A 72,089-nucleotide genomic window follows, 5' to 3' on the forward strand; every position below is an offset into this window, starting at 1 on the left:
TCAGCTGGAACTAATAGAATAAATTATGAAATTAAACTTGTGGGATTTTATCATCTGTACTATATATGTAGTTGACCTGAAGAAACTGAGATGGATAAGTGGGAAAATGAAGGGATTGAAGGTGATAGAGCAGCACAGACAGGTGACACAGAGAAATCGATTGAGATGGTTTAGTGATGGAGATCAACTTGGCACCTATGTTGTAAAGTAATGTGGGGACAAATTCTACTTTAAGGGTGTAAAAATAGACAGAGGGAAAGGCCAAACTGCCTTGGTTATAACAGGAACATCTATATAACCAAGGCTAGGTAGTTGATTTAAGGCAAAGGATTCAGGGAATTGTTCCAGCCGATTCAGAACAGTAAGGGCTTCTGATGTATGGCTGATTTTAGGGTTTAGGTAACTAATTCAACCCGATTCGGACCAATCTGGAACGAAATTGGATCAGAATCAGCGATGACTGATTCCGGTCCCGATTCCAAACTATTAGACCTTGTTTAAGGCTTACTTAAGTGGAACTGATTCATTTGCTATCATTTTTGATGAATTATTTTGGTTCTTAATGGCTTGTTGCCTGATGGGCACTATGAAGGCTTTTCAGACTTCTGTTGAGAAGAGACGTTTGGGAATCTCCTACCAAGGACATCCCCTGCCTGTTTCCCCTAGCCTGGATCTGTTCCTTGATGGATGGCCTCCTCAGTATATGGTTTTATACTCGGATGGCGCTTGGTCTGCTCAGTTTGGCTCTGGTGGATGGGGTGTAGTTTTGTTATCTGATTCTGGCACTTTTGTTGCTGGACAAACTCTGACTTGTTCTACAGTTTGCCTTTTTCTTTTTCTTTTTTCCTTTGTTTAGTTTGAGGAGTGAAAAGGATGAGTTGAGCATTACCTTTTTAGGTGATGGGAAACCCCTTTGCTTGGGTTAGTGGTTAGAGTTGAAATCCGACCTTTAGTGGGAAAATCTTGTTGTGATCTAAGTTGTTGGAAAAAAAATCATCACTATCTTATTTTTTTTACCATTGTAGTATGACATATATATTTTTTCGTTGGATGAAGGTAAATTCTGTTTTTGTCTCACATAAATACTACATTGAATAATTTTTTAACTTTTTGAAAATCTTTGGGTAAAAGATTTGCAAGACACCATTTTAATTTCAAAATTGCATGATGATACCTCTCGTAAGATTCAGATTACTGTAGTGCACCCTTATAAAATGTCACATATGCCCTTTTTTCAAAGAATAAAACTGAATGTACACTATCCGTGTAGCAAATCATCTCCTCTGCATTAAATAACTTTTGAAAATAAAACAAAGAACAATTAAAAGAAGAATACAATTTCTTAGTTCACCATTTGGTGACAAAAAATTGCATCCTTAACCAAAAATAGTTTATCTACTTTTAACTAGATATTTTTTTAAGGATTTAATTCTTTTATCTGTCATCATGGTTGGCTGGTGGTTGGACTTAATTATCTCTATTAATTAAGCTCGGTATTGTGCTAAGGATAATTATCTAGACTTGACAATTCTCAAGACTATTTTAGTGTCAAATCATCAACATACAGTTGGCACCATAAGAACATAGATCATAACTTAATTAGCCAAAGAAGAAATAAAATAGGAAGAACACTGTAAACCCCCCCCCCCCCCCCCATCTCCCTCCCCCCTTTCCTTTTCTCCAAAATTTGATGGTTAAGAAAGGGCGCACCACAACAATATAATGAGAACCAGATTCCCTTTCAAGATTGACACATTTTTGTTTTTCACAGAACATAAATGTGCCCACCATCATTATACCAAATAGGAGGGAATGTAGAAGTGGAGATGTTGTCCCAAGAATTAGGTTATGAGCTTTTTTTCTCCTTTTTTAGCCAATGGAAAAGGATCCTATACAGTTATCATAAAGATGTCTTTCTCAGCATCTTCTGGTCCCAGAGTCATTGTGCTGCCTAATGAAGTCCAATCTCCTAACCTGTCAATCTGTAGCTACCCTTTGAGTCATTTTCATTCTTAATTTTTTGGGTAAGAGAGTCATTTTCATTCTTGAAACCAAAATTAGCTCCACTGTCATTGTATTATGATAGGAACTATGAAAGGTATTGCATAGACTTAAATGGCATGGGCTCTCTGAGGCTAAATTTGGAGCAAGTGTTTTTTTCTAAGTCAATTATTTTTTCCAACCTAGAGACATCTTTCCTTGAAAGGTGTATTATTAACCTTAAAATTTAGATGATGAGGTTTAGTACCGCAACTCGATCCATTAAACCCAATTTAAAGTGATTTATTAAATTAATTTGTATTATCACTTTATATGCGATATATTGTCCCAAGATTATATACCTTAAAGTGTTTGCGATTGGAGGCAGAATTGAGCATTCTATCTATATGGTTACAATGTTGTATTATTTTTGGAATGTGATTCAAAAATATAGATGTGGGTATTCAGATTGTTTGAGTATTGAATTACCATCAGTTTTATTAAGTAACAAGATTCACTGTGATAATTGTTACTCCCCATACTTGAGAGGTCTTTATCTTTTGAGTTGCACCTTATGCGTTTTGGGGTACCAAAAGTTGATGCTTACACTACTATTTATCGGTACACTGGTTTCACAATGTTCATATAGGAATGAAAAAGATACTTAATAAGGAATCCACTTCTTGAATAGGGTGAATATCTCGAGAGAATTATACGACTGTGATTAGACCAAAATTTTGAGTTTGGTGGATTTTTTTGTAAAGGGTTTACAAATGTATTTAAAATATTATTATTTAATAAATATATTTGAATAATTTTGAAAATTTTTTGCCTCTCATCAGTGGTCGAGATTCTCTAACATAACCATTTTGATGGACTAGGGTTTTTTACGGTGTTCATATTCTATACCCGTAAACCTGTTATGTGATATTGTTAAGTAGACGACTTTAATGTAATTATTTATATCTCTTTAATGGGTTTTTGGTTATTATCATTTAGGATTGTACGTATTAGTAAATAAATCTGTAACTACTTAAAAGTTAGATTTTTATGTGATTACTTTTATTTACACATGTTGATCTTGACTCTTGTGAAAAAACCCTAACTGGTTCATCTATTAGGATTCTACCACTTAGCCTATAATCCTTTTATCAAATTAGGGTTTCTCATTCTATATATAGAGAGAGGTAGGATAGGGGGTAGGTTATGCTTGTAGGACACACCCTCTCTCTCCCCCTACACTTTATCTTCTTTGTGAGATTAGGGTTTTGTATCATTGTATCATTTCATTTACTTACATGTCGTATTAGCTAAGTGGAGGAGGTCCGGAGGACATTGGTCATGGGTAAGCAATGGGACGGATACCATGTGTCCATTTGCAACCCCATCTTTAGTAATTAAAACCAGTGGACCCCTACATCTTTAACGGCAACAAAGACAAAGTTGTAGTCACGGTCGCCTGTTTCCATGGGAATAACTGAATAAGGGTGAATCTGAAGTTCTGAACGCTGCGTGTTTCTATTCGGATTGTGTGTTGACAGATAGACTCTTAAAGTGGCAAAATCTCCTGCTCACTTGTTATGTTGTATCAGAACATAGTTGCCGATCCAGGGCTTGCTCTGGTGGTTCGCTGTTCCCTTGTGAGAACAACGTTAAGAACTTGATCAATGATTCAATTCTCCTTAGTGGTACCTAGTCCATATTTACTTGCTTTTAAAGAAGGAGAGCCTTGTAAGGACCATATTTGATCTCTTGTGGGTCTATGTGAAAACAACAAATAAAAAACCAAAATTGACCTTGAAATATCCAAGAATGCAAAATGGGTCTATGAAAAAACAAAAGAGGGTAGATCATGCGTGCCAATACATGATTGAATATGAATTTGACACATGGTCAATCCAAACTAGGGATGTAAATGGATATTCAAAAATCCGTATTCGATCCGCATTCATATCCGTTTAGGAGAATCCGAATCCGATTCGTTTAGCAATCCAGAGGTAAAAAAATATTTAAAATATATCTCTGGATTTGTCTATCATTTTAAGTTACCTTATTGGATTTTGTTATCTTATTTTTATAAATTTATAAGTTAAGATAATATTATTCTTTTTCTAGATTTGCTATTGGTTTATATATATTGTTTTATGCAATGTGATACATGGAATCACATATCTATTAACATAAATACAAGATAAAATCAAAAGTTAAAAACGTAATCAAAAGTAAAAAAGGTAAAAAAATCAAAGACTAAGAAGAGTAGAAGAAATGGTAGTTACTGAACTCTCAAGTCTCAACCCTAACCCTCATCATAAAAACGGTAAAGATGTCAACGGATAGTTGAAAATAAGTATTCGATCTGTGTTCATATCCATTTAGGAGAACCTGTATTAAAAAAATACTATTTGAAAATTATCCAATCCGTCCGAATATAATCGGATACGAATATGATAATGCCACTACCCGACCGAATTCGATCCGTTTACATCCCTAATCCAAACCATGCCCTAGGTATTTAGAGGTTGAAATTGCCATATCACTCATCCACATAGCAAATTAGGAGTGTCGATCAGATGACCGACAATTTTCTGCAAAAATTCAGTGCCAGTGTCAAAATTGTGAACAATGCTTTTATTATTTATAACCAACAAATTGTAAACCAATGTTGAATGATACATATTTCATTGGAGGCAATTCTTCTTCACCCATGGTGAAAAGAAAATCTCTTCATCCACCCCATTTGACCCTCTAATTGAACTAGAGAAGGGTATTTTGGACCGTATACCATAAGGTGGTGAGAGTTAATGATGAATTCAAAGTCCAATCAAAGTGTGGCATCATTACTAGTGAGCTTAATCCCATTTCATTCATGATTCCAAGTATAAAAATGATTGGCTATATATTACAGCTGATCTTTGTTGGTACAAATAAATGGAGTAGATTACAAAAAGAATTTGCTTACCAAGATCAGAAAGGTTCAATCTAATCCTAGAGGCTGGATCCCAATTCTTTTTTTTTTTGGTGGAGGGGAGGGAAAGGGAGGGGATAAGGTGAGGACTAGGAGGCTTGAAACCAAGACCTCTTGGTAGATGGGCTCTACCGCACCAACCAACAACCAACTTTTAAATCATTGATTTCAGTGGCTCTCTGAATTGGGGAAAGTTGTTTGGAATCAAACAAACATAAATCTATTGTGGAAAGTGTAGTCTTCTTCTTTTATTTCGGATTCTTTCTAGCTTCTCATAAAAGTAAAGATGGATGGAGGTTCTACATTTTTTTTTTTTTTGGATGGAGGTTCTACATTTTGTTCACATATAATGGCCTCTCCCATGCCAAGTTAATGGACGTATGAAGGGACTGCCTGGCGATTTGTATATAAAAAGGTCCATATGGGAATCTTTATCCTCTCAGGTTCCTGTCCGGAATAGTTCGTCCGGTTCCTCTTATAGGGAGGCGAAAATGACCTCCTAACCCCTTATCCGAACACACTGCCCATGTGGGATCCAACCCCCCTCTTATTAGAAGCACTAGGGAACTGTATCGGGAAGAGAACTTGAGAGGACAATTTTCCGTTCATATGGTAACTGGGGAGAGAGAGTGAAAGAGATCCTTTCTCCACACTATTTTTCCTTTTTGTTAAAAAGGAAAAAAATATGAATTTTTTTTTATTTGGCCCAAGGAGATTTGAACTCATGACTTCTTAATTATAAAGTGTTGGTGTTTGAAAAGAAAAATATATTACAAGTTAGAAAAGAGAAAAGTCTACAATATTGTCCATCAACATCCATGGAGTTCGTACCAAAAGAAAAAAATATCCACGGAGTTTCTTATGTCTAGCTTTGGTAGCTAAGAGCCTAAAATGTGCATTTGACTAACCAATGTTGTGTTTAGTATGCAATTTTAGAATGCATTTTAGATCGATTTCGCATTCTTGGAACAATAAAAATAACTATTTTATCATCCAAATTTGAGAAGAAGTGCTCTATTGTTAATATGAATTTTTCACTCAGCCACACCAATTAGGTTTGCAGTAGGAGTGACGCAAACGTTAATTGAGTCCAGTTGTTTGCCGACTGATTTGGGAAATAAAAACCAAGACGAGGGTGTATGTTCGATCATTTGTAAATAAAGGAGCAGACTTTCATAGCCATTGATGAGGGCGGTTTTCGAAGGAAAGCTTATTCCTAAAAAGGAAAAATACAAGGTAAGACTTTATTTGCAATCCTTCCTTCTATGCGATTCTTACCTCGGAAACAAACGGAAGCCTGAAGAGATACAAACTGGCTGCTGGCATATTGCCTTAATGGTGTACCCGCGCCCCCACAAATCAGGAGCCAGGGGGAATATGACTTTGCGGTTTGAATCCCATCCACGGTAATGATTTGTGCAGCTCACCTGGCATCTCTACAAGACATTAGTTCATAAGGATTTAAGACCCTGTTACTCTTCGTCAATGGTGAAGAGATTGCCATAGAAATCTGAACCTTTGATTACCACGGGCTTTCAGCCCTATACAATAAGAAGTAGGAGTTAATAATGACATAGGAGTTCAATCACAGGATCACATACATAATGGTGAAGGGATTCTTCCTTCTCCACGTGTGAATGAAAACTTAATCATAAGATTTATATACTACATTTCCAAATAGACACACAAGCCCACCGTGTTCCATGGAATCACAAAAGTTGCAATACACCAGCACAAGGTACTACACATTTATCATTCGAAAAAGTAAAGGAGGATCCTCCTTCTAATCATGTGCCTTTGCAGAAATCTACTTCCTCAAACATAAATCCAGTCCATCACTCCCTGGCTGTGAAGGAGTAGACATTAAACATTATCTGCAATGTTATCACAAACTAATAACCTGGATTGAAATTTTTTCCACTTAAGAATTAAAGATTACACCAACTATAAAGAAATCAAGTTCAGTAGTAAAGTTTAGTCATTCTTGGGCTGCTGAAATATTGTACAAAATTTTCAAAGTTCTCAATTGTGCACTTAAAATGTATACAAGTTGTGCATGCGTGTTTTAAGTGTTTTTTTCGGTTGGGGGGGGGGGGGGAGAGATGGAATTCAGTCCAACCAAATATGCTGTACACTTTCGAGGAAACAGCAAAGTACATGAGAAATTGGTTAATCAACAAAGGAAAGATAATTGCAGTGAAGATATTCTATTTTCAGTGAGAAACTGCTTGAGGTCTTCTATGCCATTGGTTCTTGATGTGTTTAATGGTAAAATTTTCTTCAGGCTGCCGTTTCCATAGGTAGTTGGTTGCTTCCAGCCACTGTGGGTTAACCAGAAACTTCTTATGTTCCACAGCCCAACGAGCCTTCTCTGTTTCAGTGTCTGCAGAGACCACATGTGTTACAGATGGATCAATTTCTGTACAGCATATAGCCCCTAAACGTTCCGCCATCTTCCAAAAGTGGTTATTCTCAGCCTCAAATTTTGGAAATACACGGCTAAAAACTATTTTACAACCCATCAATACTTCTTGCCTTGTCATCTTCAGAACCTATAAACATAAGCAAGAGCAGATGAGATAACATATGCTTAAAACAAGGTTCTCCAAATATTACGATTAGTTACTTATTAACTGTGTGGCCCGAGTCATAAGTACAAACGTATAGAGACACACATCAACTGAGAGAATAACTGCAGTTTAAGTTAGTGGGCATCTACTTAAACAAATCAACTTTAGAAAGACCATAGGCTGCTAATCATTAGAATCTTGTGTGAACTCATTATGATTTTGTTTTCCTGACCATCAAGATTCTTAAAAATGATTGGATGGTTACAATCACCCCACCAGGTTGATATTTGGTGAAGGCAGCTTCTAGGAAAAATTCATTAAACCAGCTTCCTGGCCCACATTGTCACAGAGTTAAACTGTACTGTTCCTATGTCCTGATGAAAACACACATCACTGTGAACACAAAGCACCCACCAACTAATAAGATGCAATCTTCAATCAAAAACTGAAATCGTTTTTAAAAGGTGCTTAATCAAATCATATAAACCCCTCTTCCACCAAAAAGAAGAAAGAAAGCAAGCAAGCAACAATTTATTACTAAGCTAAGCAATTATAACTAGTAGCAATTCTGACACAACCTGATGCAGAACTATCATCAAACTGGGCTTCATTTATTAGGAATAAGTCTAGGGTTGGGATATATACATGTTGGGCCTTTGATCCCAAGGATTTTCTATGTAATATGCCACTTTAATAGGCCTGTAATAGGGGTATATAGGTTGCATACGGGATTAGCCCAATACTTAGTCTTATTTTTATGTTTTTAATTGAACCGGCTTAAATTGGTTGCATCCAATTGGATCAATTGGTCTAATTTAAGTGAAACATTCCTATTGGCTAATAGGTTCTTATATCCAATTGGCTAGTATGGAATCTTCACTTAAATTAGTTGTTTTAAGTTAGATTCTTTTATTTTAAGTTAAGTAGGGGTATTTAGGTCATTGCATGTTTTAATTACTTAAATTAGATTAGATTCTATCCCCTCCACGATTTGAGAAGTAGAAGAAGTTAGATTGTATTAGGACTTGGCCTTTGGCCCTTATTATAAAGATAGTGAATCGTGGAGGGCTTCCCCACATTGAAATTTGAATAAACATTACTGTTTCTGCTGCTGGCCGATTGCTGCGGCTGTTCCTGCTCCTTTAAGTGTGCATCCTTGTGGATTTCAAGGTGGAAAGGATGGGTGGATTCCCGCGACTCCTTACGCCGTGACGGCTGGGAGGATCTCTCTCTGAAGGTGGTTTCATCCTTCATCATTCAAGCTACTGCCGGTGGATTCCAGTGGTGAGTTTGAGTTTAATTTCTGTTTTTATCATTCCTTCTCCTTCCCCATTCGATCCCTTTATTTTTCTGTTTTATTTTCATAAACCTTAGACTGCTGAATTTCTGTCCAGATCTGTTTACCCATCAGAAATTATTCAAACTTAGTCCACAGCCCCCCCTCACCATTGTTTACACTCGATCCCAGCTGCTGCCCATATTCATCACCCAAAACCCTAAATCCTTCTTCTCCATAAGAGCCCCATAAGCCCTAAATTTCCCACAGCCCATTCTGACCATCAGAATTGGACCATATCCTGGTCGAATCCTCCTCTCACAGTCCCCTACATTCGATCCCAAGCCCAGCCCTCACAGCCCACTTGAAACCCTAGTTTTGGTAGTTTCCCTTAACCCTAAACCCGAAACCCTAACCCTAAATCTGCAGAATTTTAAAACCTAACCAAATCCCCTAAACATGCATATTAAAACCATATAAGACCCATTCCCAAATTCCCATCCTAAACCCTAGAATTAACCTAAAACCTAGGCTGTCCATGTGAAGCAGCAGCCCCTTTTTGCTATTTATTCCGTTATCTGGCTCCTAGTAGGTCTCCTACCTATCTAGGACTACATTATTTGGTATCAAAGCCATGGCTGAACATGGCAATCCAGTGCTGCCACACCCACTAGATCCTTTGGCAGCGATGTTAGAGATGTTTCAGAAATTTACTGCTGACCAGAAGACTTTGTTTGAACATCTTAGAGTTAAACAGAGAGCTATTGCTGAAAGGCTGCAAGTAATTGAGCATAGACAACTTGCACTTAATGGGGACAGCAATGTACCCATAGAATAAAACAGGTACCAACTCCATTCAGTGGTACAGAGGCTGCCTGACAGATATGGGAATCCCAGATATAGATACAGCGATCACATGGATTACAAAGAAGACACAGACAGGTATAGAGAATACATATTTTCATTGCCAAAGGAAGTTTAAAATAAATCTAAAGTGGTAATGAATTGCGATGAAAAGAGAGAGACCACTCTTATAGCTTCAAAAATGGAAAAGCAACATGTAGAAGATCCTATTGAAGTGGTCTATGTTGAAGAAACCAATGTAGATAAGGTTGATCCAGTAGAAGATGAAGAGGTGGAGCTGATGTCTAAGAAGGTTATTAACACTGAAGACTCTATGGATAGAGCATTCACGGGTGATTCAGAGATCGACCACATAGAGTTTGTTATGCCACCATGGTTCTTCGAAGAGAAAGCTCCATGCCTTGAAGACTTCATCCCTAATGTTCCTGCATCACCACAGTTTTGTTTGGGAATGGTCCAATCTACTATTCACATGTTGTTTCCCCCTTACAGCTACAAAATTCAAGGACGAATTTTTTCAAGCTGGGGAGAGTTGATGCAAAACTATCACCAAACTGGGCTTCATTTATTAGGAATAAGTCTAGGGTTGGGATATATACATGTTGGGCCTTTGATCCCAAGGGTTTTCTATGTAATAGGCCACTTTAATAGGCTTGGAATAGGGGTATATAGGTTGCATACGGGATTAGCCCAATACTTAGTCTTATTTTTATGTTTTTAATTGAACCGGCTTAAATTGGTTGCATCCAATTGGTTCAATTGGTCTAATTTAAGTGAAACATTCCTATTGGCTAATAGGTTCTTATATCCTATTGGCTAGTATGGAATCTTCACTTAAATTAGTTGTTTTAAGTTAGATTCTTTTATTTTAAGTTAAGTAGGGGTATTTAGGTCATTACATGTTTTAATTACTTAAATTAGATTAGATTCTATCCCTTCCACGATTTGAGAAGGAGAAGAGGTTAGATTGTATTAGGACTTGTCCTTTGGCCCTAATTATAAAGATAGTGAATCGTGGAGGGCTTCCCCACATTGAAATTTGAATAAAAATTACTGTTTCTGCTGCTGGCCGATTGCTGCTGCTGTTCCTGCTCCTTTGAATGCGCATCCTTGTGGATTTCAAGGTGGAAAGGGTGAGTGGATTCCTGCGACTCCTTACGCCGTGACGGCTGGGAGGATCTCTCTCTGAAGGTGGTTTCATCCTTCATCATTCAAGCTACTGCCGGTGGATTCCAGTGGTGAGTTTGAGTTTAATTTTTGTTTTTATCATTCCTTCTCCTTCCCCATTCGATCCCTTTGTTTTTTTGTTTTATTTTCATAAACCCTAGACTGCTGAATTTCTGTCCAAATCTGTTTACCCATCAGAAATTATTCAAACTTAGTCCACAGCCCCCCCCTCACCATTGTTTACACTCGATCCCAGCTGCTGCCCATATTCATCACCCAAAACCCTAAATCCTTCTTCTCCATAAGAGCCCCACAAGCCCTAAATTTCCCACAGCCCATTCTGACCATCAGAATTGGACCATATCCTGGTCGAATCCTCCTCTCACAGTCCCCTACATTCGATCCCAAGCCCAGCCCTCACAGCCCACTTGAAACCCTAGTTTTGGTAGTTTTCCTTAACCCTAAACCCGAAACCCTAACCCTAAATCTGCAGAATTTTAAAACCTAACCAAATCTCCTAAACCTGCAAATTAAAACCATATAAGACCCATTCCCAAATTCCCATCCTAAACCCTAGAATTAACCTAAAACCTAGGCTGTCCATGTGAACCAGGAGCCCCTTTTTGCTATTTATTCCGTTATCTGGCTCCTAGTAGGTCTCCTACCTATCTATGACTACATTATTTGGTATCAAAGCCATGGCTGAACATGGCAATCCAGTGCTACCACACCCACTCGATCCTTTGGCAGCAATGTTAGAGATGTTTCAGAAATTTACTGCTGACCAGAAGACTTTGTTTGAAGATCTTAGAGTTGAACAGAGAGCTATTGCTGAAAGGCTGCAAGTAATTGAGCATAGACAACTTGCACTTAATGGGGACAGCAATGTACCCATAGAATAAAACAGGTACCAACTCCATTCAGTAGTACAGAGGCTGCCTGACAGATATGGGAATCCCAGATATGGATACAGCGATCACATGGATTACAGAGAAGACACAGATAGGTATAGAGAATACATATTTTCATTGCCAAAGGAAGTTGAAAATAAATCTGAAGTGGTAGTGAATTGTGATGAAAAGAGAGAGACCACTCTTATAGCTTCAAAAATGGAAAAGCAACATGTAGAAGATCCTATTGAAGTGGTCTATGTCGAAGAAACCAATGTCGATAAGGTTGATATAGTAGAAGATGAAGAGGTGGAGCTGGTGTCTAAGAAGGTTATTAACACTGAAGACTCTATGGATAGAGCATTCACGGGTGATTCAGAGATCGACCACATAGAGTTTGTTATGCCACCATGGTTCTTCGAAGAGAAAGCTCCATGCCTTGAAGACTTCATCCCTAATGTTCCTGCATCACCACAGTTTTGTTTGGGAATGGTCCAATCTACTATTCACATGTTGTTTCCCCCTTACAGCTACAAAATTCAAGGACGAATTTTTTCAAGCTGGGGAGAGTTGATGCAGAACTATCACCAAACTGGGCTTCATTTATTAGGAATAAGTCTAGGGTTGGGATATATACATGTTGGGCCTTTGATCCCAAGGGTTTTCTATGTAATAGGCCACTTTAATAGGCCTGGAATAGGAGTATATAGGTTGCATACGGGATTAGCCCAATACTTGGTCTTATTTTTATGTTTTTAATTGAACCGGCTTACATTGGTTGCATCCAATTGGTTCAATTGGTCTAATTTAAGTGAGACATTCCTATTGGCTAATAGGTTCTTCTATCCTAGTGGCTAGTATGAAATCTTCACTTAAATTAGTTGTTTTAAGTTAGATTCTTTTATTTTAAGTTAAGTAGGGGTATTTAGGTCATTGCATGTTTTAATTACTTAAATTAGATTAGATTCTATCCCATCCACGATTTGAGAAGGAGAAGAAGTTAGATTGTATTAGGACTTGGCCTTTGGCCCTTATTATAAAGATAGTGAATCGTGAAGGGCTTCCCCACATTGAAATTTGAATAAAATTTACTGTTTCTGCTGCTGGCCGATTGCTGCTGCTGTTCCTGCTCCTTTGAGTATGCATCCTTGTGGATTTCAAGGTGGAAAGGGTGGGTGGATTCCTGTGACTCCTTACGCCGTGATGGCTGGGAGGATCTCTCTTTGAAGGTGGTTTCATCCTTCATCATTCAAGCTGCTGCCGGTGGATTCCAGTGGTGAGTTTGAGTTTAATTTCTGTTTTTATCATTCCTTCTCCTTCCCCATTCGATCCCTTTATTTTTCTGTTTTATTTTCATAAACCCTAGATTGCTGAATTTCTGTCCAGATCTGTTTACCCATCAGAAATTATTCAAACTTAGTCCACAGCCCCCCCTCACCATTGTTTACACTCGATCCCAGCTGCTGCCCATATTCATCACCCAAAACCCTAAATCCTTCTCCATAAGAGCCCCATAAGCCCTAAATTTCCCACAGCCCATTCTGACCATCAGAATTGGACCATATCCTGGTCAAATCCTCCTCTCACAGTCCCCTAAATTCAATCCCAAGCCCAGCCCTCACAGCCCACTTGAAACCCTAGTTTTGGTAGTCTCCCCTAACCCTAAACCCGAAACCCTAACCCTAAATCTGCAGAATTTTAAAACCTAACCAAATCCCCTAAACCTGCATATTAAAACCATATAAGACCCATTCCAAAATTCCCATCCTAAACCCTAGAATTAACCTAAAACCTAGCCTGTCCATGTGAACCAGCAGCCCCTTTTTGCTATTTATTCCGTTATCTGGCTCCTAGTAGATCTCCTACCTATCTAGGACTATATAATGCAGATGTGAAGACTTGCATTCGTAAGAAGTCCAAGTCTTATTTTCATGTTTTTGTTTTAAATTGAGTCGGTCCAAAATTGGTTTGAACCAGTGGTTCAAATAAAGTGAATTAAGTAGATTTCTTTTTATTTGTTTTAGTGGTCATGTGACAACTAAAGTGTCCCACTCCTCTCCACGGTTTTGAGAGAGGACGTGCTCTTGTAATAGAGTCGGCTAGGGGGGGGTCCCACTCCGAGTCTGAATAGGAGTTGGCCTTTAGGCCTTATAAAAAAAAGACAATTCGTGGGAGGCTCTTCTTTACCTCTCACAATTTGAAAATTCAAAACAAGCTGCTGTTTGCAACTTTGTCTTCATTGCTGAAGAATTGTCTTGTGTTTGATCAAGGCTGACGGAATCGATGTTTTAATCCGATTGACACCTTGCGGTGGGAAGCCTGGTTGGTTTGTTTGGTTACTTTTGTCTTCTGCATTACTGTTCTACATTAAAGTTCTGGTTTCAAGAATCATTGGACATCAACAAATTCTGTTTCAAGGTAATTCATCATCCACAAGTAAGTTTGAAACCCCCAAACCCTAGATTCCCCTTCTTATTTTTCCCAAGACCTAAATTTATTCCAGCCCATTCTAGCCGTGAGAACCACTCCAAATTCAGGTCAAGTCACAAGTGCTCCCCTGCCCCTTTGGGAAAACCTCAATCCAAGTTTGGTGAATTCATCCCAGCCAATTCTAGCCGTGACAACCACTCCAAATGCAGGTCAAGTCACGAGTGCTTCCCTGCCCCTTTGAGAAAACCTCGATCCAAATTTGGTGAGTTTCTGCCCAGCCAAACCCTAGGAATCCCTATTTCTATCTCTCTAACCCTAACCCTAAATTTGACCTGTTTTATCGTAAACCTTGCTGTTGATTCTGTTTACACCAACTGTTTTGCTAATTTGAGTTTATTTCATTACTGAAATTAGGAAACCAGCAACCTAACTTAACCCTAACATCTAAACCCTAACTTCCACAAACCCTAAACCTAATTTAGCCTTTACCTTAGTCTAAACCCTAATCAAGTCATCCTTTGAGACAGATTCTGGTTTTGGTTTCTAGTTTGATTACTTTCACTCTAGAACTACATTAACCCACCACCAAGAACCATGGTTTGAGGTATCGATATCGGATCAGCATCAGCCATCGCTGATACCGATCCAATTCTGATTTTTACCAAATTTTTATTATTTTTAATCCTGTATGCCACGTGTAACTGCCCTATTGACTGTACCACTGATTTGGATCGGTCTCCGCCGAGACTGATACCGGTACTGATACCGATTACTAAAACCATGCCAAGAACACAGTGGAAGTTAGGAGGATTTGCGTTGAGGAGAATTCAACAAAGCAGAATTTGACACAATGCAAATAATAATTTGGTCATATTAGGGTCGATCAGTTGTCTAACTCAACCAACCCATTTGGCATGATACTTTTTTTCAGAAAAACTAAATATTAATATGGGTAAATTATATCTGAGGTGCCCTAAATTTATAAAAAGGATGTTTTGGGTACCCTAAATTCGAAAAGGGACGTTTGGGGTTCCTTCTTAATAGGTATAGTTCTAAATAACAATTATTTCCAATTTTAACCTTGTGAGCCAGTGTTTGGGTACCTCAAACACCCACCGATCACCACAACCCCCACCATCCATCATCGTCCTTATGTGACCACCCTCACCCAAACCCCCAGTACCCCACCCAACCATCTCTTCCCTCGCACCATCACTCCCTTGTCTTCCCTATGTGCCTGGCCCCACCCCTCCCCGCCCCCTCCACTGGTCGTTTGCGACACCCAGCCCCAACCCCTGCTTCTGTGCCTGCAATCCCGCCCTGGCCATATCAGATTTGTAAGAAGAAGGGAATTTACAAATAACAATGACAGAATCACTTCTTCTTCTTCGTGAACACCACCACCTCACTCTGTTCTTCCTCCCAACGCCGCCCCATCCCTGGTTACTCCCAAATATAAAGGTGTTTTTTGTTTAATTTTTTTAATCTCTGGTTATTCTCAACAAAATTATTCAAGTTAAGGGTTTGTGCGTTTATCTCTGATATCCGGAATGCCAAGAAAGCGTACGGTACAAAACCTAATATCTAGTTTTGGATAATTATTATTCTATGCAGAGAGGATTTCAAAGCTAGATGCATACAGGACCCACAGAAATTGTAAACTAATTCTTCATTTCACCTAATATTTTTGCCAAAAATGAAAAGGGTCAAGTTCCAAATTTGACTAATTGTCTATTGGGATGAAAACAAAAACACCACAAGAACCAGTTAACTAGATATTCTTCTATTAGCCGGATTCCAATCTCAAATTCTTATCTACAGAGAGGCGGCGGCAGTGGTTATGAAGGTTTTATTTCAGGTGATGGGTCCATTAAATGTGTAGAACCCACCAAAGATTTTGTCATTGTAATTTGTAAATTCTCTTCTTGTTTTGCTACTTTCTTTGTTTCTTGGAATCAACCGGAAGTAGAACTGGGCTTGAGAAATTTTTGGAAATTCACTGAGTAATTGGAGGTTGCAGGTACTGGTTTCAGCGGGGCTGGAAGCAGAGGTTGGGGCTGGGCGTCATGAAGACCAGTGGAGGGCGCGGGGAGGGGTGTTGCAGGTGAGGTGGGGCCAGGGAGTGGGCTCAGGCATGTAGGGAAGACAAGGGGGTGATGGTGCGAGGAAAGAGAGGGTTGGGCGGGTGGGGTACTGGAGGTTTGGGTGAGGTGGTCACATAGGGACGATGATGGGTGGTGGAGGTTGTGGTGATCGGTGAGTGTTTGAGGTTCCCAAACACTGGCTCACAAGGTTAAAATTGGACATAATTCTTATTTAGAAGTATACCTATTAAGAAGGAACCCCAAACGTCCCTTTTGAATTTAGGGAACTCAAAACATCCTTTTTGCAAATTTAGGGCACCTCAGATATAATTTATCCTATTAATATTATATTACATTTAAGCACTGATAAAGTAAGTAGCTTGGCTATTTGACTTTGACCTTAGCATCTCTAGGCATGTGGCTCCGAGTTCAAGTCCACATATTTTGTCCTATGGTGACCCGACATGATAGATTGACATGAAATGAACACAATATTGACATATAACATGACCTCTTCACATGAAAGTAACATGATATTGACACAATAAGCTGTAGCTACCGACCTAAATGACCCGTTTGTTAAGTCATGTTAGGATTGGGATACTTTTTAACAGAAACAATAAATGGGCCATGATAAGGTAGAGGCATTGTTGAAACAATCCCACACAATCCATAGGCACCCTAATAATGAGTAAGTGTTTTGAAGATGTCCGCAACCTGAGGAAAAACTAAGCATTTTGCTCTGACATTATGATATGTTCCTAAAACTAAAATGAGTCCCAGAACATGTCAAAATGTGTCAGTGAAGTGTTGACACATTTATCTGTATCATTTCCTGCTACCCCCACCCCTCCTTTTCCACGAAAAAAATGAATGCAGCAAAGAAAGCTATGTCAACCAAGAGGTACAGCATTTAAACCTAAATTGGAGCATCTGAAATGCATAGATATCCATCCCCAGCTCAACAAATTGGGAAGACTTAAACATGAATATCATAGCATCAAATTTAACAGGGCATGTCCTTCTCCCTATTCATCCTCAAGGGGAGATGACTTAGCATCTTATACAATATTTTATTTGTCTTGAATGAAAAAATTGGCTATATATATCAGCATAGTAGCTAATTAGGATGCTGTTGTAGGAAAATACCTGTCTTACATCTCTGCCTGCAAGATTGGCATCAAGCTCCTGCCAGAAACCACCTAATCAGCTAATAAATCTACTAAATACAGGGGTAAATTGATTTCTGGGAACAATATATTACACAGAACAAGTGACTAACCGGGTCAAAGAACATTTCATGTATGCGCTTAAGAACTTTAAGAACAGTTGCAAGTGCACCCTCGGACTCGCATTCATCTCTCTTCAACTCAGAAAGCGATTCTGTATTAATGCCGAATTGACGGTTACTTGAAGAAAAGAAATGGTATCTTTCCATCAGAATGAGGTTCTCTTTGTGTTTCTGCCATACCTAACATAATGAACCAGCAGAAAAGAAATAGTAATGAATATGCTTATCATGACGACGAACGAAAATGTCTTAACTTTATTAACAGTGTAATGATGAGGTAACTCAACAGTAGCTTGTCAGATAGCTCACACGTTCAATCATTCATGGATTCAGGTTTCAAAGTGCATGCAAGCTACCAAATGTTAATTTTAAGGTAACTCTAGGCCACCACAATCTACCAACCTGAGAGTCCAACATCTTTGTCAGTACATACTTGATTAACTAACTTCTAACCTAGAAATCAAAACACCTTCATTTTGACCAATTATTCTTTCAATCTGGATCAAATGTTTAAAAACTGATACATTTTGAACTTAAAAAGGACAACATAATCACCCGTAAGGGAAAATCCAGATTACCCCCATCCAATTCTCTAAATCAAATTTCAAAACTGACCAGTAATGTAATTTCATATCAAAATTTTATAAAAAAAAAATAATAATTTGTTCAGAGAAATGTATGACCCACACATTCTTCTTCTCCTACAAACCTTACTCTACAACCATCTGTTTCTAACAGCAGCGCAAAATTCACACTTGTAATTATATATATATATATATATATGATCCATTTTTCTAATTTAACACAGCTTTTGAAACCAGGGCCCTTAGTAAGTTACTTTTTATTAGAATTAAAAGTAATTTTATTTTCTCAAGTATAATTTCTGCATGGTGCTGCTCATCTCACACAAGACTTAAGAAACTTAAATCCAAAACCTTGAACTGTTCAACTATCACTTTGTAAGCAGTTTAGCACAAATAAAAAAGGTGAACCCAGTGCACAAGGCTCCCACTACTGCAGGGTCTGGGGAGGGGCATATGCACGCAGCCTTACCCCCCACTTTTTGTAGAGAGGCTAATTCCTTGTTCGAACCCAAAACCACCAGGTTGCAATAGAGAAACATTACCGTTGCGCCGAGGCCAGCCCTCAAGTAGTTTAGCATAAATACGCATAAAATAATTTCAGGGCACAAATAAATGCAATAAGAGCCCACATAGTATATTGATCACTACTATAGTAAAATAAATTCATTATCCAACGAAGATATTTTCAACATGAGGAACAGATAGCAAGAAAACCATTACGTAAGCAGAAACATTAACAGATAGCAACTGTACTTACTTGCTCTGTATCATCAAGGATCACAACGGCACTTTCAGCTCCCAGCACCACATCAAGGCCCTTTTGGTGTCTTTGGGTGCAATCAGCTTGCGAGATTACTCTGGAACTAAAATAGACCCTCCCAGGGTCAAGGAGCTTTGCCATTTCCAATGCATAGGAACGTTCTCCCATTGTGTATACATACATCTCAAACATGCTACTTGCTTCTTTTAGGAAGGTATGAACAAAGGGTCTTAACTTTGTTAACATGTGTATAGAGTCCAATCTGAATACGCTGCCATTTGAGACATCTAGCATTCAAAAAAATCCCTTAGAAAGCAAAACTGTAACGGATAACAAAACTCAATGATTTGTGCAAAAACGGAGCAATTAAACAAAACAGAATTGTAAGGCATAAAGGACATGGAAATAGTCACATCCGATATGATTGTACAGATAGGAAACATCACATCGAGACTTATTAGTGTCTTATGTGTGGTACATTAGTGATACAGAATTGGTACATAGATTGAGTTTCAAACTGGGTCCATACCTGGCCCATATTATGGGATTATTTAATTCCAATTTCCCAGCCTATATTCTGCCCAAGGATAGCTATCGGCCAGTCTATTTAGGGGGATAATATAGCTATCGATCTTGCTGATTTGAAGGAGAATCAATTCCAGGTCGACCAGCTTTATTTGGAGAAATATTTTCCAGGTCTTATGGCCATCGAGCTTGCTGACTTCAAGGAGATATTTCCATAATCAAGTGCTGCTCATTGGCTATAAAGCTTACCTATTTGGGAGGATATCGACCAGCAGTTAAAGAAGATAATGACCATATTGCTGTGCATGGAGGCCTTTTTTTCAAGTCAAAAACAGTTGTCAAGCTGATCTGGATTAGGAGAAATTTTAGGATTCAGTTATACCTTGCATGGGGTTTTTTTATTAGACTAGAGAAGTTTCTATTTCTTAAGAGTTGTTTTATGTAATTAGTAGTTTCCTTTTCTAGGACTTTTTAGATTTTTAATTAGATTGGGATACCATTTAAGTAGTTTCTATTTAGGATAAAGTTCAATTTGTGAGGTATTCCTTTCCACGCAAGCAGGGAACCTTTTATGTAATCGATTTGAAGTTTATAAATAAAACAAAAAAAGGCTGAAACAGCCAAGTCGAGTTGGAGAGAGGATGTGCTTGGTTAAAGCCATTCATAGCTGTGAGAAACAGCTCCTGTGAGAGACAGGTACGGTAAGAGGCCATGAGTGAGAGATTCGGGAGAGAGTGGGATACTCGATCCAATCCTATCCTTCTTTTTGTTTCTATTTCAATTGATTTGATTGTGTGATTTACTACAAGTTCATCAATTGTTGCCCAGTGTTGGAAGACCAAACCAGCATTAAACTTTGTTCAAGAAGATTTTGCCTCGGGCTAGGTCCTTCGTGATCCAGCCTCACATTAATTAGTTGTAAAGGTACTACTGTAATTTTGGTATATTTTTCATTATAAATACACAATATGACTACTGATTGGAGTTAACCCAATTTTCTCCAATTGGTAGCACTCTCCTTTGTGCCTTCTCTTCTTCTCTCCTTGTTTTACTTCATTATTGTCGGTTCTTCTAGGTTTAAAACTGCTGTATGATATCAAGCTTTGAATAACCAACAGTTTCAGTACATCTTCTAGATTTGAGAGTCCCACTAGGGCTTTCATTTGTTGTGCTTTACAGCAACCTATGCCATTTTGCTTTTGTGTGAAACCTTAGTTGATAAAACATGAAAAACTAGGGTTTCTTATGATGATGGTAGATATTTACATGGAGTAATGTTAATTATCCTGTGCAAGAAGATTCTGCCCTACCATTGCAATCTACATCACATACATTGAGATTGAAGCTTGCGGCTCCTCTGTTTTTCCTTTTTTTTGGCTGCAACAAAAAGGTGGGCATATCTATTTATCCGGATGTCTGATGCTTGAGATAGTTTAAGGTTTATTCCTATGAACAAGACTCCTCTATCATCTCAAATTTGGTGCTGATCAGATAAGTGGACTGGTGTTACTGTTGGTTACTAAATTCTGACTTCTTAGTTTCTATTTGGTTGAGTTGTGGACCTTGGTGCAACGGTTAGGTTGCTTCATTGTGACCAAGTGGTCACGGGTTCAAGTCTCTGGAAACAGCCTCTCTGCGAAGCAGGGGTAAGGCTGCGTACATTATGACCCTCCCCAGACCCTGCAGTGGTAGGAGCCTCGTGCACTGGGTGCATCATTTTTTGTTGATCCCTGGAATCTATCCAATGGATTAAACTATTCTTTAGATATTGTGTTCGACATGTTGAATGGGGGATTCGACCAAGGGTTGATGCTGTTTTGCTTTGTGGATCTGAAGTTATCACAAAGTTTATAATTCTGAGAGTTTCTATTTTGATTCACCTTCTAATAACTGATCATCCAACCGTCGGATCACTATCAACTTTTGAGGGATGAGAGAATCAGCATGACTCGATCGGCATCCACAAATATCAACTTTGATGAGGCGAGGATCCAGCGCATCTCATGATCAACCATCACGATCTTTTGATGGTTGTTAGCAAACGACGGCTCTTCAATGGGAATCTGATTTTGGGGTTTCACAATTGAAATCGGACCGTCGATCAATTCTTCAATCGCAACCTGACCAGACTGTTTTTCAGTTTGATCATCGCTTTCATTGTCCACATCTGATCCACCTTCTGACGATTGTATCAGCATTAAAAAGCTCTGTTTGCAATTTTCGGAACCCATCACTCATTGAAAGGAGTAAATCGTATCGATCAACCTCAATGATTTAGTGGGTTTATGATAACAAGGGCAGAATTGTAAATAGAGTGAAAATCATATTAAGGTGGCAATATCGTAATTATGGGTAGTTCAATGATAAACTTGGAAACTAGAGATAAAAAAGGACAAAAGGGGATAAGAAGAAAAGAAGGGTCAGTTTAGGAACATAAAGGGAAAAAATAAGAAAAGAGAACTAAAAGTGAATCATGGGTGTCTTCTACTTGGAGTGAAGGCTTTTGACACGAGGAGACGACACAAAGGAGGCGGCTTCATAACTTGCAGAGAAGGAGAACTTCGATGCGAAGAAGCCGGCAGTGGTGTTCGAGTCCGACAAGGAGTTTGACACACAATTGGACTTCAACAAGGGACAGCGACTTCGATGGAACCCAAGTCTCTCTCCCGCATTGCTGGCGGAACATTGGGGTGAAGGGGGAGAATCAATTGGAGTTGTGGGGAAAAGAAAAGAACAGAAGAGGGTTGAAGGGGGGTGGGTTGGGGTTTCAGCGGTAGCAGTGGGTTTGGAAAAACCTTTCACGTCTTTTTTTTTTTGGATGATGTGTTCGCTGTCGCAGCGGAAAAAACAAAAAGGAGGTGGGGTGTTGTTGCAACAGCCGGAAGAGAAGATTAGGTTGCTGTGGGAGTCGATGGGAAGAGGTTTACAGGGGAAGGAAAGGGATCATACAGAGGGAGGAGAAACAGAATTAATGGGAAGGGATGGAGATGGATCCTTCAGCTCTGATACGAAATTGGTGGAAGGCCGGCTAGGGAAGAAGAGGAAACCTGAGAGGGATCTCAAAGTTGCAGGGGGGGGGGGGGGGGGAAGAAACTCACATATGCTCACAGCCACGCAGGCTCTCAAACACAATCAACTCAAATCATCTTTTCAATCTATTCAACGATGGGGAATTACACCATATATAAAGAGAAATAAAAGGCTCCTAAAAATAAAGACCAACTCTCTAATTAGGAACTTATTCAAACAAGGAAACTAAGCACAAATGGGAAACCAAATATCCTACAAAGCTAACTTCTAAAATAAACAGAATAAAATAAAGTAAAAGACATATTTCCCCAAATAACATAAATTCCTAAAACCCTACTAGATCCAAAAAACTCAAACTGGACCCAATTCATCTCCATCTGGATACCCAACTGGGTTTGGGTCGATCCAAGGTACTGCACCTGCATCAGAGACACCTATTGGACTGCTAAACTCGACCAGATTTGAAGGCTGATCTGAGTTCTGTATATAGAGTTATTACTCCTCCAATTCTACCCTATTGTTTTACCATGCGATTCCACTTGTTGACTACCCATCTAGCCATTGAATTTGTCCCTCATCCGAGGTACTAGCTGGTCGCTATTTGACCTCTCCTACTGCAGGATTGTTCTCTTACCTACAGCCTTGACTATCGCACCATTGTGTTTGCTTTTGTGACTATTTCTTGGTGTTGCTGGTGTATAGTCAATGGATGATTCAAAATCTTTTGTGGACTCTGTGAATGTTCACATTACTGCTATTAAACTCAATGGTGCATCCAACTACCTTCAATGGGCACAGACTATAAAGTACATATCAACGCCAAGAGAAAACTAAAATACCCAATGTTAGAACCCCCTCTTGCTGACTCCAAAGATGATGAGGAATGGATGCATGAGAAGGATACTCTACTTGTGTGGCTGTGGAATAGTATGGATCTGTCTCTCGCTGCAAATGTTATGTATCATACTTAATGGTATCCTAATCACCTAACAATAGTGACAACAAATCCAAAGGAAAACCAGAACTACATTGTTAGGAAGAACCAGATTTAGAGAGAATATGACGCAATCTACTTGTCAGATGGACCAGATATGCTGGTCGAGGGGTCTATATAGGAACAGAAATATAACCTCAAAATTGGAAGACAATTCACTAGTCAGATTGTCAGTTATAGTCTGGGCAGAAATTAGTAACTTAATAAAAGAGTGATCCTCAGTCCCTCACCACAGACCTGGATTTGTTAAAGACTCAACATGCAGAGTTTCAAGTGGCCAAGTTCCTATCGATTTAAATTCTGATCTGCAACCTATTAAAGGTCAAATACTTGGTGGCAAAAAAATTCCCTTAATGAACAAAGCCTTCTGTTGTATTCAACGAATTGTATCTCCCTCTCACTAAGTCTAACTCATCTTCCTCTTCTAAGGATCACTTTACCTTTGTTGTTGATGATCGTGATCGTGGTTCTGCATTTTCTAGAAGAGGTCATGGGTAAGGAGGAGGTCGAGGACATGGAGCTGGTGGAGGTAGGGGAAAGCAATCTGACCAAGGCTTACGTTAGTGCTCACTCTGTGGCAAGGTCAATCATACAAACGACAAACGTTGGGTTGAATATGGCAAACCTTAATGGGAGCAACAACTTGCTACCACTTCTATGGCTGAAGAGAGTTTTGATGTGGTGTCATAGAGCGAAACTAATGTTGCTTCTTCATCCGGAGGTGGTCAGTCTACATCCGTGTCTCATGATGATTTTTTTTTTTTTTCAACTCAGTTATTTAAACATGTCTAGTATTCATTCACTGAAGAAGTGGTCAAACAAGGAAAGTGGGACTTTAAAGGAGACATTAACATGATGTGGAATGAGATATCAACTTGTATTAAGAAGGTTGCTAAAGAGGTCGTAGGGGAAACGAAAGGAAAATGTCATCCCACTAGGAAGACTTGGTGGTGGGATGATGAGGTTCAAGCAGCCATTAAGACAAAGAAAGCTAGCTTTAAGACTTGGTAACGGACTAAGGATGTAAAGGATCTAAAAAAGTATAAGTTTGGCAGAAATGAAGCTAAGATTGTGGGGAAGATCTTTATAACCATGTCTGAACACAAAGGAAGGATGTCTGAAGTTAAAGAAGCCTTAAGAAAGATGAAAGTAGGCAAGGCACCAGGCCCATATGGAGTCCCAATAGAAGTGAGGAAGAGCTTACAATTATGTGGTCTATCTTGGTTAACCAATCTATTTAACAAGATTTGAGCACAACGAAAATGTCCAATGAATGGAGAAGAATGGTTCTAATCTACAGAAATAAAGGTGACATCTAGAGTTGCAATAACTATAGAGGCATAAAACTAATGAGTAATACTATGAAATTATGGGAGAGGGTAATAGAAGCCCACCTAAGAAGAGAAACTACAATTTCGGAGAACCAATTTGATTTTATGCCAAGTAGGATCAACAACAAAAACTATTTACTTACTCAGGAGGCTCATGGAAAGATTTAGACTTGCCAAGAAGGATCACCATATGGTCTTAATTGACCTAGAAAAAGCATATGACAGAGTCCTTGAAGAGCTAATCTGGCATGTTTTAGAGAAGAGAAGGGTGTCGAGTAAGTATGTAGATATAATTAAAGATGTGTATGATGGTGTGGTGACTACTGTGAGAATCGTGGGAGGGTAAGGTAATGACTTCACAATTACAATTGGGCTATATCAAGGATCAGCTTTAAGCTTTTATTTGTCTGCACTTATCATGGATGATTTAATTAGGAACATTCAAAATGAGCCAATCTGGTCTTGGTTTCTGGTTAGTTTTCTCTTCTATCCTGTCAACCGAGAGACCAGTTCTGGTCTGGTTTTGTTACCCTGAGATTAGATATTAATCCAAGGCATTATAACATTTGTTGAAGGCCTAAAGGTTCATATACCCTGATTACTCAACTGTTGTTAGAGTGTTTGTCAGTGTCGGATGCTGGATTTTTTTGCTGTATCCTACTGAAATTGTCATCTAGTGATCCTGCTGTGAAACAATTACATAGTTGTCTATTTGTAAACTGGTCTTACATTACAGGCATCCTACTAAAAATAAGTTATTTAATGCAGAAACATAAGATTGCAGTTTCATTCCTACTGAACAGTACTAAATTTGCAATCCTAAACCCCAAGCCCCGCCCACCCACCCAAAAGAAATTTTGATTTTCAAAGTATCAAGTTCTGGCACTTTCACAAACATTTTGGCATTTTAACTCAAGGAATAATGCAATCATCCAGCTAATTACTTTTTTGCACTGGGACAATATGCCATTTTAAATACTTTTTACTTTACATATCCATTCCAAACAGATGCAGGTGCTAAGAAATGTTAGCTCAAGAGAGTTGAGAATATATACGTGTTATCTGGCGCAAACAGTATCTTTGGGTTGGAATATAATATACCACAAACAAAAGTGACAGGAAGCATTTATCAGGAAAAGCTAGTTACAAGCTGCATATATAAACGGGAAAAAGGCTATAACATCCTTTCACTACCTTAACAGGAAAAAAATGACCTACCTTGCAAGGAATCAGTATGGTCCTTCAGGTACTCCTCTTTTGAATTTAGATCAACAAGTCGAGTTGAATTAAGCAAGGTGTGGTCCAAATCCAGTACCAAGTAAAGTTTTTTATCACGTAGCAATTTCTTCAGGTCCACCCCACGTAGTCGAGCAATCTCTTCTGTGCCAAGCCTTAAATCCTGCAAGCATATTGATGTCTATCCATGAGAAATTAAACTAGTCAACTGAAACAAATTAAGAATAGACAGGCTGAAGTCAGTAATAATACCTTGTGTACATAGCCAAATGCAACGGCTGATTCATCTTCCTCTAGCTGTCCACATCTTATGCACATCCCTCTAATAAAACCAGGATGTGGAGGACATATTTCCTCGTTTATGGAGGCATCTGCATATATTAACCAGTTAGGTCCAATACATTCCATGAACATCCAAAAAAATCTTATCAAGGGTGAAACCCAACATGCCATTAGGAGAAACCTAGGTTCAAGGATGACAAGGACTGGCACCAGTAATTTGAGTGGTTAAGTTTCAAATGCAGTTCTTAGAGATCAATACACTCCCTATAGGAGAAGCCCTGGTATTCTTAACACTTAAAAAGGTTTGGGGGGGGGGGGGGGGGAGGAGAGAGAGAAGTTATTCGTTTCTTTTTTGATTAATGGTGCTTAAAGATTTCTTTGTTCATAAAATGGATGTTTGTATATGGTGCTTGCAGTCCAGTCAAATTGAGTGATTTGATCCTGTTGAAATATGGGTGCAACAGGGTATAAGGGTATTCTTAGTATTTTATCTTGTTAGAATGTTCTAGGTTTGTCTTCTTTCTATTATAAATAAAGGAGGCTGTGGTCATACTGACACAAGCCATAATTTTCCCAACAATTTCCATCATTTGTATCAGAGCCGATCCATCTTGGGATCGAAAAAATTATGCCCTAGCCCTCTCTCGATCTCCCCTCTTTTTCTCGGCTCCCACATCTCTCTCACCTCTCTCTCATTCTTTCTTTTTCCTTACTTTTTATTTCTTCCTCTCGGTTTAGGTATACAACTTTAAAACCTAAACCGCAGAGGGTACCGATTGCTGTCTTCCTCACTCAGGTTCGATTGCATGACCTGAGAGAGTATCTTGTTTGCAAACCTTATTTGATGATTTGATTTCAACAGTAGCACTTTCTTGGTTGTTCTGTGCTATGGTTGGGTGCGGTTTACACATACTTCAGGCCATTATGTGTCAGTAGCCCATCTTCATTCAAGAGCATACCTTCTTTTGATCTTCAGCAATGTCGGACCTAACTACTGCATCAACTGGAATGGAAGGCACGGGTCGTGGAACTGATTTTCTTTCCTTCCCTATTAGCTCTCCATCAAGTTAGATGGAAGTAACTACCTGATGTGGTTGCTGTCAAGCTTCCTCTTTATTGATTCTCATGGGTATGCTGGTTATCTTACAGGCGAGAATGTTAAACATACTGCTGCCGGTCAATCTTTGACAAAATGGAATTCCGACAACTCGTTTGTTATGTCATTTTTCATCAACCCGATGCAACCTAACATAGCAAGGGGTTATTTATTGCTCGATACAGCAGCCAAAATCTGGAAGGCTGCCAAGAAGACTTATTCTCAGGTTGGTAATGATACCCAAGTCTATGAGTTGCAAAAGAAGATCCATGAGACCAAGCAGAACTTACTCAGTCACAGTAGTACAGTACTACTCTGAGTTACGTGGATTGTGGCAGGTGTTGGACTTTTATGAAGAATTCCAAGCTATCTGCCCTGATGATGCTACCACCTTCAAGAAACGTGAAGATAAGTTGAGAGTCTATGTTTTCTTGACTGATCTTAATGTTGAGTAAGATCAGATTCGTGCTCAAGTCCTCAGCAAAGATCCTTTACCAATCTTGGAACAGTCATATTCTTTGGTGCAATGGGAAGATAGTCGCTGTACCGCAATGTTATAGCCCATATCGCAGGAACGATCAGCCCTATATTCTGGCCCTGGTACCCAATCTCAGTGTGGCTCTACATGCTCTAGTGATCGTTCTACTTCTGATCGGGAACTGTTAAATGTGACTATTGTGGAAAGGAACGTCACACTAAAAATCACTATTGGAAGCTTCATGGTCAACCAACCACATCTCATGGCCGGAGTCGAGGACGATCTACAGTCCCATGCAAACCATATAGAAATATCTGACATTGCATTCACAGGTTCCTCTATCTTAGGATGAGCTGCAGACCCTTAGGCCTTCCACCACATCACCACCGATCTCTGCCCCTGCCCCTGTTACCTCTGATTCTAGTTTTGCCCACTCAGGTATTTCTTTTGGTGGTCATTGTGCACTGGTTGCATCCCATCCTTGGATAATTGACTCCGGTGCAACTGATCACATGACAGGTTCACCAAATTTATATTTTCAGTATCTCCTTCTTCAGAGAAAGATAGAGTTTGGGTAGCAGATGGTTCCCTCTTTTCTGTATCCGGAAAGGGTTCTATTCGCTGCTCCCCATTACTATCCTTGCAATATATTTTACATGTTCCAAACTTTTCTACCAATCTTCTTTCTATTAGTAATATCACTAAGATTTAAATTACAAAGTCATTTTTTCCCCATTTCATAGTGTCTTTTAGGACCAGGCAACGGGGACAACGATTGGCTGTGGTAGAGTGCAGGGTAGTCTCTACATGCTCGAGGATGGTCTTCCTTATGTTTCCACTGTTCTCAGCAAGACTCACCGGACAGTTACATCTCCAGCAGCCTTGACCAAATTACATCAGTGGCATAGAAGATTGGGTCATCCACCCATTGGCACATTAGCTAGAGTATTTCCTAGTTTAGTTAAGCAATGTAATTACCATGATTTTCATTGTGATGCTTGCATTTTTGCCCAGCAAATTCGTGCAATTTATCCAAGTTTGAATAATAAAAGTACTACCTCTTTTCATTTGGTTCACTCAGATGTTTGGGAACCTGCTCGCCATGTTTTTATTTCGAGATACCGATGGTTTGTGACATTTATTGACTGTTATACTCGCACTACCTGGGTTTATCTGTTACATCATAAGAATGAGGTTTCGCTGTTTTCATTTGTTTCATACTATGATAGACACAATTTGATGCGAAAGTACAGGTTCTTCATAGTGATAATGGTAAGCAGTACATGGAAGGTCCTTTCCAGGCTTATCTTGCGGATCAGGGTATTATTCACCAGACTAGTTGTGTTGATACTCCTGCATAGAATGGGGGCTGAAAGGAAGAATAGGCACTTGTTGGAGGTGGCCCATTCTCTCATGTTTGCCATGAATGTCCCAGCTCAATACTAGAGTGACGCTATCCTTACGGTTGCCTACCTCATTAACCGCATGCCTACTTGTTTATTGGACTTTCAATCACCTCTTGATGTTCTTGGTTTTACAACATTTATTGTACCACCTAAGGTGTTTGGCTGTGTTTGTTTTGCTCGTAATCATCGTTTGCCTGGTAAGCTGGATCCCCGCGGGATTAAGTGCATCTTTCTTGGTTACTCGGCCACTCAAAAGGGATATAAATGCTATCATCCTCCTACTCGGCGTGTACTTCGTACTATGGATGTGATATTCCAAGAGTCTATGGCCTATTACCCTTCCTTGGCACTTCTTCAAGGGGAGTCTAGTATTGGTGAAGATGTGCCTACATTGCCTTCATTGAGTTCTCTCGATAGTCCCATGGATGTTGAGATGGAAGATACTTTAGTTCATGGGGAGTTACAGCCAGAGTCTACACAGCAGCAACAACAACAACATCAACCGGTTCTACGGGTCTATTCACGAAAACAGCAGGTTGATACTACCATTCTGCCTGCATCAACTTTACTCATCCAAACGCCATCTCCTGATTCAGGTTCTACTCCATCTGGTAACACTCTTCCTACTCCTAGTCTCACTGATCCATCTCTTGATTTACCCATTGCACTTCGAAAAGGAGTAAGATCTTGCAGTCAACATCCCATATCAAATGTTGTGTCATATGACTCTCTTTCTCCTTCCTATCATGTGCTTGTATCCTTCTTGTCTTCTATTTCTGTTCCTCAGAGTTGGCAAGAAGCACTTCCAAATCCTCAGTGGAAAGAGGCTATGCTTGAGGAGATGAAGGCACCTGGGAAAAATGATACCTGAGAGTTGGTGACTCTTCCTCCAAATAAGAGACCTGTGAGTTGTAAATGGGTATTTACAGTAAAACAGAAGATGGATGGTATTATGGATAGATGCAAGGCTAGGCTGTTTGCCAGAGGATTTACCCAAACTTATGGGATCAATTACCAGGAGACGTTTGCTCCTGTTGCAAAAATGAATACCATTTGAGTTATTCTTTCTTACGCAGTTAACTTGGGGTGGAAACTGCAACAACTTGATGTAAAGAATGTGTTCCTCCATGGTGAGCTTGAAGAAGAGGTATATATGGAAATACCTTCTGGTTTTCCCTTGCCAAAAGACTCGGGACAAAGTTTGCAAATTGAAGTGTGCGTTATATGGGCTGAAACAATCACCCAAAGCTTGGTTTGGCAGATTTCATAAAGTCATGGAGTCATTTGGCTATACTTAGAGTAATGTTGATCACACTCTGTTCATCAAACGGTCAGGTGATAAGATTACAGTTTTGATCATGTACGTTGATGATATTGTGGTTACTGGTAGTGATTCTGAAGAAGAAATCCGGTTGAAGTCCTACTTGGGTAAGGAGTTTAAAATCAAAGATCTAGGGAAGTTACGTTACTTTCTTGGTATTGAAGTTGCTCATTCCAGCATAGGAATTTTCCTCTCCCAAAGAAAGTACACCCTTGATCTTCTCTGTGAAACAAGAATGCTAGGATGTCGTCCTATTGATACTCATCTTGAAACCAATACTCATCTCAAGAGTAAAGATGGTGAACCAGTTGACAAAGGTCAATGTCAGAGGTTGGTAGGGAAACTGATATGCCTTTTACGCACTCGACCTAACATTGCTTATACTATAAGCGTAGTCAGTCAATATACACTTGGATGTTGTCTTCCAGATTCCTCATTACTTAAAGTCTGCTCCAGGGAAAGGTGTTTTGTTTTCTCCTCATGATCATCTACATATTGAGGCCTTTACTGATGCTAATTGGGCAAGCTCTCCTGATGATCGTAGATCTACTTCTGGTTACTGCACATTTGTAGGAAGAAACCTTGTTACCTAGAGAAGTAAGAAGCAAGCAGTTGTTGCTAGATCCAATGTTGAAGCTAGGTTTCGAACCATGGCTCAAGGTACTTATGAACTACTATGCTTGCAACGTCTTCTATAGGATTTATGTGTGCCCGTAAAATTGCCTATGATGTTATACTGTGATAGCAAGTCAGCAATCAGCATTGCACATAACCCTGTTCAGCATGATCGGACAAAACATGTAGAAATTGGTCATCACTTCATCAAAGAGAAGCTAGATCAAGGCGTTGTTTGTGTTCCGTTTGTTAAGTCTGGAGATCAGTTAGCTGATGTGTTTACCAAGGGTCTAGGTTGTAAGTTGTTTCATCCGATTGTATTCAAGTTGGGCATGTGTGATATCTATGTACCAACTTGAGGGTAGTGTAACAAGGCATAAGGGTATTCTTGGTTTTTTTTTTATTAGAATGTTCTAGGTTTGTCTTCTTTCTATTATAAATAAAGGAAGTTGTGGTCAAACTGACACAAGCCATAATTTTCCCAACGATTTCCATCAGATCCAGGGAAGGGATTGGTTTCTTTCCCATGTTATCCTTTTTCACTCTATAAAACCCAAATTTTCAAATTTAACCCAAAGATCCAGCTTTAGTGTTTCACAGATCAATAGATCCGAATCATGTGATACAGTCATCCAAGATGCAACATTTTTGCTGTAAGTAAAATATAAGAATTGATTAAAGGAGGTGGAAGACCAAAATTACACAAAAAGCATGGTAACAGAAGATCACATGTACAACTTACATACAAAAAGTATCATTGAGTATAAAGTACTCCATTTCATAACAAATACACTAAAATTAACACCCTTAAAAAACAGAAACACAAAAGAAAGAAGGATTCACAACCAAGGTACTAAAACTCGGGTCTCGGTACCAACTCGACTCTTGGAAAAACCGAGACGAGTCGTCACCGAGTTGGTGTATTTTTTTTTTTCCAACTCGAAGCCTCAACTTTGGGTCAACCCGAGATCCGAGATCTCGCTGAGATATGTCGAGTTTTGTCCAATCAGGTAAGGTATTTAAGTGGTAGGTGGGTTAAAATAATGAGTCGAAACCGAGATCCGAGATATTGCACTTTTGAGACTCATAGGCAGTCTCGTCTCGGCTTTTCCGAAAACCGAGAAACTCGGCGAGATCTCGCGAGTTCTCGAACTATGTTCACAACCCATAAATCACCTTAGCAAACAGAACATACTTGTTTTCCATATTGCTTGATACCTTCCCTTCCAATAGTCTAAAATAGAGCAAACAATAACTAAAAAGGGATATGTTCCCTTATTGCCAATGGCCCTCATGGTCAAGCATAAATAAGAGCCAGAAAGTTGCAAGAGAAACCAACCAGCACTAGCCAAAGTAACCCAAAGAAAAATTCCACGATGCAAAAATTGGACAGAAATGTAGCGATAAATGTGAAGCTAATTCCATGTTACTCGCACATAAATGAAAAATGTTAAGAATCATTTGATTCCTGAAATAAGAATGGGCATGAAGATACGGACCATTTGTTCTTCACCTGCCCTTTTGCTGCCACCATCTGGAATCAGGTTCTCCGTCATTGCTGGCCGGCTCAAAGAAGGCCTCTCCCCCTTTCTAGGGAATGGGTTTGGATTGATATGACTTTTGGAAGGAACTCTATTTGTGACATAGTTGGCAAGCTTGCCTTTTGCACTACTATCTCCCACATTTGGATGGAACGCAACCTAACAAGATTGACTCCCAAATCCCACTCTTTCAAACAGATTTGGAAGGCCATCGTATTCGATGTTTCATCTAAAGCGTGCTCCCTCCCCCCTGGTAGTGTCAAAGATACCCCAAAGAACAAGCTGATTGTTGTCTCCTGGGGTCTCCCTTCCTTTTGCGCCCTAGCTAGTCTCTAGCTTCGGTTTTGTTGGCCCTCGGGCTTGTACTTTCCCCCCTCTTTCTTCGTAATTAAATTTTTATTCATCCAAAAAAAGGTGATCAATCATCAAGATCTTCTGTTGAAAATCCATCCACATGAAGAGAGGAAATTTTAAGGGGAATTGGGGGTCCCAGGGAACCACTTGAGGTCATCTGCACACCTTAGAGCAAAAGAATGAATGGTCTCACTTAGAAATGTCATTTAGGCCAGTGTTCCAAATCCCCTGAACTCCGATATAAGAGTTAATAGATTCCAAGGAATATGCAAAAACATCAGTAACAATGCATACTTCCAATTATTGGGTGATGCAGACTTTCAGCAAGAAGAGCAGATGGGCATGTTGTTTTGGGCTTGGTTTAGTTTTTGGGATCCAATTGAACGTATGATTCAAGTTTAGTTTAAGTTAGGCTCAATTTGAATGCCCAATGGCCTGTATGGGCCATGGGTTTATATTTTTGGGTTTACTACTGTAATGGGCCAATTTTATAAGCCCAAATATTAGGGATTTAAGTCCTATACGGGATTAAGTAGTTAGTTTCTTTTGTAATGCTCTAGAATAGTTCCATTTTGAAGAGAGACTAGAGTTGTAAAGGATTATTCCTACCATACACAGAGGTTTCCTATTTTGCTTGTTTCCATGAAGTTTTAAACGAAGAGTAGGGATCATACCCCCTACCACTGATTTGAGAAATAATTTAGCCTTGAGCTTGTGAGTTTTGCGAGAGATGGAGCATGATTTTGTGGGATTCAAAACTGCTCTACTGTGGGATGCCAAGGCTGGAGTTGGCGGGATTCCTTCTCCACATGTAGATGAGAGGTCTAACATATCCTTCATTCTCTCTTCTATTATTTTTTCATCTTCTCAAGTCAGTTTCTGCATACTTTGATCCCTGTGTAATGCAAATCGACCTCGAACCAGGGAAACCAGCGGGAGATCGATTGCAGCAAGATCAATACAATAAAAGGAACAAAATTAAATAACTGAAACTCTTTTTTTATGGCTATTTTTTTTTACATATGAAAGAAGAACATCAAAGGATGGGAAAGAATAAGAAAGAGATATAGAAGGGGGGATAGGATCAGCTCTCTCAGCCCATCATCCTCTCACCCACGGTCTCTCATCGTTGCCGCATCTCACAGCTTCAACCTTTTCTGCCCAGCCACATACTTATTTATAATAAAACCTAAGACAACTTCTAGGAATAAAATCCCCTTTAAAATAGAATCTCTAGTCTAACTAGGAATCCTAAATAGGATTAGAACTCAAATAGGTAACTAATTAAGTCTCTTAATAAAAATAACACCTAAAATCAACTCCTCAAAGCCAGCTGTACATATCAGCCCCAAATTACTGTTCATGTGACCTGTGTTGCATGAACAGTACCTCGTGTTACTGTTCACGTGAACAGTAACTTGTTTTTTTTTCCCTAGTCTTCTTCATGCTTCAATCTACATCACTGTGCATACTAGTGCTGTTCTGTCCTGTTGAGGCGTCAACTATACCAATAATTGATACTCAATTGTGTCTTCCATCAGTTGCATATTCTGACATCTAGTTGCTAACTCTTCTACTCTATTTCAGTTCCAGAATCAGGCCATCGATTTTAGCACTTACTTGCTAACCTGTCTATGACCCTCCCCAGACCCCACAGTGGCAGGAGCCTCGAGCACTGGGTACGCCCTTTTTTTTTTGGGGGCTAACCTGTCTATGCATCTTGCCTTGACCTGTGGCCACTAGTTCTGCTGACTACTGCTGGTTACTATTTTTATCACTTTCTAATTCTGTCCAGCACTGCTTTCTAAATTTGCTTACTTTCTATTTTTCCTCGATTTCTATTTTCCATCAGTTTCTGTTTTCTGAACCTGGTTTCTACTTTCTAGTTTTGGTAACTGCTAAATCTGAGTAGTTACTATTTTGTGAAGTTTCTATTTTGATTTCACTTGTTATTCTAAATATTACTTCTTGTTTTCCCTGTGGTTACTAATTCTGAAATCCAGTTTTTAGCAAGTTACTAATTTGGTAATCTCTTGATGTATTCAAACCTGACCGTTGGATGGACACTAAATTTTGCTGAAACATTCATAACCTCTCCTAGGCCACTTGACCGGAATTCTAGCTACATCAGACTTGTCTTTTCCTCTGTTTAATTAAATCGCAGTTGCGGGTTTTGGTTCATATAGTCCCTACGATTCAGGAGTTATATGAATCTATCTAACCCTGATCCTTACGTGATTAGAATACCCATTCATTGGGATAACACCACAATGTAGCAAATACAAGACTTCCTGCTCAGAGGACACCTACTTCTAAGCTAAATATATAATCAACACAAAATACATAATCTTGAGAGAGGGGCGAAGAAAAGGTATAAAACCCCTCAAGTGAATCTCAATACCAAAAAAACGGTTTTTTACATCGGCTATAACTTTATAGCTCTACAATGCTTCCAGAAATTTGAGGGTAAAAAGTGCGCATTATCTGACCCTGAAACAAGTTTCCTAGCTCAAACAAGTTCAAAGTTCACATTATGGAAGAACAATGGTTCATAATTTCGACCAAAATGTCAAAAAATTTCAGTGAGATAATTCGCTTTCGACATCAGTAGTAATGAAATCCTATACGTAATACAGGGAAGTACAGATTTCGGCAAAATTCCAGCCATTTAGGTCATTTCAACTTATTTTGACGAACTTTCAAAGATGAGCTCATAAATAAGCAAGATTTTGGTGAAATTTTGAGCTTTTTCCCCCTTTCGCCTGGGAGCTCCAGAAGTGGTTTTTTTTTTTTTTTGGGCAAGAACCTTCATTTTGCTGCTGAATCAAGGCTTGGTAGTCAACTGTGGAATATCCACTTCAACATTTGGGTGGATTTGAAGCATCATTGGGGGACAAAATCCCACCGAATTGGAAATTTAGAACCTTGGGAAGAACTATCTAGTATTTTATATGGAAAAGTTTCCAAACATAACAATTATTTGGTATAATCTGCCAAAAAAAACAATTTGCCATATGCGGGATTGTTTTATGCCACATCTTAAAACAAATATTTTCCACTGTATAAACAAAATATATATATATATAATCTAACTCATCAGGAAAAAGCACCTAGTCCCTGTTCTCTGTCTCCATGTGAAGTTGTCCCTCGAGACTTCTCTAAAATTTCGAACTCATCCATCTTACGCTTTTTAATCCTGCAAGTTCATTCATATAGAACCATAGAAGGTTAAGAACATATCATAGATAGATATATTATGAAATCATTATCTGAATAATGATGTATTTAAAGCCATAGTTGAAGGACATAATTACAACCATGTATGAAACATATTTCCCTGCATCTAAATTCTAAAGTAGCCAACAAAGTAAAATAGGTAGATGTGTCACTTCAACAAGGCTCACTTATTGCCACATTGAGCGGACATGAAGGAAACAAATTAATCAACCTCCTTTACGGTAAGATTTGATCTAAAGCAACAAACAAGCTGCTATAGAAATTAAGCTTTGATCCTACAGCAATGATTTCATCCTCATGCTACCTTGGAGAGTGCCATCCTACCTCTACAAAGTGTCCATGACTCTAGAAGGATTCGTGTAGTTATTAATTAAAATATTCAGCTCGAAACTGTGAAAACATCAAGGAAGGAGCTTCAAGAGTGCACAAACTACAATTCTCACGTGATTTATATATTCTCTGCCACATAATTTTCCATTAGCCTATACAATGATGCAGGAAATTAAGAAAGCCTGCAGGAAATAGCCCAACTAGAAGTACACTAATGTAAGGCTGGTTCACAAAAGACCTAACCCAAGGCAGGATCTTCTTGAACAAAGTTTAATGCTGGTTTGGTCTTCAAACACTGGGCAACAATTGATGAACTTGTAGCAGATCATACAACAAAATTAATTGAAATATAAACAAAGAAGAAAATAGAGAAGGATAGGATTGAATCGAGTATCCCCCCCCTCACCCGGGTCTCTCACCCACAGCCTCTCACCATACCCGTCTCTCACAACCATTAATGGGTTTAACCAAGCTCATTCTTTTCTCCAACTCGACTTGGCTGTTTCAGCCCTTTTTCTTTGTTTAATTAGTAATCGATTACAACCAAAGTCTTCTAGAAATAAAATAAAATCCTAATAACAATGTAATTAACTAACAACTAAAGAATCCTAAAAATAGAAACTACCTATTACATAAAAACAACTCTATACAATAGAAACTTCTCTAGTCTAATAACCCCCCCCAACGCAAGGTATAACTGAAACCTAAAATTTCTCCCAATCCAGATCAGCTTGACAGCTGTTTTTTGACTTGAAATTAAGGCTCCCCGCATAGCAATTTGCCTTTAGCTTGATCTTCACCAGCTGGTCATGGGGCGCACCAAATCTGGTCATTATCAACTCCTTTAATTGCAGGTTGATATCCTCCCAAATAGGTAAGCTTGATAGCTAATGGGCAGCACTTGATTATGGAAATAGCTCCTTGAAATCAGAAAACTAGATGGCCATAAGAACTGGAAAATATTTCCCCATATAAAGCTGGTTGACCTGGAATAAATCCTCCTTCAAATCAGCAAGATCGATAGCTGTATTCCCCCCCCCCTCCAATAAGACGGTGGACGATAGCTAGACTTGGGCAGAATATAGGCTGGGAAATTGGAATTAAATAATCTGTTGGCAGAATCGTGGGTTAGAAAGAGAGAATTAGATAATGGAATAACTTATTCATTGATAGGTAAGCCCCTCTATTTATAGTAGAGGGCAAAGTTACAAAGGGACTGAAATAGACATAATTACTCCTAACTAACTGACTCTATAAGAGCAGCAACTTAACCTAATGATATAAGAATTAAACTACCTCCAAAAGGACTAGAATACCCCCACGGTATTCTGGATTACATATTCCAACACTCCCCCTCAAGCTTATACATATAAGTAAAAAGAAGCTCTAGCTTGGACTAATAAGAAAAAAAAACTCCATTATAATGCTAACACTCCCCCTCAAGTTGGCACATACAAGGCACTAATGCCCAACTTGAACAAAACGGGAAGAAACAAAGGTGCAACAAAGTCCAGTCTTGACAGATGAATGCAGCTCCCAAATAAACTTTCAAGAACTTGAAAAATAGATCTTCAAAACCTGGGCAGACTTAATCAGCAAACTTTCACCAATCTTCAATAGTTGTCCAGTGATGAATCTCAGATTGTCACAGTGACATAAAATCTTGAAGTGTAGAACTAGGGCAGCAAGCAGCGAAATAAACTGAATCAGGCAACGGAAACAGCGGAAATAATCAACCCAACTGTAAATCCTCATATAGGTAGGCAACAAAACCTCACCAAATATCTTCAATACTTTAATACTTCATTCTCCCCCTTACGACAAACTCAATCCAATAACAAAGGATACCCAATGGCAATGGTGAAAACATTGATCTTCTATGTTTTGCACCAAGTGTTCCTGCAAGTTCTGCTTCTGCAATGTGTATAGGTGTACTGTACATAATCTCCCCTTCACGTGTAGTAGTACACGTGGACATAACAGAGATGACGAATGAGATAGTGCAAAAGGATAACCTTCCAGAGTTCTCCAAAGGTGTTATGGGTAATGGAAAAGAGGAAGTAATGGCAAATTATACCATAAACTTCCAAAGTGGTTATTGGTTAATGCCAAAGGTATGTTATGGGAGATGGGTAAGTAAAAAAAAAAACAGTTGGATAAAGAACCATGGACAAAAATAACGCAACACAGCAATCTTCAACCTTCTTCAATCGATCAAACTAACTCTGAAACACCAGTCTCCAATGATCAAATCTGAATTAAATAAAAAAAAAAACAGGTCTGATTTGTTATAAGGAGAAGGCACCATTCTTCAAAACTTGATCGATCTTCACACAAGGAAGAACCAATTTGTAACCTCCCACATGCTAAATAGAACTGACAAAAATATCTTGGCAAAATTAATGTAATAAACTTCCAAAAAACTTGGATCAGATCTGAATTAGTGAACAATGCTAGGATCAAGCTCTAAAAGTAAACTAGATATAAACTTGTAGAAAAGCTTCACACAACTGAATAGATCCGTAGTCGCAACCAATAACTATGGAACCATAGTACTAAAACTCGCGAAATTTCGGTCGAGATATCAAATATTTCGAGTATCTCGACCTGTCCGAAACGAAACGCAAGTCCAATATGAAAAAATGCAATATTTCGAATATTTCGGAAATTTCGAAAATCTCGGTAATTTCGGTCATCTTGTTTCAAAAATTTCGGAAATCTCGGTCATTTTTGGCATTTTACACCCACAGAAAAATACCATATTTCGACCTAAATTTCGACATCGGTATCTCGGAAATTTCGGTCAAACCAAAACACCGAAACGAAATGAAATTTAGTACCATGTATGGAACACACTGTTGTAATCCCAAATAAACTGATCTCCAGAGTAGTAGATTCAAGTCTTCAACAATGAAAGAAATTCGATCTCCAATAGTAGGATACTCAGTCTCAAGAACAAGGCAACAGTATTCCACATAAAGGCAGCAGTAACAGGTTAACCAGTCATGCTTACAGAAGCCAATCAATAGAACCAGCAAGGTATGTAGTAAAGCTCAATAGAACCAGCAAGTATAAGATAATAACTCAGCAGATCCAATAGTAAGTGATGCAGCCAGCCCCATAGGAACTAGAAAAAAATAGGTTGATTGATGTAGAAGGTGACCATAAGGAAGAAACCTGAGTTTTGTTAAAAAAACTCCATGAGTGATGCTGAAACTTGGGTCGAGTACTCCTCTGATGGTGATAAAACACTCCTCAAAAAATCATCAAGAGAGGACTGCCCTAACCCTTAGATCGATTATAGTCAGGGTTTTGTAAAAACTTAAAAATTGAGATGGGGATTGGAGGGTAGGGGGCTTCAAAAAACTGATGATGACTTGTCAAAGTGTGATGAATTCAGGTAATAAATGTTGTCCTCAGCTGCTTGAATGGATCTCCAATACGAACAACCAATCTTTTGTAGTGTTTAAGACTTGATCTTCAAGAGGCAGAAACACCCAAAAGTGCAGAAAAAAATAGGGCAACAGCTATCTTAGGTAAAATACTTCTTCAAGCCATGAATAATTGAAGTAGATTGCCTCTCTTGGCGGTAGAAACACCTTCAAAAAATTACAGCAGCAGCAAACAACCCTAACCCAAAAATCGATATGCGTCAGGGTTTTGTAAAACCCTGAAAGTAGAGATCGATTGGGGTAGAGGTCTTATAGAAAACTTGGATAGGTGCAAGATTGTGATCGAGTGGTCCTAGTAATGGAAGTAATCAGCCCTCCAAAAATCAGCAAAAGCTAAAACCTATAACCCTAAATTTGATTAGAGTCAGGGTTTTGTCAGGGTCTTTAGCATCTAACCAAATTAGAAGGTTAAGGAAGCTTTGCTGTAAAAACTAATCTAGCCATCAAAAAGGGTCCAAACTTAGGTCGAGTGGAGCTTATAGTAGTAGAGGAGCTTATAGTAGTAGAGAATCACCCCCCAAAAATCAGCTACATCTGAAAGGAGGAACCCAAAAATTTGATTGAGTCAAGGTTTTGAAAAAAACCCTGATAAAGGAGATCGATTGGGGTAAATCAACGCTGGGAAAGAAAAGAAAGGAGAGTAGATGGAAGATGGTAGAAAAGTGCTGGAAAAGGTTGCATAGGAGGCTCCAACAATGGAGGATCAGCCTTCATGAGTGGAAAAATCTGATCTTTAAGGAATTCTGGAAAAAACTCCAAATCGCAGGTATGCTTGCAGCAGACTTTCAATGGAAAAAATAGATTGGATGGAGGGAGCAACTAAATCATTGGTTTAGGTTTTTACCTCATTAGTGTTGCCCCCTTACAAGGATGAGAAGAAGAAAAACAGAAGAAGGTGAAGCCGAGAAAGAGAGAAAGGAGGTAGAAGTCGATTGAAGAAAAAAAGGGTTTTTTTTTTCTTTCTAACCTAGATCAGACTTGCTTTGATACGAGAGAATTAGAGAATGGAATAACTTATTCATTGATAGGTAAGCCAAAGAGAGAAAGGAGGTAGAAGTCGATTGAAGAAAAAAAGGGTTTTTTTTTTCTTTCTAACCTAGATCAGACCTGCTTTGATATGAGAGAATTAGAGAATGGAATAACTTATTCATTGATAGGTAAGCCCCTCTATTTATAATAGAGGGGAAAGGTACAAAAGGACTGAAATAGACATAATTACCCCTATCTAACTGACTCTATAAGAGCAGCAACTTAACCTAATGATATAAGAATTAAACTACCCCCAAAAGGACCAGACCAGAATACCCCCATGGTATTCTGGATTACATATTCCAGCATCCATAATATGGGCCAGGTATGGACCCAGTTTGAAACCCAATTGACAAACCAATTCTGCATTATACACTACTTGGGGATGACCAAAAAAATTAGTTTTTAGATCCAGAGACAGGGAGGAATATCTAGAACAGAGACCAGTAGAAGCAGAACATGTGATATATGAAATCAGAAGTGAATCTGAAAAAAAGTCTCAAAAAACAGCAAGAATCCAAAGTCTTGAATCATTAAATCAATAAACAGTGTCAAAATTTACCTGTATATTGATTAATGTCCGAATTTTGCCACCCAGATCATGAACAACACTAGGACTAGCAGCAAATTGAATGGCCATAAGCACTACTTTCTAGCAACTTGATGTTATTTATGTTACTGTGAAGAGGAATCAGCAAGCCGACCCCATTTAGTTGGGATAAGACTGAGTTTGTTGTTCAGCAGTGCGCTTGTTTCTGACAAGGTTCTAAATCTCGGTTTTGAGGCCAGTTTTGACTTCCCAGGTTTCAACTGAAACCTGGTATTTTCTGGGCAAAACTCGACATGTCATGGGTTGGTCAAAACTGGTCGAAACTACTGAAACTGGTCAGAATTGGTCTTAACTACCAAAATATGGTCGGAACTTGGTAAGAGTCAGTATTGACTCAAGGTTTCGTCTCGGTTTCTGTCGAAACGGAGATTAAGAACTATTGTTTCTGATCTACCACATTATTTATTAGGTTTTGATGTACTTTTTTATCAATTTGATGTAAGATTGACATGACCTGAGATATCTATCACTTTCCAGAAAAAGGAATGGCCTGAGAATATGTTGTTCATTCCAAGGATCAATAATCCTGTTGGTGTGCTGTTCATTCAGAGGCTCAGAGTCCTTTGGGAGATAAAGGAAGAGTTTTATGGAATGTTTTTCCTTACGCTGTTGTTCAGGGGTTGTGGAAAGAAAGGAAAAGAATTTGAAGACAATACCAGAATGTCTGCTGATATTGGATGGTTCATTAAACAATGGACTTGGGTTATTAAATGTTTTCACGGTGTTGGTAGAATGTGCTTTTCATACAGCTGGAATTATTTGGTTCATGACTGATGTAAAATTGTATAGATGGTTACTTTTCGAGGGTTGAAGATCAAATCAATTGTGACTACATAAATTTTACAAGAAATGAATACAGTCCTGTTGATGCTGGAAAAAGGAAAAGAAACTAAACAGCAACAATGATAATTAAGCAAAATGACCACTGAGCAGCCCACCTAGGAAGGCCTTCCCGCGTGGCCAATTCTCATTGTGACATGTGGACAGATGGTGTGGCTTTTCTGAGCATTGGAAAGAGACAATGGTCTGTATTTGCCACGTTTCATATTTTAGATCCAGATTCAATCAAATACCCCATGTATTCACATGCATCCCCATGTATGCAAATACATGTTTACTGTACTCTGAGTCTCTGACCACAACGTGCACTCTCCTGTAGTCCAGATTTTTCAAAACTGTTTATTGCCACTTGGTAAACTTCATTTGGGCTAAAATTCAATATTATGAGCACGGGACCTTGGAGTCTACTGTCCATAAAATTTATGACTCAACTGAGCCGCCATGTGGCAGACATTTGGGCCACCAATGAAGGCCTTCCTACATGGGCAGTGCAGGAAACAAAGCCTTAATAATTAATAAGCAAAGGCCCCTGACCACAGTTCATTATTCAAAATAGCATAAAAATAACTGATCAAACGTAACCCACAATAATCATAGAACAAAAGAAACCTAATTCTGAAAGAAAAATAATGAGATAAAGGATTAAAAATTTAATAATAATCCACTTTGACTAGATCATAAATAAAGCAACTAAACAACAGAACTAATAAGTAACAACCCCTGACCATAGCCCAAAAAAATAATTTACTTAATATTCAGCAACTATAACTGATTTCAATGTATCCCAGGAGCTGTATTTATAGACGAACAAAATACATTTAAAAGAAAACTATAGGACAAAGAAATAAAATGTGGCGTTAGCAATCCACCTTGACAAAATAGCTAAACCCTATCTAAACTAATCATAATCAACTATAATACTCAAGAAAAATCCATTTAAATTCATTGAAGGACCAAAAAATAATCCAAGACCACTAAAACTCATCTTAGCTAAAACTTGTCTAATCTAAAAGTTCAAGATAAAACAACTTTTGGTGAAAAAGGAGAGGGAAGACAAGTTTTACAAGTAAGATTATAGCACATATAAGAAAGCTAAAACCATGATTGTTGAGAATTCTCTGCTAAGATGTTCCACTACTACCAGGATTAGTTTTTGGAATCTTAAAGTCTCAATAACCACGAATAAAATAAAGCGCAAAACAAGGAAATTGGAAATGTTAAGAATAGGTCCTTCACTATAGTAAACCAATAAAGCCAACTTGTGCAATAACTCTTCTGCTACCTGAACTCTAATTGGCCAGCAGTCCCACATGGACTGTCCACCACGGAGCACAATACGCAAAACAAGAACAGAATACTTCTAATTAGTGAATAAGAGAGTAGTTAGTACCACAACATTATCAAGGTGTTGATGGTAGTGAGTTTTCATCATTCACTCTGCTAGGTCGGCCATAGCTCGCAAGAATTATGCAGGCATTACAAGAGCTAGAAGAGTGCAGGGGACCCAAGACTTAAGAGGATGATCAAATATCTGAAAAAAAGTTTAGCCTAAGCCAGGAATCATTTGGTTTTCTTCCCTTGTTCAAAACAAAAGGAACCTCATCCTCCAAGAAGGAATATCGAAAGCAGATCTTATCCTATACCTGATTTATCATGAAAAGCCATTTGATTCCCTAAACACTCATTCACATATATTTTACATATGTTAGAAGCACTCCATGAAGATACCACTTCTTCAAAAGTTTTCAAGCAGATAAGCAGCAGACCCAACTCCTTTTCTCGACCTAACACTTAGTTGAGTCTCTCATCTCTCCTTTCTATGTACCTTCAACTTGATTCTAAAATCCAAACCACTTCAAGAGTGATAGCAATCTGATCATTCCACCATACCTTCTTGATCTAACACTTAGGTGAATCTCTCATCTCTCCTTTCTATGTACCTTTAAATGGATTCTAAAATCCAAAAAACTTCAAGAATTATAGCAATCTGATCATTCCACCATGCCCATCTAGTTTCACATCATGAAGCTATCACGGAGACTTCACTGTGCATGACAATGTCTCATCAAAAGCGGGCAGCAATGCAATCTAAAAGGCCACCATAAATCTAGACATTATAAACTAGTAAATAGTAGTCTAGCCAAGCTAACTTGATAATCAAATCATAATTCAGGATGCTAATTTAATGTATGTTCAACAGTCGGCATAAAAATCCAATGTACGGGAGCTACTTGAAAAGTATCTGAAAAGGACTCATAAGTTTTCCATAAGAACGATTGAGGAATGTGATACGAACGTCAGGAACTCACCCCCCAAAAGTGGGCTTATAAGGTAACGCAAGGCCTTATCAACTCCAACCAAATCCCTTACGGAATGGGATCAGCCTCCCATTCGACTGATAGGGATCGTAACAGAAAGAATGCTGAATGATATTCTTCTCAGAATCTTTCGGAAGATTTTAATAAACTACAAGGTCAAAGACACTAAAAAGAAGCACCAGGGAGGAAGGATATAAATAGTTACCTCTCTGTTTCTAAATCACTCTCGTTCTCGTTGTCTTCAAGATCAGGCGAACTATGTGTAGAAGTCGTTTCCAGTTCTGCATCAAGAAGTGCTGCAAAATCATCGCTGCTCGAAGAGTGCACGGGGGAATCAGCAGTTAAGCTCATCACTGAAGCACAAAGAAACTAAACAATCGTTAAACCTTCTCATTATATCAAAATGAATAAGATAAAGGAACTGTCAGCTGGAGAAGATCTCAAGGAAGCACATCATCACCTCAAGATTGAGCCAAGGGCATCCAATAGTCAGGAAAGCTAATTCAACTTAAAATGAATTAAACGAGAACGCTCTCACATCAGAACCCTACCTGTACCTGTTCTTGTGTTTGATGAGGCAATCGATGCTGGAAAAGTCGGCTTCTCACGGGCTGAACACAAGCAGGTGTTCAGCCCCGTCAAGGAAGAACAATTTTATTCTAGTTGTCCAATCTCCAGAGATTGTGTAGAAGATGTCTGGTTTCATGATCGATTAATGCAAAATTTCTACCTCTCCGACGCCATCCACTCGACTTTGCTTTCTTTTGTTTCTTCTCCCTCTCTCCTGAAGAATTGAATACTTTAATAAGAGTTGTAATGATTTTTGGCGAAAGTTTTCCCTCGCCTCGCCAGGATGTAGTAACTCTGAGTGCCAAAGAAAGGTATGACTCAAATTTTCCCTGGTCTAACCAATATTTCGACAATTCTTGCCTCAATGAATCTTTCTTTCCTTTTATTTAATTCGTCATTTTGTAAATAGTTTTTCTTTATTGCTCCTGATTGGTCTATTTCTCTATAGTATCACTTTGATTTGGGAAAATTACGTAACCTTTCTCTGTACTTTGCCCTAATTACACGTTCCTCCTCTTGATTTTTCCATCTTACATACGATTCTCCTGTAGTTTTCGAAAAATTACTAATATCTCCCCTGCCATTAGCATCAATCTGTGAAGTGCTGATGTGGCATAGTTAAATTTTTTATAATGCCCAAACTAACCCTTGGTCATTGTGAGATGACCCTTTTACCCTTCTTCTTCTTCTTCCTCTTCCTCCTCTTGCAACTTCGTCCCCACCATGCTCCTGCAACCTCTGATTTTGACATTGAATCAAACTTTTCTGAACCCAACAATACCCTTCTTCTTCTTCATGTTGCAATCCCACCCACCTCATCATAGATAAATTCTCATTTTTATTACCCTTCTTTTGGGTTATTCAGGCACAATGTGTATCCCACTTAAGATTTCTCCATCAATTTCAAGATCTAGAGGTTTAACTGTCCCAACTGCTGCAAGAGGTATGCTTTTATTTCATAGTTCATATTCTTCTTATCTAAACTCCCTAATGCGCTCCTCCCGTTGTCTGAAATTGAATCGAAGGAGGAAAGATGATGAGATCGGGATGTTCTCCACTGACGATTCCGTGATTGATGCCTCCGCCAGTATCCTTATCACTTTGCACTTCCCTGCGAACGATGACAAGAGCTTCGGGGGCAAAGAAAAACCGGGCAAGACACATGAACAACTATCTTTCCTCTTCCAAGGGATTACATTTGAGAGCTTGATTAACATCCCAACATGCCCATGATTGATCTGGTCCTGAACATGGATATCCAAAAACTCACAGATTCAGAATCTTTTGGGAGCTTTCAACAGCAAACTTGCATGCTACAAGTCCAAATATATTAGATATTCTGAAATATGCTTCCGAATGGTCTCCTAGTATCCATAACACTCACGCCATTAGCGCTGATTTTCTAATGTGCCTGCTTCAGTTGCTGAGTTCTCAGAATCTAACTGGTGCACTAATGAAAAATCCCAATTAACCTCTAACACGTAGGATTCTAAAGTTACAGTAGTTCTCCTGCAAGAGGTTGTTTTCGAGTTGTACTCACAAACCATAGGTAAAGCTGTATTTTTGCATTTCTCTTTTTGTGATATCTCTTGAATCATTGGGAGCTTTTTCTCTTTTCATGATATCTCTTGATTCACTGGGAGGTTTGAAAATGGCAATCTATCTAGCTTTTTTTGGTTTTTTTGGATAGCGGGTTCAGAAATCGAAGAAGGAAGAATAACACAATCTGAATGGAAGTATGATAAAATTATTCAAATGAAAGTGGGTCTTCCTGATTCCTTGAAATTTTCATCAAATATAACCTAAATTCGTCTCATTTTGATATTTTGTGTGTGTTTTTTTCCCCCCCCCTACAAACGGAAGAGGAACTCCAGGGATGGCGGCTTTTTGAGAACATAAAAATGGAAAAGGATTATAAGCAATGATTCTGAATGAAGAAAAGCTTTGGAGAGAAGATGACGAAAATTGAAGAAACTAACCTCAAATGTTACAGAAGAAATAGGGTTACTCTTTCTCCACTGCCTTCTTCTGTTTCTCCAACGAATCAGGACTCCACAACTCTTCATTATCAAACCCCCATTCTCTGTCCAAAACCGGCAAAATCTCCACTGGAAACAAAAACCCTTTTTTTTTTCCTCTCGAGATCACAAGCTATATATGTCCTATTCCATTGGAATGAGTAGTGGATCAACAAGTCGCTGGAGTCCTGTTAATCAAATTTCCAGCGGTTGTAGTGATGGCGGTGGTGGTGGTGGAAAGAAATGGGTGTTTTAAGGTTGAAAATGATGAAAAGAGTATCATTGTAAGTATATTTGTGGTGTTTTAGTACAAGGGTAATATTGTCTTTTCAAATCATTAACTAACACCATCCTAACACTGTCAGCTATAAAGGGTTAAAATGTAAGGTGAAAAAATCAAAGGGAGGAATATGTAATTTGGGTAAAGTACAGAGGAGGGGTATGTAATTTTTCCTTTTGATTTTGATTTATGAGATTCCTTTGGAATTCAATTCATTTTTATTTTTTTTAATTCTTTTTCTCTTCAGGATGTTATCTTTTCTTTCCTTGTCCCAATAACGTTGGGTTCTGGCATGGAAATATCAATCAATTAGACCTCAGGAATTTATAGGACCTAGTAGGCTAGTACTCAAAATGTACCTTAGTGATGGGCTAAATATAGGCCAAGATGGGCTTTTTGAGTTGGACTTTTTCTTAACCCAAAGATCAGTTCATAATCGAATGAAGGCAAAGAGGAAAGAGACTAGATTTACAAGAAAGAAGTAGATTCATTAATGATCGATGGAATAAGTACATCGGATGAGATTACAGAAGGAGACTCAACAAAAGGGGAACTTGAAGACTTAGGGGATTCGGATCTGGACCTGATAATGTTCGGCTCCACACAGAATTAAAAACTGGTCTAAACAACTTCAATGTAAATCTGATTGCAGGGTTGATCACAGAAATTGGATGTTCTCAGATAGTATTGCTACTTCATCATTGACCAATTCTTCGGTGCCCTAGTCTTCAATGTAGGAAAATCACTCAATCTTGAATACTTCGAATAAAACTTCTTCAAGGATGTGTCATATCCAAGGCTACTCATACCATCCTTAAGGAAATCCAATTTTTCCATTCTAATACTCAAGACAATCCCTTGGCCACAATCACAACACCTTCCATCATCCAAACTTTACCATGATAATTAGTCCTTGCACAATATGTGTATATCATCAATCTCTTTTGTTCTTCTTTTCCTCGCATATGAGCTTTTACCACAAATGGGAGAGGTTTCTTTACCTTTATCTCTTGCTCAAACATCCTGCCTTAAAAGACAGAGATACGGACACGAACTTCAACAAGAAGATCAAGTTTCCAAACAAGCCTGACCTTATTTCTCCATGTGCCCATTAAGGTGAGGCTGGGTGTTGGAACTAGTCTGATGAATGAGGTAGGATCTATCTCTATCTTCAAAGAATCTTCCTGGAACATATTAATGGAGGCATGCACCAGAAAGAAGATTAGTAGTCACATTTGGCTGCTACTTGGTTATCAACTCAAACTTCCCAATATCCAACAAATTTTATATTGCATGCCTAAGAGTAAGGGTGTCAATGAGTAACCAGGAACCAAATACCGAATCCGGATCCTGATCGAATATTCTGAACCGATCCGGACCGAATTTAATATGGTTAAGTCTTGGATCTGAAAATGTCTTTATAATTCGGTTCGGTTTGGATCTAGGTCTACCCACTTAATGACAGATCTAACCAAATCCGAACCAAATACCTGCCTTAAAAATTAACTTAAAACCCTAATAGTTTATTAGGTTTGGAGTTTTAATGGTTTAAGACTCTAAATTGACGGTTAACCCTTAGTGCCTTTAAGCCTTAGACTCACTTACTCCTTGGTCCTTAAGTCTTATTAAATATGCATTTCTTCACGATCACAACTTCTTCTGTAACTCTTCAATTCTTCACCTCTTTCTCTTTACCACTTCATCTTCTTTGTCTCTACCAGTGTTGCAGCAGCTTCATAGTCGATTCTTCATCTTCAACAGCCTTGAAATTTCAACCTCCATGCAAGTTGGAGTTAATCTCTCTCTAAGCTTCTTCTGTGCTCATGAGTCCTGAATGAACATAGTGAAGGCTGAAGGTAGAGCTTGTGGGATCATCCTTCCAGTTCTCTATTTCCTCTCCTCCATTGGTCTTACTGCATATATTGTTCCAAGGCAAGCAAAGGCTGCAACGTTTTGTATTGAAACTATAGAAGTAATGGTCTCTCTCTCTCTCCATGAGGTTTTTTTTTTCTTTCTTAGATATAGTAACCGGATGTAGTAACCAGATAAGAACCGAATATAAGAACCAAATTATAACCAGATCTGAACCGAACCAACCATGATCGATTAGAGTATTCAATTATAGAACCGATCTGGGATTTGGTCGGGATCTGGATCCCATTGCCATTGCTTGGAACTGAACTGGATCCAAACCAAATACATGGTTTCGTACCCAATTGACACCCTTACCTACGGGCACAAAAATTATCAATGGAATGTCCTTTCTTGGTGTGGTACATACATACAAGATTTATCTAGGTTGTGCCAGAATGGTGGGAAAATTTTCGCAGGCCATGAAGGGATGGTTGACAAGAGCCTTGCTTTTCGTAGCTAGAATACAACATAGTCATGGTCATCTCCAATTCAAAATTAAATTGCCACCTTTGCTTCTGAACCTACTGTAGATATGGTCATTGCTGTACTATGAGGGGAGCTAAGGTTGGAGCTTGTGCTATTGTCTGCCCTATACTAAGTGGGGGTATTGTAACATAAGAGATGGTGGTCCTATAACTTGAATTCTACTGAATTTACTTCTGAGTTGTGCTCATTGTCATGTCTCTAGTTCTTTTCTACTTCCCGATGAAAAGCAGCCCCCGTTTGCTACTTGGGAAGAGCCAGTAACCTGAATATGGGCATCTTGATATATTTTATAATCGATCATTTTGCCACTATTATGAGGGAATCAAAAGAATTGATGGGTTGAAAGTATAAGAGGTTAGAATGTTTCGGCTGAAGATTCGGGATGATCATATCCACCTTCTCTCACTCTAAGGTCGATTCCACATCTTCTTTATGTATCTCCATACCTTGTTATGTACTTGGAAAAACCTTCCCCAAGGTTCTGCCTCAAGGTCTTCGATTTACGATAAGTCACATTGACTTTCATGTTGTATGAGTATTGTTTGGTGAAGGCTTTAACCATATTTCCCCAATTTTGGGTTTGGGAGGATTTTAGTTGCATCAACCACCAAAAATCAGATCTCGAGAGCGTGAACTAAAATACTTGCCCTATTTGATCATAAAAAATTGGGAAAATTACACTAAGGCTCCTTGAGGTTTGTCTTAAATACAGAGCAACCCCCTATGTTTCTAAATTATACAACTGCACCCGTTGAGTGGAAGATGTTAAATAATACAATATAAAATACTAACTTTGCCTCTTCATTAACCAATAACTATTAAATAATACAATTTAAAGGACAAAAAGACCCCTTAACAATTAACAAAATGAAGGGTTGAGTCATCTTCTTCAATCGACCAAAGCAGAGGGCTCTTTTACCATGGTGGCTTCCATGCCGCTAGCCATGGTGTCCACTCCTGTCATCGGCCAATGCCAGTGATCCCCCCCCCCTTTTTTTGGGTTGTAAAACGCAGGTGGGAGTTAAACTCCCTGCCGCTGCAACTGATGGTCGGTTGATAAAACGTCAATTCCTGCAACCTATCCATTAGAAACATCGGGGTTAATGTCGTCGTCCGACCAAAAGTTTTCCATATAAGGGATAAAAGCATTGACCAGGTGGATTGGTTTCACACTGGAATTAAATAGGAAAATGAGTAGGTTTTGAATCGCCCCAGGGAGGCAATCTAATCCCTGCCACTGCAAGATGAGTTTGAGTTCATCTTTATTACTGTTTAAGAGTTAGAGTCAAGTTTTGATTCACTTTCAAAATAGGATTAGGATTAGGAGTTGTTTTCCCTTTATATACTTGGCTGCTCCCAACGATTGAGAGTTGGATTTTGGAATAAAAAATTGGTTGTAGCGTTACCTTCACTTGGTTTCTCTTCCCTAATCTCTGTAATTCCCTTACTTGCTGGTTTGAGGCAGAAGCTGGAACCCAATCAATTTCTCTCTTTCCTCTCTCGTTCTCTCTAATATTTGGGGTATGTGTGTCTTCTCATTGAGCGATTACAGCCCAAGAGTTGCCCTTGCCATAAGCTTGCCTGTTGACAGGTAATAGAATTCTGAATTCCATAATCGACGTCAATGCACAGATTCCATAGTCCCCGAAAGCCAGGTTCTTTTCTCTCGCCAACGCTTACCATCACGAAGCCCCAACAAAAGAACGCCAATGGATCTATATCGATCAAATCAACTCGAAAACACAGTCAGAACGAAGGCAAATAAACCCAAAATTATAGAAGGGGTGATACCTTGCAGAAGTGATCATCGGTAGATGATGTGGTAGAATCAGAAGCTACAGTCGTTGCCCCAGGGAGGCAATCTAATCCCTGTCGCTGCAACTGATGCTTGGTTTGTAAAACGCAAGTGGAAGCTAAACTCCCTGCCGCTGCAAGAGTGCCAGAACCCTAAACAGGTGAAGGGGGTGTGACGTTAGGGATGCCCTATGGGCAAAATGGTAAGCTCATACCCCATCAGGGGTTTATTAGTCATTTGAAGGCAAACTTTACCAACACCGTAACACCTAACTAACGGAGTGGGGCTGACTGTAATAACTAACCTAAACTCAGGGGGTGTGGCTGTATAATTTAGAAACACAAGGGGTCGCCCTGTATTTAGGACAAACCTCAAGGGATCGCAATATAATTTTTCGTAAAAAAATCTATGCATCTTCATCAAGCTCACGTAGGCTCGTAAATATGTCATAGGGTCACCCAGCCCATCAAATTTGTCAAACAGCTATTTAAACTTTTTAAGAATGTTGACATCTGAGAAAACACATACCTTCTGTGTCAATCATCTGATCCTCTATACCCTCACTGCTTCCAAAGGCTTGTTCCAACTTCTCAAGTTTCTCTCATCTTTTTTTCTATTTTAGTCTTCGACTATTCTTGAGGGGTGTTTATCACAACATCATCTTCCTCTTCTTCGAATACTAGCATTTAAGTGGCTCGAGGCGTAATCGGGGCTACCCTCTGTGTAGTGGGCCTAGCTTGATCATGTACCCCTAATGGCGATGCTGCTATATTAATTTTGATCTGAGTTTTGGAAAATTGGAGGAGTTAGGCCATCACTTGCTTTACTTCGACCATCTCAGGCTACAATTGATCTACTTGAAAGTTCATTTGGGTACCCCGACACTCATCCTCTGTTTGGCCCATGCTAAAACTGACTGGTGATTGCTCTACTATGCTCTGCTTTGTGGAGTCAAGAGAGGAAGGAGAGTTCTGACACCTTGCCTTGGTTCAAATCATGTGGGAACCGAATTGGGCTAATATTGGTCAATCGGGCTATGTAAGATAAGTCACAATAAAAAACCACTTTTGCCTTATAGGTCAGTCCCCTAACTAGGGTGAAAGGAAATGCGAGGTGGTACGTAAAATGGCCAAATGTGGGATTCCCCCCCCCCAAATATGGTTACAGTCTATATGGGTACTGTGTGGATCCGCACAGAGTCATCATGTGGATATGCAAGTGACAGAATGGGGTTCCATGCAACTAATGTTCTGACGACCATGGCTTTTGATCCATAAGTCCGTTTTCAACGTACGATATATCGTTGAGAATATTGTTTCGAGAACAATCCAATGATGTGGTGATAACATATATTTGCCCAAAAATTTTGCTAAAAAAGTACAACAATGGGTGATGCTTGCTTGGCAATATTGGGGGGGGGGGGAATCTGCGATCGTGCTCCTCTCAGGTTCCCTGCCCGGTCAGGTTCGCAGGTTCCTCTAATAGGGGGCGGAAATGATGATCTCACCCCTGCCCGAACACACTGCCCGGGTGGGGTGAGGTCGTCATTTCCGCACCCCCTATGAGAGGAACCTGCAAAGTTGACCGGTCAGGGAACCTGAGAGGAGAAAAATTCGGGAATATATGGCCGATTTGCACCATTCTCGCACATTAGTTAATGCTTGGTCTTTAATGACAAAAAACAGTTATCCACATCATCGAATCCGATTTTGAAAATCATTTTGCTAATAAAAACTTGTGAGGGTAGTCCTTTTCCCCCCATAAGCTGAAATTTTTCTTCAGTGTGGCCATTCTATAATTGGGAAAGAACATGCAATAGGGAAATATTTCCAAATACATTTTTAAACTTAAATAAAACATATAAATACACAACACTCTCTCCATCACCCCACTTTGTCTAGATGGCACCATTGTTGGTGCCATTTAGCCAGGCAACAACAAAAGCTGAAGTTGAGAATGAAGGAAGAAAAGATTTTTCATCATATAATGAAAGAAATGATTACAGTGGATTGCCTTCTATATGTGAAGGGAAAATAATTAATGGAAAGAATTTGCAACACAACAATATTTCTCTACTAATAATATAGCTTTTCCGTACAATCTTATTAAACATATCACAATGGGTGCATGGCATGGATCACAGCTGCAATTAATAATATTTCTCTACTAATCAATATTGTGGCAAAGAACATTCAGGAGGGAAATTCCCTTGGAATCTAGCAAAATCAGTGCAGTAGTTGTAAATCATGGATTTGTTTCTAGCCAACATCATCTGACCAATTTGTTCGTTACTCAATTGGCTGTAAACAGGTGAAGTCCACCAGTTGGCAGCAGTATTGGCAGCACATTGGGTGATGCTAACTGGTCCACTCCACTTGCAAGCCCTTGCCCTAAACCTTCTAAATCTAGCCACAAAGGGTGCACTCTTCCAGTCAATTTTTATACGTCCACCTTGGGTTGCCCAGTTATCAGCATCCCATATGCTGGAATAAGCCCTCATCCCTTGTTGGTGTGGGTAATCAATGCCCTTGCTCTCATAGTTCTTAAACACTCGGATTGGAATACTATCAATGAACCACCTGAAACAATACCAAATAGACCCATATATAAGATATGGTGATGGGAATTAAGCAAAATTTTTGGAACTTAAAAAGGGAACTCACACAATCTCGCTTGGGTTCCAATGGATGGTGTAGTTGTGGAAATCAGAAGTTGGGTCAAACCAAGCATGAAATTGCTGTTCTTTGCCTCCAACACCATTAGCGAATAAATTTGTGTGAATAGTGTAAGGTTGTCCTGATGTATTCCCCAAGAACTCAAAATCTATCTCATCATGTTTGTTACCAGTGGAAGACATCTGTAACAGATCAGAATTCGAGATGGAATTTTAGCCCTTTTTCGTTATATATATATATATCTGATTTAAAGAGATATATAAAAAGTGAAATGCATGTACACTGTGTACAAGGCTCCCGCGTTTAGCAGGGTCTGGAGAAGGACAAATGTACGACAGCCTTACCCCTGTTTCTAGAGAGACTATTTCAAGATGGATCATTTAAATGATGATCTACGTGTTCCACTGTTTTTTAAATACTTACATAGTAGGCCGTAACAGTGCCAGCAGAATTTCCAGATACTAATTTGATTAACATTTCTACGCTGCCAAAGAGAAACGCTCTTTTCGATTGAATTCCAGACCCTAAAAAAACCCCAAAATGCAAGACAATAAATTAGAGTTAGCTGGGTCTGGTATGGTATGTATTTTTTCTAAATCATTAATTCTAGTTTAATAATAAATGCATTCCAAGAAATCATGCCAAACACAACCTTAATTTCAAAAGAAAAGTGTTATAGATAAGTAGCTAGGTAAATACCTGACCAATTGGTCAACATAAGTTGAAGATCGTCACCATTACCGGCGATCCCAGCTTGATTAGCTCCCCAAGTAAAGGATGTACTCTTGGGAAATGTGGCATCCACGAAACTCAGATTGATCAGTACTGCTGCAATCAAAGAGATAGCAAGAGTAATGAAGAGATCAGCTCTTAAGTTGGTCGCCATGCCAACCCAAAACCACCTCAATATCTCCCTCCTTCAATTCAGTAAGTACTCTTCGATCCTTTTGGTAACTAGAAACAATGAATTTCGATCTTCCTCTTCAATTCTCTGGAAGATAGAACTGAAGTCGTGATGCATTGAAAGATGGTCTGTGAGCTAGGGTTTTATAAAAGCAGAACAAGAGAACAGACCCTAGTCAGTTATTAATTTAATTTAGTTTTTCATTTTTTTTAATTTTTCTTATCCAGAACCGACAGACTGGAAAGACTACGTGCGAGGAACAATCACTGCGAGAGAGAGAGAGAGAGATGGAGTTGACTCATGTAGGGTAGCTGAAGAAATTGTCTGCAACGAATCGACGTGCACGCCTATAGCTGGGAGAAGATAGAAAAGCAAAGCAAAGACGGCATTATATCATTTTCATGCTCTAAGTCAAGTTTTTCTCCACCATAGGTGAAGGAAAATTAAATGTACGTGCAGGGAATGTTCATGTACGTGTGAGCGTACATGAACAACTCACAGCCGTTCAGATGGAATCTATTCTGTGAGAATGTTCCATCTGAACGGTTGTGAGTTGTTCACGTACATGAACATTCACCCCTCGAAAATTAAAACCATCTAGGGAGGTAGTTTTCCTTCACCTAAGGTGAACAAAGGATCCTTGTCAATGGGTTTGGGTGTCTTGGGCTACAGGGTGGATTCCATCTAAACGGTTGTCAGCCATTCTCCTACGTTCACGTACGTGAACCTGATTCCGGGATGGGTACTCATAATAATTGGGAGGGCATTATCGACTCTGTAAACTTAGGGGCATTATCAATTTTAGATGGGTGTACTTTTTCTTTACCTTGAGTGGAGGAAAACTTTCTCCCCATCTAGTGTTGTTATTACTCTATACCTTACTAGATGAAATTGAAACTACCCTCTCCTCATAATGATGCTTATCCTACGTACTACCGTGATGATTCATAATTAAGGGAGACTCATTCATCATGGCCGAAGGGAAACTGGGTCTAAGTGCTAGAATAGAAGCCTCATTCGAACTCAGCTCGTGTTCTTCTAAGGTATCACATTGTTAGACATTGGTTGACATTCGAAATATATATGTCAATCTGTAATTTTTTAGGAGAAAGAATGTTACTTGGGCACGTGCAGTATGCTGCCCAGACACATGGGTGTGCAAAATGACCGTTGCGTGTTCATGAAAAGACAGAATTTCCCAAGAATGCAGTGATCATTTCATGCACTAAAGTAGCATTCTCTTTCCTATTTTTTACGATCAGACAATTAAGAAATCAAATCGTAAAAGAATTAGCTCCTTCTCCCCGTAAAAAGAAGTGATCTTTATGAATTGGGCCTGGTTGGTCAATCTTATTCTTTAGCCTGAGCACAACTGAATAACAATTATTTTAGCCTGTAGGCAGATGAGTTGGCTCATGCTGATTTCTCAATTTTAATAAAACATTTTACGCATAATGACAATTAATGATGCCCATGTACATTAACATGCATGAACACCATTCCACCGCATAAATCCTATAGCAAAATAATTTCATTAACCCTTTCATCATGTCTATCACTTCCAAACCATGTAGATAGAATATTTGAAAGGTTGTATTTTGGATTTTCCTTGATAGGAGACTTTGTCAAAGTAATGTCCAATCTCAACCATATGACTTAATAGGGATTTTTCTTCTTAATTTTCTAATAGTTATTATTAAGTTCATGTTAAGATCATTTTATAGAATCATCAAACTTTTTTTTTTGGATCTTTATAGCTACACATGGGAATATTAGACTGGTCTAAAATTTTTACCATTAATTAAAATGATATGGACAACTTGTTCACCAAATCTTTGGATCCCCACTGATGACTGAACTACAACACAATAGTTATTAAGGGTGTGATGAATAGTATAAACACTCTAGAACCCTGCTCTCTAATTTAATATTAATTATATAGAACATATATGCCATATATGTGTAGATATATAATAATAATAATAATAATAATAATAATAAAAAGGGATGATTGGTTATTATGTAAAGATTGCAAGGAATACGATGGGAGAGCTTAACCACTCAACGCAGATTAATGACCATTTCTCAATGGCGGAATGGAGCAAGGTGAGGCAGCACCCTCCATTCAGCGATTTTCAATATTTGGTGATTTCTTCAACTATGAGAAAGCGGAAACTATGATCAGGTGTTATGCAACGGACGTCGCCCCGTACATGTTACCAAGGCATGTTGACTAGTTGTTTGACCTAAGTAGACCTGATGGGATTTCACCGGTCCAGTACCCGAACCCCATTCCCAACCAAGATGATCACCTTTATTGGGTTGGATGACTTCCTGTTTGGGAGCGTGACTCTAGTACATATGGGTACAGATTTGTGTTTTAAAACACTGAATCACAGGAAATATGGGATTATGTCCCTAAGAAAAGATGGTAGAGCTTAACGAGAAAACTTGAAGACATACTCATAAATAATAACATAGGAAAGGTAGGGCTTTAATGAAGTCACGAATATGATGTAGAATGAGATAACTACTTATATTAGGAATGTAGCAAAAGAAATTTTAGGCAAATATATAAAAAAGTGATATTCATCTAGGGAAACTTGGTGGTAGGATGATGAAGTTTAAGAAGCCATTGGGGCTAAGAAATCTAATTTTAAAACATGGTAAAGGAATAAGGATGTAGAGGATTTAAAAAAATATATATTTGCTAGAGATGAAACTAAGAAGATGGTAAGGTAAGAATAAGTAAGAAATATGAGGATCTCCGTAACAATTTTGCCACAAATTAAGGAGTGGGAAAAAGATAGTATATTTTAAGAGAGGCGGCTTCCTTTATGTCTTGCTCCATATCTTCAATTGTGAGTTAATCTTGTCTAAATATTTTGATGCTAGGTTCAATTATCATTCCACTGAAAGGATTGTCGAGATGTTCTTGATTAAACCTGATCTGAGAATGATCAAATTGAATATTGATGGGTGTTCCTTGGAAAACTCGGAAAACTCTGGTGGTGCTGGTATTTTTTTTGAAATAGTAATGGGGAATCTTTGGGCAGCTTCTTTAATCTCTTAGGAGTTCGCTCAATTTTTTCTAGGCAGAATTATCAGTTTTTTTTTATGGGTATCTATCTGGCTAGAGGAAAGGGAACTCATAGATTATGAATTGAAAGTGACTCGAATGTAGTGATTTTTAATATTTGAAATCAAAAAATTCCTTCAAAATTCATCAACAATGGAAGTACCTCAAATCTTATCTGGATTCAATTTATTGGAGGATATCACATTGCTATAGAGAGGTGAACGCAATCGCAGACTCTTTGTCAAAGAAATATGCTTCATAGGAAGCATCTTTCACTTGGGATACGTGTCCAAGTTTTATTCATCATGACCTTACTTAGGATCATGAGGATATACCACAGTTCCGTTTTGAAAATGATGAATTGTATTCTCTTCATTTGGGAATTCTTTGTTTTTTTTTTTGTTTTTCTTCGTTTGTTCTTCTTGAGGTTTTTGTAGTCTGTTGATGGCAATACCGAAAGTGGAATCTTGAGAGAAACTATTTCAATATCTTGTTTTCTATTGATGGCCTTGCCGAAGGTGGAAATCAGACATTATTATTCTAGTCCAAGAATGCCCAAATTTATCATGTACACCCTTTTTCCTGTTTTGATATAATCTTTTGCTGACTTTTAGCAAAAAAAGGAAAAATATAGGGTAAAATACACTGACCCCTGTAATGCACCCAATATTTTTCGTATCTCCCTAAGCTTCTGATAAGTCCACGTACCATCCCTCAATATTCCACGTACCCCCCCTGCATATTCCATGTACCCCCCTGCTTTATCCCCCTAATGTCATTTAAGTCCATACCAAGTGTTAAATGCTAAAAAATGACTAAACTACCCTTTCTTCTATCTTCTCTAAAATTTGAAAAGACCTAATTGCTCTGCCCTATTTGCTAAAATTTGAAAATACCAAAATGCCCTCATCTTCCGCAAATCATTATCTTCTTTTACACCACCACCACCACCCTGAAGTCCCACCTCCAGCACCACCGCTACCCACCACCATTAATACCACCAACCATCTTCTTCCCCAGATCGTTTCTCCAAAAAATGAAACCCTAAACCCATTTTACGGTTTCAAAACCCCACCAGCAAATTACAACTTCTCTAGTTTCTAAAGATCAAGCAGATGGACACTGTCAGATTCGCCAAGATCAATTAGAGAACAGAGTACCCCATACTTCCTTAAATACATCAATAGTAACTTTATGATAATGAGAGGAATTCAAACTCAGAAAACACTGTAAGAGCTTCTCCAGATCCTCTTCTGCAAATAACTCCTTCTCTACAATCATTTCCACCATTGATGTCCTGAAATCATCATACGGATCACTAGACCGCTTCACCACAGCAATGCTTTCTTGTAATTTGCCCCCTGAGTCAAACGGGTCATGACTCATTTCAGAATTCCTTCTCCGGCGAACCTCAGCTGCTTTCCGGCGGTAAATCTCAGAAGAATCAGAAGAAAAACTCTTTGAAGATAAAAACGTTTCTGTCTCGTCTCCAGATTCTTCAGTACTGAACCACCCACTATCAATTTCTCCTGATGAAGAATCAAAATGAAATCTTGATTTCTTGTTGATAGATCTCTGGTTCTTCTTCTGCTTCGTTTCCTTTGACTTAATTTCCCCCCCTTTTGGTTCGAATTCCTCAATCTTGTAATAAGAATTTAATGGCGAAATGGGTGATGCAGGGGGACAAGTTCTTCCCTTAGAATCATTAAAGCCAAAGCATGGGCTTTGTTCCATCAATTCTGGACTCTGCAACATCTCCATTGTTGCGAAACCATCCTCTGCAGATGATTTATGGCGGATTTGAGAGATGAAACAGTAAAATGAGTTTAGGGTTTCATTTTTTGGAGAAACGATCTGGGGAAGAAGATGGTTGGTGGTATTAATGGTGGTGGGTGGCAGTGGTGCTGGAGGTGGGGCTTCACGGTGGTGATTGTAATGGTAGTGGTATTGGGTATGTAAAAGAAGATAATGATTTGGGGAAGATGAGGGTATTTTGGTATTTTTAAATTTTAGCAAATAGGTTAGGATAATTAGGTCTTTTTAAATTTGAGAGAACATAAAATAAAGGGTAGTTTGATCATTTTTTAGCATTTAACACTTGGTGTGGACTTAAATGGCATTAGGGGGGTAAAGCAGGGGTGGTACGTGGAATATTGAGGGATGGTACATGGATTTATCAGAAACTTAGGGGGTACAAGAAATATTGGGTGCATTAAACGGGGGTACATGTACTTTACCAAAAAATATATGATAAACTAGCAATAATGAGGAAAAAGAAGAACACAGAGTTCAACTCTATAGATCCATTAAAATTTGAGATGGTAATGCATTGATAAGTTACAAGGAGATCAAAGAGAGATTAAAAAAAAAAAAAACTATTTCTACAACTTATTAAATAAAAATAATGCAAATAAAAGTGTTTTACAAGGTTGTAATATCTGTCAAGAAATCACAAATCTTTTATATATATATATATATTGAAAAATTAGGGTGTCTAAAGTAAATTAAACTTGAAAGAAATTGAAAGTAGGTAAAATAGTAGGTTCATATACTATAACAATAAAGTCGTGGGATAGCAATTAGGAATTGGTGGAAAACTTGGCTAACTAAGTTGTTTAATAAGATGAACACAAGAACAACACCAAATGAATGGAGGAGAAGTATCGTTATTCCAATTTATAAAAATAAAAGAGACATTCAAAGCTGTAATTACTATAGAGTAATAAAACTTATGAACCATACTATGAAATTATTGAAAAGACTAATTGAAACATGTTTACGACAAGAAACTAATATTTTGGACAAGCAAATTGGTTTTATACCTAGAATATCAACCATATAACTTTTTATTTGCTTAAGAGATTAATGGAAAGATTTAGAGAAAAAAACTTATGCTAAAGTGGCTAAAAAGTTAATTTGACATGTGTTAGAGAAGAAAATTATGTCAAGTAAATATGTAGAAATGATTAAAGATGTATGATAATGTAGTGACTAGTGTAAGAACTGCTGTGGATAGTGAATTTTTAATTCAAATTGAATTACATCAATGATCAATTTTGAGCCCATATTTGTTGCGCTAATCATGGATGAGCTAACTAGAGACATTCAAGATCAGATCCCTTGGTGTATGTTTTTTGCTAATAATATTGTTTTGGTGGTTAAACCAATATTGAGGATAAATGCGAAGTTGGAGTTGTGGAGATCAATCTTATAATCAAAAGGTTTAAGATGAGTAAACAAAAATAGAGTATATGTTGTGTAACTTTTTTACCACAATTTTTTCCCCTTTCTATGCTAAGGAAGCAAGATTGAGAGTCGAGTTCTTGATGAAGTCACTGGTTTGTTGGAAAGGAGGGATCAAATGATTCTTCTCCTTTCCCTCCCTTCCCCCCCCCCCCCCCGCCCCGCGGGTAATGGCTTATTTGACCTCGATTCTCAGTCTCTAGATTGTTGGGAAGGAGGGTTCGGATGATTTTAGCCCAGTAATAGCTTATTTGTCAGGTGCAAGTGAGGAAATCAATTTATCTAGTCCTCCTGCTCTTGATCTTCTCGGTGCTAAGACCCAAACCTGTGCTTGGGAATAGTAGTCTTTGCCCACATTTGCGTCGAGATCAAAGAGTCCATTGTACTTCCCAAATTCAATTTTCTTTTCCCCAAAGGCGGTTCTTGTTTTGAGTAGGAGATCGAGTATGAATGGGTGCCTCTTAAATGCCCATCATGTTGCTTGTTTGGCAATACTATGTACGACTACCCAATGTCGAAAGTCATCGACAATCTCTGCCCTTTATCGTTGACCCTCAAGGGTAGGGTGTCAAATGGTCAGTTCGATCAGGTTTCAGTTTGGAAATAAGTGAAATCAAAACCAAATCGTTAAAGAACTTCGTTTTTTAGTCAGTTTCGGTTTTGATTTATTTCAGTTTTTCAATATCAGGTTAATACCAATTTAGATCGGTTTATTTTTTGGATTTGAACCGTAATGAAATCTTACATTCATAACTTATAGTGAGGAAAGATTTGGTTAAAATACTTTAAATCATTTTCCCCAAGCCAAACAAGTAAACAAGCAAGAATAGATAAATTAATTTGACGTGTTCATGTTATAATAAGAACAATGAAGAATAATTTGTAAGGGGAAAATAACTAGTATTGAAATTAATGGATAAATAGAGTTTGTAGCAAAATCATTGTTACATATCAAAACATTGTTTATCATTTTAAGGGGAAGATAATTAATATTGAAATTAATTAGTGAGAAGATAACGTACTAATATTGAAAACACAAAATGCCCTACTAACAAATTATTCATTTAAGTGTCCTACTAAATTTGTATAGTGAACAAGGAGATCAATTGAAGCATTGCTACAAATCAATTTCCCTGTTCATAACCTCATACTTATTGATTTGGATTAATTCCTTTTACAATGAAAAATCTTTTCACTAATATTGAATTTTTTTTTTTTGGTAAACTCACTAATATTAAAATTAATGGATAATCAACTCACCTATTCATAACATCACACTTAATGATTAGTTTCATTTAGTTTGAGTATTGATCGGTTCGGTGCAGTCTAGTTTTTTACTGGTCCCATCATACCCAAATCCAAAACCATTTCGGTTCTGTCTAGGATTTTTCGATTGGTTTTATCAGTTCGGGCTAGGTTTTGACACCCCTACTTAGGGAGATGGGCTTCTTCCCCTGCCAGTGTTGGTAGAGAGGGCTGCATTGAAAGTTACTGGAGGAGTGACTATTGAAATCCCTTCACGCCTTCTTGTTGCTATTAGGCCTATGTTGGATCCAGATGCTCTACAGTGCGACCTGCCCCCGACGGTTGTGTTGTGCAGACATAGGGCTGCACGTTATGATTGCCTTACCCCTGCCTGAGCGCCTTGCCCAGGTAGGGTAAGGTGGTCATTGCACACGGTCTTGTGTCTGTGCAGAACGATGCCATTGGGACAGCGCGCCATAGAGGATCTGGATTGGGCCTATGCTTGGAAGTAGCCCTAGAAATATCCTTCTTTGATACCTCGATTGCAGAGGTGGATGCCATCCGTAACCTATCCATGTTGAGCATTCCCATCGTCCACAGAGATCTGAGGCCTCTGTCTCGGCTAATCTGCCTGCAAATTTCAACCCCTTTGCCCCTTTATTCCCTCTCGAGTCGAATCTAGAAGATTGTATCTCTTTGGAGCTTAGGGAGGGTGAGCATCACGTGGCATTTCTCTTGGCCAGATGACTAATGTTGATACTAGGATGGGCTACCCATTAGTATTGGGCCTTCAGTGGACATCCATTCTCCTTGTCACTGCGAGGCCTCCAGTTGTATTTCGTTATTGGACCCACTGAGCCAGTTGACACGGGGGATCAACATGATGTCGGTTCTAACAGTGGTGAAGCCCATGATCTCCTCCATCCCCCTTAGTTATGTGAACTAAGGGTGTCAATTGATTCGGTATCCAATATTCGGTACGGTATTGGTATGGCACACTGTACATATATTCTTTATTGATATTGTATCGAATATCGATCGATATAGGTATCTCATATTGATATCGTACCAATCTATTTGGTATTGTTCGGTATAGGTGTTCTATACCGTATTGATATGATATGGTATATTTTCACTGTTTTGTCCATACTAATACCATATCGAATATTGACTCGGTATAGGTATCTCATACCGATACCATACCGAATTCATTTGGTACGATTTGATACAGATAAACCAGTATGGTATTGGTATGCGGCACACATTGACACCCTTATGGTATACTATCTTTATGGTACAATAAGCTGAACTTTGTATCTTTATGGGGTGAATTTTGGTTTGCATAACAAGAAAAATAAAAAAAGTGCACATTTCAGGATCTACAACTTTCTTCGTAAACATATGGCCCAATAAGAATGGACCGGTTAATGGACGTCGGGATGTGTTATATGGGCTGGAGGATTGGGCTAATTGCACAAATATTTACAAGTGGAATATAAAACTCATCCAAAACTTAAAAAAAAGAAAAAATGAATACAGTGAAAATTTTGGCATGTATATTTCATTTATGAGAACACATTCACTATCCGGGAGTGAGGGCCAATGGGAGCGCGTGCAGAAGCATCAATAGGGGTGGCATTTCTATCTTTCAGGGGGTGGGCAGTCATTTCAACCTCTCTGTGTCTTGGTACATTGTGAACAATTGTGGGCAAAATTCTTTTCCCTTTTCATTTATTAGCGGGGTATACACATTGTAGAATTAGTTTGATTTTATGATATTTCTTTCATGTTGTAAAGATTATTCATTTACTTTGTTGTTGTTCCCTTTTATCTACAACATTTTATGGTTTTCCCATGCATATTGCAAGTGAATTCTTACTAACCTTTTGTGTTTGTGTGTCTTATTTTGCTTTCATATTAAGTATTTGCATTTTATTTTGTATTTCTTGTATAATAATCCTTATTCTGTAGCCAAACGCACAAGGTATGAACTTACTCTTACTCTTGATTTATTTATTTTTTTTCATTTCATATCTGGTGTTTTTATTTAATCTTGATCAAATAAATAAAAAGATCAGTTTAACCGGGTGGACCAAGATACAAAACGCCTTCTTCGTCTGCAACTTTACTCGTGCAAATTAAGTATAACAAATTTACATTTAATATATACCATTTGACTCAATATATTAAATTTATACTTATTTATATTAATTTTTAATGACATGAAAATGAAAAAAAAGGCCAAACCCTGCCTAATCTGACCCTGAAAAGATCGGGCCTCAGCTGAAATATCCCAACTCAACCTTGGGGCCGAGCCAGGCCTGAGCTGAGCCCTAGGAACGCTGGGCTGGGCCTTGGATTTCAAAAACCTGGACCAGCCCATAATGTATTACACAATTTCCATTGTTTCAAATGATGCAGAATAATCAAAACATGTGAGGTTTTTAACTATTTTATCCCACTTGTTTTACATTTTTCTTGTGAAAAATTTCGAGGGGAGTGGGTTACCCACCACATCAATGTAGAGTGAATCTTCCACATCACACTAATGGCGGTGTAAAAAATGGTACCATCCACATGATCAGGGTACGAGAAAGAAAATAATAAAAAAATCCAATTAAGTGACAATTATTGTGGGGATCGAACTTTTTCACTTCCCTTCCCTTTAATTCCCCTTGCAACCAAACGAAGCCTTAGGCTTTTGCTTATCCAACAGGCTTTTGCTTTTGGGCTTTAGGATGGGCTTTATTTTAATCCAAGTCTTTGCCTATATTAAATATGTTTACACAAGATATGACCTTATAAATTCTGTTGGGCGTAGGGGTTTGGGGATGGAAAGATATGATCTTCAAATTCGTGTACATGATGATCCTATGATCCTTTCTGTAGATTTTAAGGTGAGTAGTTGGAAGTCATGGTGTGATGAATGTTATGAATATTTTGCATGGGCAAGAGACCGCTATCTAATCGTGTAGCGCTTGCATTAGCACAAGGGCCAATAAGAGCGTGTGTGCATGAGTATTTGATTGAATGAGATTTTTCAGTTCACTGAATACTGAGCGGTAATTTCACGTGATCTTGTGTTTAGACATAAAATCCACTATACCGATTTGTTCCTTTTCCTATTTTGTTTTGAGAGACAATAGCTAACCTCTGGCGAAATATTTTAGATGAAACCCAAAATTCTGACCAGAAAGTTTCGTTAGCCTAATTTTAATAAGAAATTAACTGTTTATAGTCTTGGTGCTGCAATACGTAAGAAATATCTTTACGGATCTTTGTTAGTCTCAATTTAAAGGTTTTGGTACCAATAATCTTGAAGGGGAAGAAGATCCCAGCTTGTTTATTTGCTCTGGTCTTAGGGATCAGGTGAACTTGGCTTGACGATCATCTTTTAATCTTTAAAAAACCCAAAATTTTGACCAGAAAATTAAAAGAGAGAGAGAGAGAAAGACCAAGTTCCTCTAATAGGGGGAAGGCAGAAATGACTACCCTTCTCCTACCCAGGTGGGATTCATCCCCTCTATTAGTGGAACTTGGAAAAATGGAACAGAAAAAAGTACGGGAGAGAAAGAGAGAGAGAAAGAGAGAGGTTGGCTTGCTGCTTACACCAAGTCCGACAGGACAAGCTCCCCAAGGAATACAAAGAAGAAGACGTGAACGGCAAACCAAATGCAAAACAAAGTTTTAACTTAATTCTGTCGCCTGCGGAGGAGGCGCTTGACTCTTTGAAGGGTCTCTATATATTATATTATATAAGGAGGTGTTGGTGTTGGTGGTGGTGGTGGTGGTTGTTGGGGACCTGGGGTTGCATTTGCAATGCCATAATTAATTAATTGTTCTTAATTTTTTTAATTATAAACTAAGTAATTAGACAAATGAAATACTAGTCCAAATGTTACATTGTTACAGCGTTAAGAAAATGTGGTTAGTTATGCTAAACTTGATATGACAACAAAGTCAAAGTCTTAATACTAAAGAAGAAGAAGTAGTAGAGAATCATATTATTGAAATGCAAGCGATTGGAACTTATGGTGTTGAAGCAAGAACCACCACAAGAGAGAGAGAGAGAGAGAGTTGTAGTCTAATAATCTAATAGCAACTCCATGCCTTAGATTCTTGTATGACCAAATATTTGCCACTTGGCAAGCCGAATGCATGAGAGACCCAAATTTTGTGGGGCAAAGGTCCCATCCTCATCCTCACATATAATCTCAATGGAGTTGGTGGCATGAATATTTTTAGAAAAAAAAATGCCAATACTTGAGACATTATATGATTAAATTTAGCATTGAAATTCAAGATGTAACCAATCTAGAATTGTCATATCTAAGTTGCATATTTTTTTTCTTTTTTTTTTGGGTAGTATGAAACCTATAAGATTTCAATCTATTGCTTTTTCTTTTCCTATGTATTTTTGGAGTGCTAGTTACTTGTATTGTACATTTGTACTAAAAAATTTTAAAAGACTTCAACAAATGGTATAGTATTTTAAGTAATTCTTTTATGGGGAAAGGTTTTCTGAGCCTAATGCATTTTTTCGATGCCATTTTACAATATAGTTTTTGATTCATCTTTTTAAGAGAGAGAAAAAATAATAAAAAGTACATATGTGAAAGGGTGTAAGATACACCTTAGGCTCAGAGACACTTTTATCTTCTTTTGTATATGTTTTCATCTAAAAAACAATGGAGCATTTCCCCGAAACTTGTAGAATCATAAGCGCCCCGTAGTCAAGTTTTATCCCAACTACTATTTATTGTTGGATACACATTCTAGCTTGTTCCACCAGTTGACTTTATCCAGGACCATATCTTCTCCTAAATCATAAGCATCTGTGCGTTTTCCCAGCATTTTTGTCTTAAAATTTAGTATTTGTATAAACACTAGGAGGGAAATTCTGTAAGGAAGTTATTTAAACAAAGGAAAAAAGATCTCTGTCTTGGAGTGTGGCCTACGTCAGTACTCCCATAAGTCTATCTCTCTCCTCCCCATGTGAAAAGACATCTCTACCCCCTTGTTTTAAGGAGGAGAGAGATAGACACATGGGAGTGTTGGTGGAATTTTTATCCTCTCAATTATACTGCCCGTACTTGACCTCCAATACATCTAATAGGGGGAGGTGGACCCCATGTGGACCCCATCTCGGGCAGTGTGTTCGGGCACGGGGTAGGATAGTCATTTCTGTCTCCTCTGTTAGATGTATTTGAGGTCAAGTACGGGCAGTGTAATTGAGATGACAAAGATCCGTGTTGGTGTAGGCCACACTCCCGGACAGCAAACTGCTTCCCTTAAACAAATTAAGTCAAGAAAACAAAAAGGTTATACAGATAAGGGCAAGAGATCACTACTTGATCGCATGGTCTCTGCACAAGCGTTTGGATCAATGGGGGAGCACGCCTGGATATCTACCCAGGGGGCAGAGGCATCATTTCACCGTGCCCTGTGAGAGGGTGTAGGAAACACCACCAAGTAAAGATCTTTTTCCCTATAGGTAATTATACATATATTTCAAAATGATATTATTTACTTATTGTTCCTACGTACCTTATTTTTGCATTACTTTAAAACCAAAATGATTGGGAAGATTAGTACGTTGAGTCTCTTAGGATACACTCAACTAACCTAAGTCTTATATTCTTACCCAAAAAAAAAAAAAAAAAACTAAGTCTTATACCAACCAATAATGACTCAACTATACAAGGACCAGGATCCTTTGTAGTACCGGCGGAGCGGCAGTGCATATCCGACGGCACAGCAGAGGCCAGGTGGCACACATGGCACACATGGCCTCTACTATGCCGTCAGATGTGCACTGCCACCCTGCTGGTATTGCAGAGGATTTTAATCCATAACATATCCCTCATCTTAAAACCATATTAGTTGTTACCTCATTAATACACTAACATCTTTCCTCAACCGGTATATATACCAATACCAATACGGCCGATTCAATTCCTATACACTAAAACCATGGCTAGTGAACCCAAACAATTGTTGCTTAAATAATACGCAAGTCAAACAATGTAAATATCATGGGACGAAAATAATTAGTTTAAATAAATAAAATTAGTTTTAGTTTACTTATATTGCTTTCTGACATCCTTAAATAATTTGCAATATTGTAATTTTTAATCAACAACAATAACAAGCCTTATCCCAACTAGCTAAATGTAGTCGGCTATATGGATCCTTTTAAAACAAAGTAGGAAAACTAAGGTCCTCTCAATGGAAAAGGAAAGTAAAAGGAATAAAGAATAAAAATGAATAAATGAGATAAGAAAAGTGAAAAATGAAAAATGAAAATAAAAGAAAAGAGGATAACCCATAAAATTAGAAAAATCTCAGTTATATGGCACAAGACCCAGACTATGCATATTATTCTTTACAACCTTACAACCTCACCTATGGTCATTTTAGGCATGTCCCTAACTCTTTTATCTCTTTCAATTTTAATCATTACATTATAATTATCATTTTTGTCGATATCTTCATTTTCAATATTATTACTAGTTACAATAAAAAAATATGACAAATAAAAAATTTTATTGAAAAACATAAAGTCTTTTGTAAACTATTCAAAATAATATGTCTCGTATTTGATCTCGCTTTTTTTAGGAAAATTTTCTAATTTATGACAAACAGAGGCATAAATTTTAGACAATTACTCAAGCCTGAACAGTATATTCTTATAATGGAGTAATGTATAAGCTTTCTATTGTTTGTGTAACAAACTCAGGTTTGGACCCAGGCCCATACCCACGCCCACTTGAGGCAGTTGTGGGTTAAGGGGGCCCACTGGGGTTAGTGTGTGAGTAGAGGGGGCCACCTTGTGGTCCCCAACTAATATAAAAGAGAAGGAAAACGGGGCTGCGATCATACGCCTCTCCTCTTGCTCTTGATGTCGATCTCTCCCTCACTTCCTCCGTCTTTCTTGGCTCTCACTCTCTTTCTCCCATTGAGCGAGAGTGTTTTCCCAAGGAGGCTTCCATCCTTGCCTCTGGTCTTGATGCATGGAGTAACGGTTTCGATCGATTGCCTATCGGGATTCCTACGATGGAGTGTATGTGGATCATCGCGAAGCCTGTGACGTTAGAGTTCGTGCAGATTGACGCATAGGGCAACCGGATCCTTTTCGCTGCGTGAAAATCAACATCGAGGTAATTCTAAACCCGAGTTATTTTTGTTTAATAGTTTTAAAATTAATTTTGATAAAAATCTATGCTGAATGCATGACTTCAAATTTCTTGTTTACAGCTTTTTTGGTTATTTTAATGTAATAATTTTTTACTACAGAAATATACAAGACATGATAATTTTGATAATGACATGATGATAAGTCACTTTCAAATTATTTTAAAAGTCTTTTTTAACACCTACCTTTAATAACTTTTGAAAATCAAAAGAAATTACATGTTTTAAATACTCCTATAGAAGAGTCATTTAAAAAGTTTCATAGATAAATTAGAACTTTATAACAATTTAGCAAGTACTATGACATGTAAAGTCTCTATTAATTATATTATAGATGTATCTCACTACATAAGAAACACGTGCATCTATGTCTTATGCTTTCTTAAACAAAGGCTAGACTCAGCAAAGCCGTATCCCAACTAGGTACCAATTAGTAGATTGGATAAGTAATTCTATTTAACTAGTAGACTTCATTCAAGTTATATCTTACTCAAAATCACAAGCTTTTGTTCTTTTTCTTGGCATCTTTCTTTTTAATTCGTAGTCTTTAAGTAAACATCAGTAGAAGCCGGTTTTTCACCCACTATCCTAGGGTTTTAGTATATTCTAAAATACCCTCCTTATACTCATTCATGTCTTCTCCCACATTTTAGTGAATGGGATCCCATTCAACATGGATGAAGGGAAACTCGATTCTAAATAATATGATAGAGAATCTTGAACCAAGTTTTGCTTTAGCTAGTGGGAGAATATCGAAAAGATATTTTAAGAAACATATAAAAACCCTAGCCATAAGGGTTTGTGAATTGAAGAACCTTAGGAAAACTTTTTCCTCCTAAAGATAAAGAAAGAATAAGATGTAGAAAAAGCTTTAAAGAGTCTCTTATGATTAAACACTTAAACGCATGCAACGCATGTAGTAATAGTAGTTGGAGGAGGAAGAAAAGACATAATATTCGGCCTCTTTTAACTAATTATATATGAAAGCAACTTGAGGATAAGTACATACGTACCATGATGATGTTGGCAAGTTCATACGTCATCATTACACGTAAGGTTGATGACGTAGGATGAATGGAATCGTTCTGATGGGGGCAAAAGTAAGTAAAACCCCCAATTTATAAAAAGACTCAGCCCATGGGTGACGTGGAGAATGATGTCACTTGATTGATAATATTCTTTTTATTATTAGATTGACTCTTGGGTTTGAGCCATGTTTGGTCAATTCAATAATTATCCTATCCCGTGTTAAGTTTGTGTTTGTCAATCTTCCAAGAACTCTCTCGCTCTCTCTCTCTCTCTGGTTGGATTTTTTGAGTCTCCGCGGATTCTGGAAGACTTTGGGAGGGACCTCTCTTAAATGGACCACCGGCCCACTACCTTAACCGTGTGGACTGATATAGATTGATTCTCCCTTGTTGTCGCCGCCTTACCCATAGAAAGGGGGAGAAATGTTTAAGATATTATACATCCAATAACAAATAGGAGGAAAAAAAAAAAAAAAAAAAACAAATAGGAGGAGCGTTCTCTATCGGGAGAGTGGCCCTTGCATGTGGAGGCTAATGATACTACTAGCGGAAGTATCATGGGAGTGAGATTTCTGCTTTTCATTGGGATAGGGTATTCAATTCGACCATTACTGTGAATAGACGTAGATGGTATACTCCCGCATAAAAAACTTTTCTCGTAATAAGTATTAACAAACATGAATATATGGAGCAAAGAACCTACTTTTCTGTTAATAAATGGTGAAAAGAGAATTTTTTCATCCACAAGACTTAACTCTCTACTTGGATCAGA

At 38.4% G+C, this 72,089-nt stretch overlaps 3 protein-coding genes across 4 annotated transcripts; all 3 read right to left on the reverse strand.

Moving 5' to 3' along the window:
- Positions 1-7,042: 7,042 nt before the first annotated feature.
- LOC122652621 (RNA polymerase II C-terminal domain phosphatase-like 4) lies at positions 7,043-45,656 on the reverse strand. Of its 2 annotated transcripts, none has more exons than XM_043846407.1 (9): positions 45,438-45,656; positions 45,092-45,239; positions 36,181-36,266; positions 26,230-26,348; positions 25,960-26,140; positions 18,859-19,148; positions 17,509-17,697; positions 17,376-17,414; positions 7,043-7,497 (listed from the first exon to the last, which is right to left on the reverse strand). In XM_043846407.1, the coding sequence occupies exons 2-9, from the start codon at positions 45,235-45,237 to the stop codon at positions 7,159-7,161; spliced, it is 1,389 nt and encodes a 462-aa protein (XP_043702342.1). In that variant the 5' UTR covers positions 45,238-45,239; positions 45,438-45,656; the 3' UTR covers positions 7,043-7,158. The 2 variants fall into 2 exon arrangements, with proteins under 2 accessions (XP_043702342.1, XP_043702341.1); XM_043846406.1 differs by having other exon boundaries at positions 45,444-45,655.
- Positions 45,657-54,074: 8,418 nt separating this feature from the next.
- Positions 54,075-55,510, reverse strand: LOC122650933 (probable xyloglucan endotransglucosylase/hydrolase protein 26). Its single transcript, XM_043844292.1, has 4 exons — positions 55,324-55,510; positions 55,048-55,148; positions 54,613-54,806; positions 54,075-54,528 (listed from the first exon to the last, which is right to left on the reverse strand). Exons 1-4 carry the CDS (start codon positions 55,508-55,510, stop codon positions 54,120-54,122), a joined length of 891 nt encoding a protein of 296 aa, XP_043700227.1. The 3' UTR covers positions 54,075-54,119.
- Positions 55,511-59,747: 4,237 nt separating this feature from the next.
- LOC122650934 (transcription repressor OFP8-like) lies at positions 59,748-60,391 on the reverse strand. Its single transcript, XM_043844293.1, has one exon. It carries the CDS (start codon positions 60,366-60,368, stop codon positions 59,748-59,750), a length of 621 nt encoding a protein of 206 aa, XP_043700228.1. The 5' UTR covers positions 60,369-60,391.
- Positions 60,392-72,089: the final 11,698 nt, after the last annotated feature.

Source organism: Telopea speciosissima, chromosome 2, assembly GCF_018873765.1.
Source record: "Telopea speciosissima isolate NSW1024214 ecotype Mountain lineage chromosome 2, Tspe_v1, whole genome shotgun sequence".
In the NCBI taxonomy this organism is placed as follows: domain Eukaryota; kingdom Viridiplantae; phylum Streptophyta; class Magnoliopsida; order Proteales; family Proteaceae; genus Telopea; species Telopea speciosissima.

Excerpts from the sequence above, each read along its gene's own strand:
- LOC122652621 (XM_043846407.1), bottom strand. The coding sequence starts at position 45,237 with ATGAGCTTAACTGCTGATTCCCCCGTGCACTCTTCGAGCAGCGATGAT. Across the intron at positions 19,149-25,959 it reads CCATACTGATTCCTTGCAAG|ATGTCTCAAATGGCAGCGTA; the intron begins GTAGGTCATTTT and ends TTTGAATGCTAG. Across the intron at positions 7,498-17,375 it reads CAGGCAGAGATGTAAGACAG|GTTCTGAAGATGACAAGGCA; the intron begins GTATTTTCCTAC and ends TTATGTTTATAG.
- LOC122650934 (XM_043844293.1), bottom strand. The coding sequence starts at position 60,368 with ATGGAGATGTTGCAGAGTCCAGAATTGATGGAACAAAGCCCATGCTTT.
- LOC122650933 (XM_043844292.1), bottom strand. The coding sequence starts at position 55,510 with ATGGCGACCAACTTAAGAGCTGATCTCTTCATTACTCTTGCTATCTCT. Across the intron at positions 54,807-55,047 it reads GCACTGTTACGGCCTACTAT|ATGTCTTCCACTGGTAACAA; the intron begins GTAAGTATTTAA and ends GATCTGTTACAG. Across the intron at positions 54,529-54,612 it reads TGGAACCCAAGCGAGATTGT|GTGGTTCATTGATAGTATTC; the intron begins GTGAGTTCCCTT and ends GTATTGTTTCAG.